At 31.6% G+C, this 56,814-nt stretch overlaps 8 protein-coding genes across 10 annotated transcripts in view; 3 read left to right on the top strand and 5 right to left on the bottom strand.

The window, feature by feature from the left end:
• Positions 1 to 6,578: 6,578 nt before the first annotated feature.
• LOC123913121 (uncharacterized protein At4g14342) lies at positions 6,579 to 7,604 on the bottom strand. Its single transcript, XM_045963729.1, has 2 exons — positions 7,454 to 7,604; positions 6,579 to 6,963 (listed from the first exon to the last, which is right to left on the bottom strand). Exon 2 carries the CDS (start codon positions 6,883 to 6,885, stop codon positions 6,622 to 6,624), a length of 264 nt encoding a protein of 87 aa, XP_045819685.1. The 5' UTR covers positions 6,886 to 6,963; positions 7,454 to 7,604; the 3' UTR covers positions 6,579 to 6,621.
• A 5,411-nt stretch (positions 7,605 to 13,015) lies between these two features.
• Positions 13,016 to 13,333, bottom strand: LOC123914756 (putative lipid-transfer protein DIR1). Its single transcript, XM_045965928.1, has one exon. The coding sequence runs from the start codon at positions 13,331 to 13,333 to the stop codon at positions 13,016 to 13,018; it is 318 nt and encodes a 105-aa protein (XP_045821884.1).
• Positions 13,334 to 19,016: 5,683 nt separating this feature from the next.
• On the bottom strand, positions 19,017 to 19,334 carry LOC123914755 (putative lipid-transfer protein DIR1). The gene has a single exon (XM_045965927.1). It carries the CDS (start codon positions 19,332 to 19,334, stop codon positions 19,017 to 19,019), a length of 318 nt encoding a protein of 105 aa, XP_045821883.1.
• Positions 19,335 to 23,645: 4,311 nt separating this feature from the next.
• LOC123913120 (UPF0496 protein At4g34320-like) lies at positions 23,646 to 25,916 on the top strand. Its single transcript, XM_045963728.1, has 2 exons — positions 23,646 to 23,921; positions 24,559 to 25,916. Exon 2 carries the CDS (start codon positions 24,582 to 24,584, stop codon positions 25,698 to 25,700), a length of 1,119 nt encoding a protein of 372 aa, XP_045819684.1. The 5' UTR covers positions 23,646 to 23,921; positions 24,559 to 24,581; the 3' UTR covers positions 25,701 to 25,916.
• A 4,415-nt stretch (positions 25,917 to 30,331) lies between these two features.
• Positions 30,332 to 33,833, bottom strand: LOC123913119 (probable 1-acyl-sn-glycerol-3-phosphate acyltransferase 5). 2 transcript variants are annotated; one of them, XM_045963727.1, is made up of 5 exons: positions 33,577 to 33,832; positions 32,274 to 32,389; positions 31,645 to 32,073; positions 31,071 to 31,201; positions 30,332 to 30,907 (listed from the first exon to the last, which is right to left on the bottom strand). In XM_045963727.1, exons 3-5 carry the CDS (start codon positions 31,878 to 31,880, stop codon positions 30,492 to 30,494), a joined length of 783 nt encoding a protein of 260 aa, XP_045819683.1. In that variant the 5' UTR covers positions 31,881 to 32,073; positions 32,274 to 32,389; positions 33,577 to 33,832; the 3' UTR covers positions 30,332 to 30,491. The 2 variants fall into 2 exon arrangements, with proteins under 2 accessions (XP_045819683.1, XP_045819682.1); XM_045963726.1 differs by having other exon boundaries at positions 31,645 to 32,389; positions 33,577 to 33,833.
• A 1,646-nt stretch (positions 33,834 to 35,479) lies between these two features.
• Positions 35,480 to 47,978, top strand: LOC123913117 (phospholipase A-2-activating protein). The gene is made up of 22 exons (XM_045963725.1): positions 35,480 to 35,723; positions 35,810 to 36,135; positions 36,530 to 36,633; positions 36,792 to 36,860; positions 37,274 to 37,334; positions 37,439 to 37,578; positions 37,995 to 38,184; positions 38,486 to 38,547; positions 38,718 to 38,806; positions 38,949 to 39,018; positions 39,097 to 39,156; positions 40,022 to 40,168; positions 40,269 to 40,307; positions 40,420 to 40,457; positions 41,250 to 41,336; positions 41,798 to 41,963; positions 42,201 to 42,278; positions 42,890 to 43,026; positions 44,729 to 44,805; positions 45,912 to 45,981; positions 47,096 to 47,161; positions 47,574 to 47,978. The coding sequence occupies exons 1-22, from the start codon at positions 35,664 to 35,666 to the stop codon at positions 47,706 to 47,708; spliced, it is 2,271 nt and encodes a 756-aa protein (XP_045819681.1). The 5' UTR covers positions 35,480 to 35,663; the 3' UTR covers positions 47,709 to 47,978.
• An 840-nt stretch (positions 47,979 to 48,818) lies between these two features.
• On the top strand, positions 48,819 to 52,593 carry LOC123913116 (cytochrome c biogenesis protein CCS1, chloroplastic). Its single transcript, XM_045963724.1, has 8 exons — positions 48,819 to 49,318; positions 50,015 to 50,234; positions 50,315 to 50,426; positions 50,547 to 50,819; positions 50,983 to 51,248; positions 51,576 to 51,732; positions 51,826 to 51,909; positions 52,077 to 52,593. Exons 1-8 carry the CDS (start codon positions 48,916 to 48,918, stop codon positions 52,233 to 52,235), a joined length of 1,674 nt encoding a protein of 557 aa, XP_045819680.1. The 5' UTR covers positions 48,819 to 48,915; the 3' UTR covers positions 52,236 to 52,593.
• Positions 52,594 to 53,992: 1,399 nt separating this feature from the next.
• Positions 53,993 to 56,814, bottom strand: part of LOC123913115 (4-hydroxy-3-methylbut-2-enyl diphosphate reductase, chloroplastic) — a 4,110-nt gene continuing 1,288 nt past the window's right edge. The window contains exons 2-10 of one of the 2 annotated variants that reach the window (XM_045963723.1): positions 56,330 to 56,526; positions 55,959 to 56,138; positions 55,716 to 55,847; positions 55,540 to 55,614; positions 55,353 to 55,458; positions 55,156 to 55,250; positions 54,838 to 55,023; positions 54,513 to 54,599; positions 53,993 to 54,198 (exon numbers count right to left, since the gene is read on the bottom strand). In XM_045963723.1, coding sequence (XP_045819679.1) covers positions 54,133 to 54,198; positions 54,513 to 54,599; positions 54,838 to 55,023; positions 55,156 to 55,250; positions 55,353 to 55,458; positions 55,540 to 55,614; positions 55,716 to 55,847; positions 55,959 to 56,138; positions 56,330 to 56,526 — 1,124 coding nt within the window. In that variant the 3' untranslated portion in view covers positions 53,993 to 54,132. Of the gene's footprint in view, positions 54,199 to 54,512; positions 54,600 to 54,837; positions 55,024 to 55,155; positions 55,251 to 55,352; positions 55,615 to 55,715; positions 55,848 to 55,958; positions 56,139 to 56,329; positions 56,527 to 56,814 lie in introns of both variants that reach the window. The other variant, XM_045963722.1, reaches the window with a different exon arrangement.

Here is a 56,814-nt window from a genome sequence, read left to right as displayed (position 1 = left end):
ATGTCGTTCGTTAATGGATTGGAAAAGACATTCATAAAAACTTTGATGTATTAGTATACTACAAACTAGTATACGTGATGTCAAAAACATTCACAAAATATACTACTATTTGATGTCTCCATAGAGTGCATCGATGAGACAATTATTTTAATGATACCATTTCTAAAATCTGATTTTTGGTTTTTTTTTTTTTTTTACAATCTTGTTTTTTCCTCTCATATATTATGGACCTTATATCAATATTTATATTTATGCAATTAGAAAAGAATATGAGAAATCCATAAGTTTTAACTCGACTAATAATTAGTGAAATTATTAAGTTAAATATTCAGAATTTTTTTAAATTTAAAATTTCTTATTTATGCAAGTGAATTTCATATGTATTTAACATTTTATTTACAGAAAGATAAAAAAAAACATGAAAAAAAGAATAATCGTGTCTTGAGTTCCAATTTCTCAATTTTGGAAAAAAAAAAATAGTGAAGAGGGGTTTTTATTTGGCAAAAAAAAATTTAAAAATTTATTACCATTTAAAATTAGAGTTTAATTGATATGCACCGGCGGTGTAAAATAGTTTTACACCATCGTCCAATAAATAATCATCATTTTGTCATGTCATGTCAAGAAAATGGGGTGATGTGGCGGAAAACATGGTTGGTATTGGTTGACAGTGTAAAATTATTTTACACCGTCGATGCATATCAATTAAATCCTTAAAGTTATTGTTAAATATCTTAATTAAAAAATAATTACATAGACTCATTTATACTAACATGTCAGTAATTAATGGGATAAACTATTAGAAATATACTTTTTTTTATGTGAAATTTTGGTGCCCAGGTACAAACCTTTGTAGATAATTACACACAAATTTAAAATATTTTGATATGCTATTGCGACACATAAAGATTAACGACATATAAAAAAAGACGCAAATCGTTAATTTTGATGTATCCCAATAACATATCAAATTATTTTGAATTTGTCAAAATTTTACATAAATGATCTATATGATATAAACTTTCAATCCAACGTTGGATTTTATAAAATTTATATCGGTTAAAACGTTATTGAGAGGTGTAACATTTGGTGTCAAACTAGTTTGTGTCATTTGATGTTACCATTTATATTTTTGCAATTAGAAAAGAATATGAGAAATCCATAAGTTTTAACTCAATAATTAGTTAAATTATTAAGTTAAATATTCATAATTTTTTAAAGGCAATGTTGCACAGGATAAGGAACTGGAACAATAAATGCAATGTTTTATGACTTACTCCCTCCGGTCCTTATTATAAGAAACACTTTGACAAAATCACACAGATCAAGAAAGGTAAATTTTCTCATTAATGATTCTATCATTTTATGTTATATTCCAAAACTAACCTTTGACTAGTATGAGAAATAGACTTCTCTAATTAATGCACTAGCATTATAATGAATTATTTGATTGTATTTAATAAGGGTACAAATGAAATTGTGTCAAAGTGTTTCTTATAAAAAGGACCAAATAAAAATTCCAAAGTGTTTCTTATAAAAAGGACTGGAGGGAGTATTGATTATTTTTTTTCTCTTCTTCTTTGAACGGCTTCTCTCTCCGTTGTTACCTTCTCTTCTTTCATGAGTATGAGCAACCAGATGAAAATTGAGCTTCTCTACTCAAAGACCATACCCTGTGAGATGTTATACACTATAAATTCTCCACCATAGAAGAGTATTCCCAAAGGGTCAACAAAAAGATCATTTTTTTCTCCATTGGGTGATGAAAAATTACAAGTGAAACGGTGCCTTCACAACCCAGAAGCGGAAAAATGTTTCAGATGCTAAAAATAGAATCTTTTATGTGGCGGAAAAACGTTCCATGTGTTTACAAAGAGTATTTGTGATTAATCACTAAGTTTCTTAATTTTATAAAATAGTGGTGGTGGCCGGTGGTGGTCGCCGGTGATGGAGGTTGAGGTGGCCGGTGATGATCCAAGAGAGAAGAGAAAGATTAACAGAGGAGAGAGAAACTGTTCAAAAAAAAACAAAGGGGAGAGAAGAAAACAAAAACCAATAACTCATAAATTAGAACATTAATCGTTCTTTATCCTGTGCAATGTTGCCGTGCAATGTTGCACAGGTTAGAAAAATCATTTTTTAAAATTTAAAATTTCTTATTTATGCATGTGAATTTCATATGTATTTAACATTTTACTTATAGAAAGAAAAAAAAAAACATGAAAAATGAATAATCGTGTCTTGAGTTCCATCTTTGATTTCTCAATTTGGGAAAAAAAATTTAGTGAAGAGGGGTTTTTATTTGGCAAAAATAATTTTTAAAATTTAGATTTAATGCACTTTTGATCCCCTATTTTGAAAAACCTGAACTTTTGATCCCCTATTTTAAAAGCTAACTTTTTGATCCCCTATTTTGAAAAATCTGAACTTTTAATCCCCTATTTTAGATTTTTCTAAATTTTAGTCCCCAACTCAATTTGGTCAAATTTTTGCTGATGTGTCAAGCTCATTAATGACGTGGTAGTTTCCAATTTCATTAATTTTTTTTAAAAATCAAATATTTTAAAAGTATTAAAATAATAAAATAATTAATGATAATTAAAAAACAATAAAATAAACCTCTTTACATTACATTATATAATAATAACTAAAATAAATCTCTTTACATGATTATATAACTAAAAATCAGTCAAAGAAGTCAGAAAAGCAAACGTTGGTTCCTAAATCATGGAACTATAAGAAATCGGAAACACAAATCATCACGCTCGTGTTAATATCCTTTGTCTTTGTCGCTCTCTCAATCGTTAATATTTTTTTGGTTAATTTACTGATTTTTAATTATATATATTTTTTTGTAAGAATTTTTAATTATATATATGTATAAAGGTTAATTTTACTTTTTTTAATTATTATTAATTATTAATTTTTTGTTTGTGTAATACTTTTAAAATATTTAATGTGAAAAAATTAAAGACATGGAAACGTTTGTCAACATATATGAACACTATATATCCTAAACCTTTCTTCTCCTTTTCTTCATAGCCGCCGCCCCCTCCTTAACCTAGTTTTGTTTTTCTTGATCTACCTAGGAGGGGTGGTTTTAGGGTCAATTTTTGACCCAAAATCACCCCTCATAATTGTTTTTCCTTTTCTTTTTATTTAAATAAGTGATCTTCACATTGATCAAGTTTTTCTTTTGTGTTTTCTTTTGTGTGATTTCGCCGTCTAAGTGCGGCGTTGTGTTGTTCGTCGTCTTGTGCGACGTTTTTGTTCTCCCGTATTGTTGCGGTGTTCATTTGATTTCTATTGAAAAGATCGGCTTCAGTCAATTACAGATTCAAACAATGATTTGAGCTTCAACGCTGCAGATCCGAAGGCATGGATACTTCGGTGACTTTAACTTTATCATATTATTTGTTGTAGGCATTTTGCCGTTGTATGCTATTAACTCGGATGTTGTGAGTTTTGTTCGCAGATTCATCCTTTATGTTTTTAGCGATGTTGATTATGTGGTTGTATTTGATGTAATCTATCAATTTGAATGAATGAATATCATTTTGTTATTGTAAAAAAAAAACATATATGAACACTATCACGTCATTAATGAGCTAGACACGTCAGAAAAAATTTGACCAAATTGAGTTTGGGGACTAAAATTCATAAAAATATAAAATAGGGGATCAAAAGTTCAGGTTTTTTAAAATAGGGTATCAAAAAGTTGACTTTTAAAATAGGGGATCAAAAGTTCAACTTTTCAAAATAGGGGATCAAAAAGTTGGCTTTTAAAATAGGGGATCAAAAATTCAGATTTTTTAAAATTCGACATCAAAAATGCATTTAAGCCTAAAATTTATTACCATTTAAAATTATTGTTAAATATCTTAATTAAAAAATAATTACATAGACTCATTTATACTAACATGTCAGTAATTAATGGGATAAACTATTAGAAATATACTTTTTTGGGTAAATAGGGTTTTACCCCTGCAAAATAAGCCAATTTTGCATTACCCCCTGCAAAAAAAAAACTTGGGATTACCCCCCTGCAATATTAAGATTCTCTCTTTTTACCCCCTGCTTGACAACTTGGAATAGAATCTTTATTTTTTATGAGGTGACATACATATGTGGCATTTAATTTTTTTTTAATTTTTTTTTTTTAATTTGCACATGTCATTTTTATTATTAAATAAACTAAAAATTAAAAAAAATAATAATAATTTTTTTTCTAATTTCCCCTTCATCCCTACCACAATAACTTTCATCATTCAACAAGAACAACAACATCAACACCACCAAGAACAACAACAACATCAACAAAATCATCAACACCACCAAGAACAACAATCCAAAAAGAACCCAATTTTTTTTCTTCCAAAAATCAATCTCGGTAAACCCAGAAACATAATCATAAATTTTTTTTGTTCTTCTATTCTTCATCCCTTTGCAACAACCCAATTTCTTCCTAATCCAAAAACATAATTCTTCTTCCCAATTCTTCATCCCATCAATTCAATCTCTAACCCATAAATTCAAAAACTCAGTTTCTGCCTTTATAGGAAATCCGATTCCTAGTTCCTGCCTTTGTTCTTCATCAATCATTTGTTTCGACGAATTCGGCGGAGTGATTCGGCGGATTTCTAGGTTTTATTTTAGAGAAAAAGGATTATGGGATTCTAAGTTTGTGTTAGAGAAAAAATAATTTTGGGTTTTGAGAAGAAGAATGAGAAGGAGAAAGATTTGTGTTATGTTACAGGAAAAGATTGTGAGTTTTTTTTTTTGTTAGAAACAATGGATTAACATATCTTTTTGAATTAACATATTATATTTTTAATAATTTTTTTTTGACACAATATTTTTTATTTTTTTAAAAACTAAATAAGTGGAATTTTTAAAATTTTTGTCACCAATTTATTTAATAATAAAAATGACATGTGCAAATTAAAAAAATAAAAATGAAATAAATGCCACATATGCATGTCACCTCATAAAAAATAAAGATTTTATGCCAAGTTGTCAAGCAGGGGGTAAAAAGAGAGAATCTTCATATTGCAGGGGGTAATCCCAAGTTTTTTTTTTGCAGGGGGTAATGCAAAATTGGCTTATTTTGCAAGGGGGTAAAACCCCATTTACCATACTTTTTTTTTATGTGAAATTTTGGTGCCCAGGTACAACCTTTGTAGGTAATTATATCCTAAGCTAAAACCTAGATAATATCCGCAGGTAAAACCTCAATTAAAATCCACATGTAAAACTGCATGAAATATAAAAATCCCAGATAAAAAATTAGTCTCAAGAACTCCATCAATTAAAATCCACATCTCTACGTTCATCAAATACGTAACAAAATTACATCTATAACTGAGGTTAAACTTGAAAAAATTACTCTTTAGCTCCTTAAAAAAAAAGTCTTCCAATGCATTACATTTTCAAGCAATATTAGATTTTCAAGCAAGCAACATTACATAGTGTTTCATGTTTTGAACCAGAATCCTCTAAATGTTGAAGCAGCAGGTACACTTGAACCAAAAAGTTAGAAAATTAATATAAAAGTTATAGACTAAGATAATAAAAATGACAAATTAACACTTTAAAATAATACTAGTAATAAACTAGTTTTGTTTCATTCATGAGTTTTCAACTACTGCTTTGACTAACAAGATTTGCTTGTATATTAAAAAAATGTTTCAAACCTTCTCGAGTTTACTCAAAATTAATTCTTCTAAATTCTATTGTTTAAACCTTCTCGAATTTTCCAATTTAATGGCTCCAACGACTTAATCGCCTTCATCTCCAAAGTTCATCAGCTTCACCCACCATACACATGCACCAATACCTTAAGAAGTCATTGCAGCTACTGTGTGCGACAAATGTGACAATAGATGTCATCTGAAATGTGTGAGACCAATTATTGTAAAATTCTCACATCAATTAGGATAAATCCATGAACCAATTGGAATTCTCACACCAATGCAAACCCACGAACCAATAGATCTTCTAACAACAATTAGGAAAATCTACAATCGAAATTCTCACAATAATTTATGGCAATTAATTGAGAATTTCGATTGGTTTGTGAATTTATCCTAATTGTTGCTAGAATTCTTATTGGTTTATGGATTTGCTAATTGTTGTGAGCATTTCAATTGTTTCTTGAATGTTCCCTAATTGTTGTGAGAATTCTCACAACAATTAGTCTCACGCATTTCATATGAAATTCATTGTCATATTTGTCGCACTGGTTGGTCGTTGGACCCACCCATCAACATGTACTTCTCTAGGCGAAACGACATCTTCAGGTGGTGCGATATGGTGGATGGAGCTGATGGGCTTCGAAGACGAAGGCAATGAGATCGCCAGAGCCATTGAATTGGATAATTTGAGAAGGTTTGGACGGTAGAATAGAGAATTTGGAAGAAATGTATTTGTAGAACGTTCTCTCTATAAAATAATATGAAAATAATATGAAGTGGTGATTTTACTTGGTTTATCATCCAGAGTTATTTTTTTTTTAAGTCACAATAAGAATCACATTTTTATGGATGCAGCAAAACACAAGTACATTCATCTTAAAAGCGCCATAAACCAGGATGAGCCATTTGTAATCTGGACGACAAATTTTTAATCTTCTTCCCTTTCTGGAGGCAGACCACAAGGCAGGAGCATTTTCTGCATGAAGGTATAGCGTTGTCTTCCAATAGATTCATTCTCAGCAATCGAAAAATATGAAAGTAAAGGATAGTGACCGATGTAAGCAGCATAGCTATCACGCTGAATGTTAACTGCCCATTCAAATCTGTTCATATCAGCATGACCAGTTCCAACATATTTAGCTTGAAGATGCTCAAGTTGTGAATTGATGTTAAACCTATCACTCGCCTGCATCTTGCAAGAAAGGGTTTCAAGTTTCAATTGAAGAGAAGAGGAAGAAGCAGCGTGTCTGGGTATGCTCCAATTTCAATTCTGTATGTTATTGTGACCAATAAAGCAAATATGTAAATGCAAATTATTACACAAACTGGAGAGATTATCATATCAAACTAGAATTATGTAAGCTATACAATTCTAATTTGCAATATCAATTAGGGGTGGACAAACGGACGGTTTCAGTCGGTGACGGACCAAAAAAAGCCAATCCAAATGAAATTGTGGATGTCATCATAAGGCTCGATTTTAGCCATGTATAAATCGCTTTCCATGAATTGCAGTTTCTCCGTTTAGACGGTTGAATCAGTCAAAACCTAACTCTTAAGATTTTCATTTAAATAAAATCAAAAGCCAAGATTCATAAGAAGAAACATAGCATAAAAGTTTCATAAACATAAATGATCAAATCTTTAATATGATTAACAAACAGATCTAACTTAAAAATTGCAAAAGACAACGATAACATAGATGAACCATAGATCAGATCTTAGAATATTCATGAAAAGGAAAAACATCAATACAGTACCTCACTTGCAAGTTGCAACTATGACCTTCAAACAAGAATTATGGGAGATATGAAGAGTAAGAGAGATACAAGTTGAGTGAGAAAAATGATATATTTGGACGGCGGTGGCTGCTGGTTTAGGGTAAGAAGGAGATGAACATGAAAAATTACGACATCATATCATCGTAATATATACTAACGAGAGAGATTTGGAAGAATCTAGAATTAGGGTTGTTAGAAGTTTATTTGGATTGGGCCAATAAATGTTGCTTTTCTAGTAATATATTTGGGCCAAGTGAGATTAGTCCTGTAAATTATTTATATAGTATATGAAAATTGCTTTTTAGGCCCCCCATGTTACTCTTAAACCCCAAAAATCTCAAAACACCCTTAATTTTGGGGCCAATTTCATTTGGTTTCTACAATACGAAACTTCAAAATTTTCGAATAGGATACGAAACGCTAACCTTCGTTTCGTAAATAGCAAAGGGGTGTCTTATGGCTACAACATCAGATAGAAAGTTGCAAAAACCACTAAAACACTAAGCTTCGTCTCCTATGAACCGAAAACGGTGGGATTCATATTCTAGGAACCGAAAACGCTATGGTTCGTATTCGGCGAACCGAAGTCCTGTGTTGGAAATGTCCGAATTTTTCACTCATACAAGTAAGATTTCAAACTAATATCTCTCTCATTTGTCATTTTCTTGCTTTGGATTATTTTCATTATAATGTTTTAAACATGGGTTTTGATTAGGTTTTGAATTCCATTTATTTGGGATGTCATTTTAATTTAGGGTAAAATGTTTGAATTTTTAGTTTTGTTTATGTGCACCATATGTTTGTCAAAATGGTTGAATGAATAAAATGTTAATTTAATTTATGTTAATTCAAAATGGCTGAGTGAATGTTTGCAATTTTTCTTTTTATTGTTTGAGACAAAGTTATGTTATGTTACAGACTGTTGTGAATTCGATTAAATCACACCAATAACCTTGATGTGTGGAGAAAATACGATTAAGCAATCAAAATAAGCGAACGACAATAATAATCGCAATCAAAAGATAAACGACGAGAAAAAAAAGAACACAATAAAATTGTTTACCCAATTCAGTCAAAGTGACCTACTCTAGCGGGGAGAGCAACTCTCCGTTCCACTATAATACTTGAAGTACTTGTTACAAAGAAATTCTCCAAAAGTTTTACAATAATTAGCCTTGATCCTAATTCTACCCTAAGCCCGAATTTCTTCCCGTGACCAAGAAATTCAATATGAAAGAGTTTCCCAAGGTGATAGAATGATTACCCAACCCTAGAGTATTGACAAGATATTTCTCTTTCAACCCTAGTCTATATGTTGGCCTCAGAAACCCTAAAAACCTCTTGCAAATAACAGAAAATGTGACACATATATATTACTGCGCGTTTTTCCGCCCCGGGGCGCCAACTTTTCCGCCTGAGGCGCCAAAACAGAAAGTCAGCTTCTGTTTTGACAGAAGCCTGCGCCTGTGGCGCCATTTCCTGCGCCTGAGGCGCCAAACCAGTAACTTTTTGTGTCTTCTTCATTTTCAAGGCAATTTTCAACACAGACAAAGTTATGCAATGGCTGATAGATTGTAGCTCATTTACTTGGTCATTGTTTAGTTTTCAATTTGACTTTCCTTTACTTGGTCATTGTTTTAGGCATGACAGATGAAGTTGGGAGACAAAGAGGTGGAAGGGAAAACAAAGCACGTAGCTCTGCACACGTAGAGAGGGTGTGAATGCTGATAGGATCCCAAGACGATCTAAGGGGAAAGGAGTTGTTGCATCAACCACAGAGGGTGAAGCTCAACATGAGCCTCAAGATGAACGTGAGCCTAAACCTGAAGCTCAACACGTGGACGAACACGAATTGGAAGATGAATTTGAGCCAGAGCACGTGGAAGATAAAGTGGAAGTGGAAGAGGAACAACCACCATCACTACCAGCAAAACCACGAAAAAGAAATGCGAGAACAACGAGGGGAAGAAACCCACCACCAGTTACATGTTATGGTGGTGGTCCAACGGACTTGTCGTTATTGTCGGGATTTGGAAAACACGTTAATGCCACGTTGTGGAGAGGAGAGGTAAGTTCTGATTTTCGATTTTATTTTTTATCTTCTTGAACCCGTCACTGCAAGTCTGTATCATATATCAAGAATATCAGGACTATTTTGCTTACTGTGTAGAAGTAGAAATGACTATTTTTATGAGCCTTATGGTTAATATTTCTCATCCTTCTCATGGTTAATAAAACATGAATATTCTGTTTGATTATGGCTCCACTTTTCTTGTGAGATAGTTCATTATCATGAAAATATGATTGATGAAATCTTTCTTTGTCATGCAAACTGTTGGACTGATATCCAGTTGAATACTCAGCAGAAATGTAGATGAAATGCCACTTTACCAACTATCAATTCTAGTATTCTATGGTTACCGTTGAATTGACACCTTTTTTTCAGTCATTACCAACTTGCTTGTTTGATTGCTGAGATATATGGTTTCAAATTATAGTACTAACTCTTATTTTAAAATTTGAAATTTTTGTGTTATGTTAGTATAGTACTAGTATTAAAGACCAAAAGTTAAAAAAAAAATTAAAAAAAGTTCAAATGTAACAAAAATCAGTTGTTAGTATAGTGTCATATGTATGATTTGGTAATTGGCTGCTGATTTGAAGTGTTGTGAATCACTCAATTTTGTATGATTTTGCCATGTGATGGAAAGCTTTCAAATTTTATATCTCTTTGATAATAGTGTGGCGGCCAGTATCTCAGGTGCATGAACCACGGAAAAAAAATAAACCATTTGGATAAACCTGCCTCTAATCTTCTGTGGTTTTGGAAAATTGTTGATGCTAGTGGACTTCGACCCCTCTGAAAGACAAATAACAATCAAGTTGATTGAGAGCTATTTTTTCTTCTTTACATTGAGTTATGTATAAGGTTTAAATTTTGGTGTGGTTACAATTTCAAGATATAGTGGTATTGTACGTAACTAATTATCAAGCTCACATTAAAAAGTTTTTCGGGCAACCTACTTTTCCGGCATCTTACCTTTCACATGGTGTTGTATGTGTTAATTTAAAAAAAAAAAAAGAATATGTTATAATTAGCAGCAACGGTTTTCTAGTGTTCTCTAAAGTGGCTCACCAAAATCGTCCTCTAAAGTAGGAAAAGAGAACTTTTTTGCACATTACGAAACTGTTATTTTAGTGTTGCGGTAGAGTGTGTGATTTCGGTAGTTACAATACGAACGCATACAAATTCGTACTACAATTTCCAAATTGGTTTCAAGGGCAAAATTGTCAAGACGGGGGGCTGAGAGTAATATAGGTGGTCTAAAAAGCAAATTTCATAGTGTATATACATATAAGGTCGGTCCTGACTATTTGGAGGTCCGGTTTAAATATTAAAAATAGACTCCTAACAAAAAAGTGTTAAGAAATTAAAAAAAAAAATCATCCTTTTAATTATAAGTAACATTACAAATATCAATAATGAATTGGTTTAAGGGGTAAGGGTTTTGGTCCCATTAAACATGTGATCACAAGTTTGATTTCTTGACTCATGCGTATGGAGAAAATTCGGTTGAGAGGAGAGAAAATTCTTAATCAAGAAACATATGATATTTTATGAGCATCGGTAATATATAACTATTAATATAGAGCCTCAAAATAAATCTATTAAGTATGTATGATATTTTATAAACACTAAATTACTATTATAGGGTCTCAAAATTTTGATTTTGATTGTTGTCTCTGACCCTCCACCCCCATAGCTTTCCTAGGAATAAATTTTTTAAAAAAGTGTTTGGAATACATGTATGTTAATATTTGGAATATATTTTATTAATAGGAATATTTAAAATAAATATTACTCTCTCCGTTTCTTTTTATTTATCGTTTTAGAAAAAAATATTTGTTTCAAATTACTTATCGTTTTGATAATTTAAGGTTATATTTTGTCTATTATACCCTCATTTAAATTACAAATATTTAGGAGTAGTTGTTGAAACCATAAAAGGTTTAATATATATTTGGAAAACTAAAATTATTTTTGGTACATAACATATTAAATTTTTTTGGTACATAATATATTAAATTTATTGGAAAGAAAAAGTATGTGAAAAAAAATTATTGATGAATTAAAATAAGGGTATTAATAGAAAGATAAGGTGCAAAAATACACTTTTTTAATTTATTGTTTTTTTTCTTTCTAAAAGGACAAACAAAAAGGAACCGAGGAGTAATATTTGATATTTGGATAGATGTTAATATTTGAATACATGTTAAATATATTTAAAATAGAGTTTAATTGTTGTGCACCGTCGGTGTAATTTTTTTTTACACATACATCCAATGACACGTTGCCACATCATTTAATGAATGTGACACATCATGTGTTTTTAATTATCATACATGATGTGTCGGTATATTATTGGACGCATGTGCAAAATAATTTAACACCGACAGTGCATATAAATTAAATTCTTTAAAATAATCTTTTATTTAATTTAACATACATAATCTTTAAAATAATATATTAACAGATATTAACAACGAGGGAGTGGTTATGGTGCATAAGCTTTTTTCTTATGCACCATACATAAATAATGAAAATTGTTTAACGCACCCCCCAAATTGCTTAGCGCCCCCATATACTTAGCGCACCCCCAAATTTTCTCGCGCGCCCTCAATTTTTTCTCTCGCACCCCCCAAATTTTCTCGCGCGCCCCCCAAAACCATTTTTGTTGTGGAATGGTTTCATATTAGATGTACTTATAATGCCAAAACCATTTTTACTGTCGAATGGTTTTAGAGGGTTGTAATCCAAAACCATTCTGCTTGTGAAATGGTTTTGTGTGTTATTTATGTTGGGGGTGGGGGGCGCGCTTAGCAATTTGGGGGCGCGCTAAGTAATCTGGGGGCGATAAGCTATCTGGGGGTGCGCTAAGCAAACTGGGTGGCGCATTAAGTAAACTGGGTGGCGCGCTAACCAATCTGAGGTATTTACTTATGCCTACCAACGAATCTTTTATTTCAAAAAAATTTTCCTACAAAATTTATTTCAAATGTTTGGATATATCTTTGCCACTTACCTACAATACCTCTATATAGTAATTGCCGGGAATAAAAGATATTCCTTGCACTATGAGATGGGAATAGAAAGTTGGATTTCATGTGTAAAAGAATTTCCTGGGTATAATTATTTTTTGGGATAAATTTTCAATTCCCTTATAACAAACATAGGAAATTTTATTTTTAGCATTGAATTCCCATAAGTATATTTAGAATCCGTGAAACAAACACCCGGATGCATTGTCATATATTTTCACCAAAATATTCTAGAAATATACATCAATCTCAACAATAACAACAAACATGACGAAATTAAAATAAAATAAAACAAAAACATCATCCTTAAAGCATAACTAGAGTGTTTAAGAACAAAATCCAGAGTTGAAACATCCAAAAAGAAGTTTAAGAACAAAATCCAGAGTTCAAACTCCGGTTATAGCAACATAACATATACTAACTAACAACTAACATACACGATCACTTGCAGTGGAAGTTGTTGACAAGCTTACAATTAACAGGGAGTTTTAAGGCTTTTCTAGGATCAATACCATAGAAAGAAAGCAACCTTGAATCCTTGTAACGACAGAGACATTGAAGATCAGCTTTGGCAGTAGCAGAGCAACAAGCATGACTAGGAATTTTATAATTAATATTAATGATGCCACTTACATATGGCTCACATTGTTTTCTCTCTTCTCCTGTCATATTACAAATAGTCATACCATTAGCAAACATGATATTATTACTAATGGCTAACAACATCACCACAATCATAACCTTCTTGTATGTATCCATCACTCACAACACTATATTGTTATCAATTGACAATTATATATAGGAGGATGTCATACTAATGTGAAATTGAGGATACGAGAGTGTGCTCCTCTTGAGGTCTGAGGTTCAATTCTCTCTGATGCCAATTTGGGTGGGCTGATTTAGCTTCTTCAAAAAAAAAATGTGAAATTGAGCATTGTTGCAATTAATAGTCGATAAACCTTAATTTTTTTTCACCACCAGTATCTGGTGCACTGTACCGCATAATCTGATTCGAGAATTAGGTCTGACATCAAGTGGTTTTAGCCCCTCCCGACCGTTGTTTGTGGAGGATCGAACTGTGGTCTTTCCTACCAAGTTCAGCGCCAAACACCAATGAACTAACTAACGATCGGTCAATAAACCTTAATTTAGTTAATAGTGTGTGGTCCAATTAGCAATACTATATGACATATCTATGCTCTCTCTAATTATGTGAATGAACGTTTTTACTTTGCTCCTTAGATTTTTCCGTGGGGCAAACTTCATAATGTCCTTTAATGGATTGGAGATCGTCGGAAACGTAATCAATCGGACAATCTTTTCCAATATATAATATAATTGTGATATTTTTTGTCCGTGAACATATCTAAATTGCTAAGAACATCATATTATTTGTTGGGGTTCGAATTTGAGATTCTTCATTTATTAGATTAATTTTTAGCAACTAAGTTACTTGATAAAAAATTATTTTATTTTATTTTATTTTATTTTCTCTAAAAGAAAATTGTATTTTTGTATCCTCCTAGCTAAAAGTTACCGTCTTGCACTTTTGGTCCTTGGTGTTAGTTCAACTCTCACTTGACTAATGAAAGTTCATGTGGCATGGCACTATCAATTCAACTTTTTGTGTTGATATGGCGCTACATAAGAAAAAGATATTAGTTTAATTATGGTTTTTTTTTAAAAAAAAAATACTCTTAATAAATAAGTGTGGATATATTTTTAAGATGAGTTGTTTGAGATTTAACAAAAATGATTTTTTTTGAAAAAAATCATTTTCAAGAAAATAGATTTTCTTCAAAAAAATCTAAAGCTATTTTTCGTTTGTTTACAATCATAAAAATCTATTTTTTTTAAGATGGTGAGGGATGATGAGTAATAAAAATGATTTTTGAAAAAATCTGAAACAAACACAAATAAGATAAAAAAATAGTTTTTTTTTTTGAAAAATCTAAAATAAACATGCTTATAGTTTATCCAACAACAGATGAGAATTAGTTTACGATTGAAGTATAAGTTAGTTTACGAGCATCACATGATGATATCTAAGAATTAGAAACATATGAATTGTATCTTTTGAATTATTCGAACATTCTGCAAGGGATTGATAGAATTTCTAATTATTGTGCATGTGATATGGCACAAGCAAGAAATCACGTAAGAGAAGCCAGGTTGACGTGGCGTGGAGTCTACTTTTGATTTTCAATATACTCGTACTCGTGGCAATTACCACTAAGTTGCCAACACGTGTCATCCTGATCAGTTACGTGGCAGCAGCATGAGACCCATACTTAGAAGAAGTTTAAGAAAATGTGGCAATGACCTCATGATTTGCTGATTTTTATGAAACTCATTTATCTTCTTTCGACCACTAAAAGGGAGGGACATGTATCTATTATGAATAGGGATTGTATTTTTAGGTAGGATTTGGCTATTTACTAATTATTTCATATGTATCATAAAAATTGCCGATTAGTTTTATTGTATGCATATATATAATATATATAAGGGGTGTAATTGGACCGGTTTGGATCGATTTTAAGTGAATTCAATGTTTGAACTAATGAGTTATCGATTAGTTCGGTTTGGTTCGGTTTTTAATGTTTTTCAAAAATGTATCCGAACCAAATTCATCGGTTTGGATTAGATACTTTAATCGATTTTACAGCACATTTTTTTCGATGTATTTCATGCTTTTTTTTCCCAATATATTTTTTTTCCATAAGTTCATCAAATACAAAATACAATTCTTTTCTCATAGATTCATCAAATATATAATACAACTATATTAAAATTAGGGTCATGCTAAACAGTGCCTCCAGACACTAGTTAAGTATACTAAAAAAAGAAAGAAAGAACAAAATTAATGATGAGAGATAATGACTTTTTACATCTTTAAGATATTGAACTCACAATTTCTAAGATAAAATTTCCATTTTGATATCCTTAACCAGTGCCCCGGGACACTATTTAGCATTTTCCTTAAAATTAAATTCATAAGTTCTATAATAAAGTACAACAAAAATAAAATTTCAAATCTAAATTCATTAGTTGTTTGCGCAGTGTTGAGAGAAGTTTGAAAATGAGGTCAGAACAGTGTGAGGGAGAAAGAATTTGACAGTTTCTAAGTTACGGCTTATATTGTGATACTATATGAGTGAGCATTTTTTTTTTATAATTAGTTGGATCGGTTTTATTTTTTAATAGATGTGGGCTGCCTAAAAAATATTATTAACTTAATAATATATATTGGTTTGGTTCGGTTTGTTTATCTGTTCTTAAAATTGGAGCCGAGAATCGAACCAAATCATATTCATTTTCAATTGGTTCGGTTCAATTTTTTATCCCAACTATAAAAATCGTTTTTTCTGATTTGGATCGTCGGTTCAATTGGATTATTTTATCCGCTTACAGCCCTATATAATTGTTAAAAAGGTCGAGAGATGTTGGGCGGATATTGGAGAGACCTCGTCGAGAGAGAAAGATTACGCAAATTTATTTATGTTAGAAGCTTGATGAGATAAGGACACTTTCCAACTATCTCTTATTATACCACCAGAAATGCTTTGATATGCTATGAAAACGGTTATTTTAATGTTTTCTCGAGATGAAAGCTTTTATTAAATACATGCTTATGTCTTACAAATTATGTGTTTATATGTTGACACTGAAATCTATACACATGCTTTGAGGGAAACAGATTTTTTGCCGTTTGTTTTTCGATACGCTGTTTTAAATTTTAACCATTCGATCTAAACTGTACGATCAACATTGATTTTAGTGATTTTATAACTGCGTTGATCTAAATTTTCCGATCAATAATCAACGGTCAGAATTCAAAACTGCGTGAAAACTGTGTAAAAAACTACTGCAGCAAATCTGCATTCATGCTTGAGTGTTACGAATCTTTGATGATTTTGAATACATTGAAGTATGACACTATACGTAATTGGAGATCGTGGTGCAAGAGAAGTATTTGACTCGGTGAGAAAAGTACTATACCGAATATGGTGCAATATCATGGAGATCGAAGAAACCATGTGGTGTAGTATGACTGAGAGAAACACACTCGCAATATGTTTTAGTGAAAAATAGATGGTTACCGTTGAATTGACACCTTTGTTTTCAGTCATTACCAACTTGCTTGTTTGATTGCTGAGATATATGATTTCAAATTATAGTACTATAACTCTTATTTTAAAATTTGAAATTTTTGTGTTATGTTAGTATAGTACTAGTATTAAAGACCAAAAGTTAGAAAAAAATTAAAAAAAGTTCAAATGTAACAAAAATCAGTTGTTAGTATAGTGTCATATGTATGATTTGGTAATTGGCTGCTGATTTGAAGTGTTATGAATCACTCAATTTTGTATGATTTTGCTATATGATGGAAAGCTTTCAAATTTTATATCTCTTTGATAATATTGCAGTGTGCCGACCGGTATCTTAGGTGCATGAACCACATAAAAAAAATAAACCACTTGGATAAACCTGTCTCTAATCTTCGGTGGTTTTGGAAAATTGTTGATGCTAGTGGACTTCGACCCCTCTTGAAGACAAATAACAATCAAGTTGATTGGGGGCTATTTTTTCTTCTTTACATTGAGTTTGAGTTATGTATAAGGTTTAAATTTTGGTGTGGTTACAATTTCAAGATATAGTGGTATTGTACGTAACTAATTATCAAGCTCACATTAAAAAGTTTTTCGGGCAACCTACTTTTCCGGCATCTTACCTTTCACATAGTGTTGTATGTTTTAATTAAAAAAAAAAAAAAGAATATGTTATAGTCAGCAGCAACGGTTTTCTAGTGTTCTCTAAAGTAGCTCACCAAAGCCGTCCTCTAAGTAGGAAAAGAGAACTTTTATGCACATTACGAAACTGTTATTTTAGTGTTGCCGTAGAGTGTGTGATTTCGATAGTTACAATACGAACGCATACAAATTCGTACTACAATTTCCAAATTGGTTTCAAGGGCAAAATTCTCAAGACGGGGGGCTGAGAGTAATATAGGGGGGTAAAAAGCAAATTTCATAGTGTATATACATATAAGGTCGGTCCTGACTATTTGGAGGTCCGGTTTAAATATTAGAAATAGACTCCTAACATAAAAGTGTTAAGAAATTAAAAAAAAAAAAATCATCCTTTTAATTATAAGTAACATAACAAATATCAATAATGAATTGGTTTAAGGGGTAAGGGTTTTGGTCCCATTAAACACGTGGTCACGAGTTCGATTTCTTGACTCATGCGTATGGAGAAAATTCGGTTGAGATGAGAGAAAATTCTTAATCAAGAAACGTGTAATTTTTTTTTTACTTGATTAGGATTTTTTATTTATTAAACATATGATATTTTATGAGCATCGGTAGTATATAACTATTATTATAGAGCCTCAAAATAAATTTATTAAATATATATGATATTTTATAAACACTAACAATGTATAATTATTATTATAGGGTCTCAAAATTTTGATTCTGACTGTTGTCTCTAACCCTCCACCCCCATAGCTTTCCTAGGAATACATTTTTTAAAAAAAGTGTTTGGAATACATGTATGTTAATATTTGAAATATATTTTATTAATAGGAATCTTTAAAATAAATATTACTCTATCAGCTCCTTTTTATTTATCGTTTTAGAAAAAAATATTTGTTTCAAATTACTTGTCATTTTGATAATTTAAGGTTATATTTTGTCTATTATACCCTCATTTAAATTCCAAATATTTAGGAGTAGTTGTTGAAATTGAAACCATAAAAGGTTTAATATATATTTGGAAAACTAAAAAAAATTTTGGTACATAACATATTAATTTTTTTTGGTACATAATATATTAAATTTATTGGAAAGAGAAAGTATGTGAAAAAAAATTATTGATAATTAAAATAAGGGTATAATAGAAAGATAAGATGCAAAAATACACTTTCTTAATTTATTACCAACGAATCTTTTATTTCATCCTTCAAAAAAAAAACGAATCTTTTATTTCAAGAAAAATTTCCTACAAAATTTATTTCAAATGTTTGGATATATCTTTGCCATTTTCCTACAATACTTCTATATAGTAATTGCCGGGGTATAATTATTTTCCGGGATAAATTTTCAATTCCCTTATACTAACAAACATAGGAAATTTTATTTTCAGCACTGAATTCCCAGAAATGTATTTAGAATTCGTGAAACAAACACCCCCTAATACATTGTCATATATTTTCACCAAAATATTCTAGAAATATACATCAATCTCAACAATAACAACAAACATGACGAAATTAAAATAAAATAAAACAAAAACATCATCCTTAAAGCATAACTAGAGTGTTTAAGAACAAAATGCATAGTTGAAACATCCAAAAAGAAGTTTAAGAACAAAATCCAGAGTTCAAACTCCAGTTATAGCAACATAACATATACTAACTAACAACTAACATACACGATCACTTGCAGTGGAAGTTGTTGACAAGCTTACAATTAACAGGGAGTTTTAAGGCTTTTCTAGGATCAATACCATAGAAAGAAAGCAACCTTGAATCCTTGTAACGACAGAGACATTGAAGATCAGCTTTGGCAGTAGCAGAGCAACAAGCATGACTAGGAATTTTATAATTAATATTAATGATGCCACTTACATATGGCTCACATTGTTTTCTCTCTTCTCCTGTCATATTACAAATAGTCATACCATTAGCAAACATGATATTATTACTAATGGCTAACAACATCACCACAATCATAACCTTCTTGTATGTATCCATCACTCACAACACTATATTGTTATCAATTCACAACTATATATAGGAGGATGTCATACTAATGTGAAATTGAGCATATATGATAGTGTGCTCCTCTTGAGGTCTGAGGTTCAATTCTCTCTGGTGCCAATTTGGGTGAGCTAATTTAGCTTCTTCAAAAAAAATGTGAAATTGAGCATTGTTGCAATTAATAGTCGATAAACCTTAATTTTTTTTTTCACCACCAGTATCTGGTGCACTGTACCGCATAATCTAATTCGAGAATTAGGTCTGACATCAAGTGATTTTAGCCCCTCCCGACCATTGTTGTGGAGGATTGAACTGTGGTCCTTCCTACTAAGTCCAGTGTCAAACACCAATGGACTAACTAATGATATGTCAATAAACCTTAATTTAGTTAATAGTGTGTGGTCCAATTAGCAATACTATATGACATATCTATGCTCTCTCTAATTATGTGAATGAACGTTTTTACTTTGCTCCTTAGATTTTTCCGTGGGGCAAACTTCATAATGTCCTTAATGGATTGGAGATCGTCGGAAACGTAATCAATCGGACAATCTTTTGCAATATATAATATAATTGTGATTTTTCTTTGTCCGTGAACATATCTAAATTGCTTAGAACATTATATTATTATTGGGGTTCAAATTTGAGATTCTCCATTTATTAGGTGAATTTCTAGCAACTAAGTTACTTGATAAAAACAAAATTAATTTTTTTTTATCTCTAAAAGAAAATTGTATGTTTGTATCCTCCTAGCTAAAAGTTACTGTCTTGCGCTTTTGGTCCTTGGTGTTAGTTCAACCCTGACTTGACTAATGAAAGTTCATGTGGCACTATCAATTGAACTTTTTGTGTTGATATGGTGCTACATAAGAAAAATATATTAGTTTAATTTTGTTTTTTTTTTTTAAAAAAAAAAAATTACTCTTAAAGATATATAGTTTATCCAACAACAGATAAGTTACGATTGAAGTATAAGTTAGTTTACGAGCATCACATGATGATATCTAAGAATTAGAAACATATGAATTGTATCTTTTGAATTATTCAAACATTCTGCAAGGGATTGATAGAATTTCTAATAATTGTGCATGTGATATGACACAAGCAAGAAATCACGTAAGAGAAGCCAGGTTGACGTGGCGTGGAGTCTACTTTTGATTTTCAATATACTCGTACTCGTGGCAATTACCACTAAGTTGCCAACACGTGTCATTCTGATCAGTTACGTGGCAGCAGCATGAGACCCATACTTAGAAGAAGTTTAAGAAAAATAGTTAGTGGTTTGGAACATGTGGCAATGACCTCATGACTTGCTGATTTTTATGAAACTCATTTATCTTCTTTTGACCACTAAAAGGGAGGGACGTGTATCTATTATGAATAGGGATTGTATTTTTAGGTAGGATTTGGCTATTTACTAATTATTTCATATGTATCATAAAAAATGCCGATTAGTTGTATGCATATATAATATATATAATATATAAGGGGTGTAATTGGACCGGTTTGGATCGATTTTACGTGAATCCAATGTTTGAACCAATGAGCTCTCGATTAGTTCGGTTTGGTTCGATTTTTAGTGTTTTTCAAAAATGAATCGAAATCAAATTCATCGGTTTGGTTTAGATACTTTAATCGGTTTTACAGCCCATTTTTTCCGATGTATTTCATGCTTTTTTTTCCGATATATTATTTCCCATAAGTTCATCAAATAAGTTCATCAAATACAAAATACAATTCTTTTCTCATAGATTCATCAAATAAGGTCATCAAATATATAATACAACCATATTAAAATTAAATTCATAAGTTCTATAATAAAGTACAACAAAAATAAAATTTCAAATCTAAGTTCATAAGTTGTTTGCGCAGTGTTGAGAGAAGCTTGAGAATGAGGTCAGAACAGCGTGAGGTTGTTTGCGGTTGTGACTGTGAGGGAAAGAATTTGACAGTTTCTAAGTTAGGGCTTGTATTGTGATACTGATATGAGTGAGCAATTTTTTTTATAAGTAGTTGGATCGGTTTTATTTTTTAATAGATGTGGGCTGCCTAAAAAATATTATTAACTTAATAATATATATTTTTTTTAAAGAAGCTAAATTGGCCCACCCAAATTGACGTCAGAGAGAATCGAACCTCAGACCTCAAGAGAAGCACACTCCCAGGACCTAAGCCAATACCAATGCACCAACCCAAGTGGGTTACTTAATAATATATATTGGTTTGGTTCGGTTTGCTTATCTGTTCTTAAAATTGGAACCGAGAATCGAACCAAATCATATTCGTTTTCAATTGGTTCGATTCAATTTTTTATCCGAACCATAAAAATCATTTTTTCTGGTTTGGATCGTCGGTTCAATTGGATTATTTTATCCGCTTACAGCCCTATATAATTGTTAAAAAGGTCGAGAGATGTTGGGCGGATATTGGAGAGACCTCGTCGAGAGAAAGATTACGCAAATTTATTTATGTTAGAAGCTTGATGAGATAAGGACACTTTCCAACTATCTCTTATTATACCACCAGAAATGCTTTGATATGCTATGAAAACGATTATTTTAATGTTTTCTCGAGATGAAAGCTTTTATTAAATACATGCTTATGTCTTACAAATTATGTGTTTATATGTTGACACTGAAATTTATACACATGCTTGAGGAAAACAGATTTCCCGCAGTTTGTTTTTCGATAGTTTTCATGCTGTTTTAAATTTTAACCATTCAATCTAAACTGTACGATGAATATTGATTTAAGTGATTTTATAACTGCGTTGATCTAGATTTTCCGATCAACAATCAACGGTCAGAATTCAAAACTGCGTGGAAAAGGTGTAAAAAACTATTGCAGCAAGTCTGCATCCATTCTTGAGTGCTACGAATCTTTGATGATTTTGCATACATTGAAGTACGACACTATACGTAATTGGATATCGTGGTGCAAGAGAAGTATTTGACTCGGTGAGAAAAGTATTATACCGAATATGGCGCAATATCATGGAGATCGAAGAAACCATGTGGTGTAGTATGACCGAGAGAAACACACTCGCAATATGTTTTAGTGAAAAATAGATGGTTTCACTAAAACATAGGATTGAGTTAAGGTGTGGGTTTGGGATCAATCAAACCCAAACTCAAAGCTTGTTCGGGTGGCAAAACAAAACTCACACTCACACTCATTGGATTCGGGTTTTTCCATCCAAACCCAAACTCACAGCGCATTTTGTACTACTTTGCAAATTTAAGCAAAATAAGGTCTTTCAAGCCAATCAGTTAGCAAAACATACTGTAAATTTAAGCAAAAACAAAGAAATTTAAACATATCGTGAATCAGTTAGCAAAAATATATGTTGTAAATTTAAGCAAAACATATTGTCATTGATGGAAATTAAAGCGAAACACAGTCTGCCAATTGAAAATGCAAAATATAGGTAATTTAACGTATATTAGGGTGGGTGTTCGGGTTTCGGGTGTGGGTTTGAGTGATCCCAAACCCACACCCGTAGTAACGGGTGTCGGCCAAATCCAAACATAGTCAACTCGAGTTTCGCCCATTGACTTGGGTTTAGGTTCAGGTGGATCTCTCGGGTTTGAGTTTTTCTGCCATCTCAATCTGGTTCTCAGAAAAAGTGGCTCAACAATCCAAAATTCGACTGCAAAGTTATTAAAGTCGAATAAAAAATTATTTCTACCAGAAATTGAACTCGAATTCTCGAATGATCCATCCTAGATAGAGCTCATTAATCACTCGATAGATTTTATTTGTTTGATAGATTTTAATCAATTTAAGTTATCTTTGACTTCGAATTACATGCCACAATAACCGCTTATAAAAAAAAGAAATGGCACAATAATCGGAATTTAATCGAGGTAGAAAATTTACAAGACAAAAAGTTGCGATGCGTCCTAAACACATGTCATTCTATTATCAGATGTCAATCAAATTTTTATTTTTCACAAAATTCAATTAAAAACAAACATTTAGATTAATTGGGTCCCAAGCATTTATTAACAACCAGTTAATTTATCACATGGCTATAAATATGTATACCTCAAAAAAAATTATTACTAAACTTTCGGTAATTTTATTACAGCTGTTGCATTCAGAAGAACGTGTTTTGTAGTGGTGAATCCATTCATTCCCTTAAGTAACTTGTTCTACAATTAATCTATCTTCTGACTTATGTTGTGTTATTAACGACTTATAATTATAATCCGAAACTTTTGCTTCTTTTGTTGCTTCTAACTCATTCTCACTGTGTAAACAAGGTTGAGTTTTTAAGAGACAAAAACAAGAGTGATAAGTCTCATTTTATTGCTTCTTGTTCTCATTTTCAGTTTTCAATTAATGCTCTTTTTTTTTTTTTATTCATGCGTGCAAGCTAATCTAAACTATTTTTCTTGGTTCTTAATACCTTTAACTCTCTTTAAGATTCTGCATTCATCTTCCACCTCAAATATTTGTTTCCTCTCAAATCCTTAATTTATACAAAAAACAAAAACAAAGTTATTACCTAAATACATATATATAGTTTCATCATTGTCATTGTCCTAGATTCCTTATCTACTTCCATCTCTTTCAAAGGTTTGAACTTTTCTTAAATCTCTATCTGGGCCTCTTTTATATTTTCCACTTTTCATTTTCACATTATATAATCTCACCATCTTTTGTTCTTTGTTGTTACTTGGATCATGAACATGTTTTTGATGTATGAAATTCTTTGAGATAATAGTATAGCATCTTAGCATCCTTTGGTTTTTGTATTGAGAATTTGAGTTTTATTCTAACCCTTCGGTTTGCGGGTGGGAAGGATCTGGTAATCTGGAGTTCGGTGAAAAATGAGTAAAGTTTGTTTAATGATCTTTATTTTAGTCAAAAGGATTCAAACTCGAGTTTTCTTGAAATATGAGAATATGAGATTTTTTGGTTTTGAGATAATAGTATAGCATCTTAGCATCCTTTGGTTTTTATATTGAGAATCTGAGTTTTTTCCGATATGCGGGTGGGAAGGACCTGGTAATCTGGAGTTCGGTGGAAAATGAGTAAAGTTTGTTTAATGATTGTTTCAGTCAGGATTCAAACTCGAGTTCTCCTGAAATCAGAGATTGTTTGTTGCTATGAGATTTTTTTCCTTGTTGAGATTGTACAAAAAATCATAAATTTTATCATCATGTTATCCTAGTTCTGAATTTAAATTGATTATGCTACTTTGTTTTGTTAGATAATTTTTCAATTGAAGTTGCAATGGGGAGTCATATGAGCAAGAAGATTCCAGAAACTTCATCTGCAGTTAACTTTACAACAACAGAATTGAGCTACAAAACTGAGTTAAGTTCCTATGAAGCAGCCTGCAAAATGGACACAGATTTGCAGACATTTGATTCAGCACTTCATACAAGAACAAATCAAGTCATCAACACACTAGCTTCTGGCGTAGAAGTTCGAGCCCTTTCGTTCGATTCGCTAAAACAAATCACAGAATGTCTCCTTGATATGAATCAAGAAGTTGTAAAAGTAATCTTGGAGTGCAAGAAAGACATATGGAAAAGCCAAGAATTGTTTGAGTTAGTTGAAGAATATTTTGAAAATAGTTTACAAACATTGGATTTCTGCACTGCATTGGAAAAGTGCTTAAAAAGAGCTAGAGATAGCCAATTGCTTATTCTTGTAGCAATACAAATATTCGAGGAAGAATCGGAATCAGGAGATAAATGCTATGCCAGAACATTACAAGAATTGAAGAATTTTAAATCAGCTGGTGATCCTTTCACTGAGGAATTTTTCCAAATTTTTCAATCTGTTTATAGACAACAGATTATAATGCTCGAAAAGCTTCAAATCAGAAAGAATAAGCTTGATAAGAAGCTGAAATGCATTCATTCATGGAGAAAAGTTTCAAGCATGATATTTGTAGCTACATTTGCAGCTGTTTTGATATGTTCTGTTGTAGCAGCAGCTATTGCAGCTCCACCTGTTGCGGCAGCATTAGCTGCTTCTACAGCGATACCTATCGGTTCGATGGGAAAATGGATTGATTCACTATGGAAGAATTATGAAATTGCATTGAAAGGACAGAAAGAAGTTATTGGTTCAATGCAGGCTGGTACATTTATAGCTATAAAAGATTTGGACAATATTCGCGTACTTATCGATCGGCTTGAAATTGAGATTGAATCTTTGTTACATAGTGTTGATTTTGCAATTGAAGAAGAAGCTGTGAAAATTGCAATAGAGGAGATTAAGAAGAAGCTTAATGTGTTTATGAAGAATGTTGAAGATTTAGGAGTTCAAGCTGATGTTTGTAGCCGCGACATTCGAAGGGCAAGGACTGTTGTTCTCCAGAGAATCATAAAGCAATCTTAATTTGAAGATCCTGTTATTTATTATTTGTTTGTTTAAGGTTGGAGAACACATAATTTTCTTTATGTGTATGTTGTGAAATTTGTTTATTTATGGATCCATGCAGCAGCACAAATAGGTACCTGTTGAAGATAATAATTAATATATAGGAGATATATATATTTGGTATGTCTCTTGACACTTGCAACTATATAAATTTATTTTATTCTTTTGAAACAATAGTGATGTACTAATGCATTTATTTATATTTTTTTATTGTGATTTTCTTTTTTTTATTTGAGGTACAAGTAATTGATTTTTGAGTTTCATATATATCTTGAAATATGTTGAGGAATTAGTTATGAAGTAATTTGACAAGTTGTATTGCATGCATAAGTTGAGGTTGAGTTGTGCTTTTTTTTTTTTTTTTTACAATGAGTGGGAATCGAACCCATGACCTATAACATACTAGTCAAACCCCTCGCCACTAGACCAAACCTAGTGGCTTGAGGTTAAGTTGTGCTTTTGATTGAATCAAAAATTACCTTAGCCCGTGTGTGCCTACGAGAATTTTACTGAGAAATTAGCGCTACTATTTGGCCAGCCATGCAACTGGCTGTCATGGCCCCTATTGTTAGTTAGCAAGTGAACGACGAGTGCACGGATCGCTTAAGAGTTTGTTTCAATGTTGGAATAGATTCAAAGATGATATTAGATTTTGATCAAGTAGTTTAATGGCTATAATTTCACCTTTTCAGGATAAATAAGTGAGAATATTTGAATCCCAATTTCTCTATATTACATGCAATATTCCTATTAATTGACACAGTTGATATTATTTTTCTAGATAAATTCCTTAATTGAGGAGAGGCAAATCTTAAAAATATATAGAGGCACATAAAAAGTATATAAAATTATAATGTTAGTATCACTATATTGTTAAATGAATTGAATATTGTGAAATGTGGATAAACTTAGCCTTTAAGAATTCTTAAAAGTTAGAAGAATCTTGGCCAATTATGTCTTGTAAGTTATGACTTCCCTATGCCGTGCTTAAAACGTGGTAAGTTGGAAAAGAAAAGGATGTAACACGGAATTTGGTGAGTGAAAATGAAGATGGTAGATCACAAAAGGATCATAAGGAGTAAAACTAGATGGCAATTTTGGCAAATTAGGTGGATATGGTTAATCATAAAAACTCAATGAGAACTGATATTTGACTATTAAAATTTTGTTGTCAAGTATTTTTTATGTATATTTTTGAAATATATGTGTAAAATGTAGAAAGTTAAAAAAGAAAAGATAAACATTTTTTTTTAACACGATATATATATATATATATATATATATATATATATATATATATATATATATATATATATATATATATATAGGGAGGGATCAAATTACACCGGTCTAACATTTGAGTAATGTTACACCGCTCAATAACGTTTCAACGAATACAAATTTTACAAAATCCACCGTTGAATTGAAAATTTTACATTTGCCTTTTTTTTTAAAAAAAAAAAATACATGTTTTTATTTAATTATTATGCTAATTTAACATTTTCTAAGTGTATGCCATTATTTAAATATTATATTTAATTAATTAATATTTAGTATTATTTGTTTTATGTTTTATGAAAAAACATACTATTTGATAATTATAGATACAAAAGTAATTTTGATTCAAATCATCCAAACAACATCAAATTTTGAGAATCACTTTTACATTGTTGTATCCAAACATAAATCAATTCTGTCAGACTCAATTTTGTCAAAATCAATTCTGCCAAACTCAATTCTGTCAAAATCAATTCTATCCACCGCAGAACCAAACACACACTAGATCATCCATGTTCAATTTTACAAAAATCTAAAATCGTTTGATATGTTATTGAGACCGATCAAGATTAACGCTTTATGTGTTTTTATTAAATACCATTAAGTTTGATCAATCTCAATAACATATCAAATGATTTTAGATTTTTATAGAATTGAACATGAATGATCTATATGATATAAACTTTCAATCCAACGGTAGATTTTGTAAAATTTGTATTCGTTGAAACGTTATTGAGCGGTGTAACATTACTCAAATGTTACACCGGTGTAATTTGATCCCTCCCCTATATATATATATATATATATATATATATATGGTTACAACGAGAAACATATATGTTGTCAAATATGTTTTCAATTTTTTCATGTTCAAATAATAAATATACCTTAAGTAAGTTCAATATCATGTTCTTTAACTTTTGTCCCTTTGAAAATGGTGAATTTCACTTATTTTGGTAGCTTGATTGAAAAACTTGATTTACGATTGTAACGTCAGTTTTGTTAGACCATAAACGAATCAGATGACCTATGAGTTAACTTAGGTTGTTCGGTCTTATGCTCAAATTGTATTTAAATCATTATGATGAATGAAATGTATTAAGTTTGTTTGTGTCAAAATAAATTGTCCCTTTTTATTCTTCTATGAGTTTGCTCTATCTAACCATACTTAAGACGTATCGGAAAATGTGAAATTGTACCCAATTTTGTCATTTCTTTTAGACAAAAAATGTCAAAACTACTTAAATTTATACATACTACAGCAAATTTTTTTATTCAAAATTCAGATAAGAGTGTTCAATCTAACAATATAATTAAACTACATATTATAAACTATTATTATTATTAAAATATCGTTTTCACTTTCCTATAAGGATAACTCGGTTAATAGATACTAGAGATATTATTGAAAGGTTCGAATTTCAAATCCAAAATTTTCACTTTTCCACCTTTATAATACGATGGTCTGTAACAAGTAACAACTAGGCTTCTTCCACACAAAAAAAATATTATTTTCATTCACCATATGAAAAATGGAAAATTCCATAGACGGCGACCGTCCAAAATCCAAATTCCATAGACGGCGACCATCACAAATTCACAACATTTTTACTTTTTCTCACTTAAATCTTACCTCTTAGATAATATGGTCTCACAAACTTCGCTTTAGGCCTAACATTTGATTTCTCTTAAAAAAGAATATATCGTTTTATAAAGAATATAATTTTGATGCACAGTTAGAGAAAAATATTTTACACCTTCAACTTATTACAACTCGTCATTTGTATGAATTTTAAAGTAGATAGGAGATATATAATCAAAGTCAAATATTTTAATCATCCCATAATTATGATTAATTAGCAAGGTAAAGAAATCTAAATTGTTTTTTTTGGTTACAAAAAAATCTAACCTGTATATCAATTAAATATTTTTTTTAACCAAAATGCATTTCATTAATTATTAAAACTTCAATACACGAAGTAATCTCAAATCTATGAAAATTAGTGCAAGAATTGGCCGCCCTAGCTAAAGTGTGAGCAACCGAATTCACCTGTCTCCTAATAAACTTAACTTCAAAGTTCACACATGATAACATAATAAGAATAATTTTATTAACGGTTGAAAGAAATTCTGAATTGCTTCGCCGTTTGGTACGAATAGCATCAACCAACACTTGAGAATCACTTTCAAATCGGAGAAAATAAACTAGCTAGAGATCTAGCTACCTTTACCTCACCACCCCTCTAGATTTATCAATCCAGACAAAAATTGTATCGATTTATAAATATAACTTTAAGTCATCTCTATTGTCAACAAAAAAAAAAACTTCAAGTCATCTCTCATTTGTTATGAGACTCTTGGTATACTCTTTTTTTTCTTGCATATGGGTTGATATAACTCTAGCAAAATGGTGATTTTTTGTCCGTATAGGTAAATCCAGACAGGAGTAGAATTTAAAAAATAGGGTGAGAAAAAAGTTTCAATAGATTAATCATTTTAGAAAGATACTACAGTTTTGTTTGTGTCCTCAACAACTTTGGAAAATACTCTTTCACATATGCATCTTCATCTGGCAAAAATAGATTATGCATTTGATGAAGATACTCCACTTGTTGTGTGTATATGTTCGTGTCTCGTGTGCATGTGTGTGGATCAACATTTGTCAAATGTAATATTTGAATAGGATTGATTTTCTAAATTATATTTATTAAAATTGAATTTAAATGAAAGTGTGAATGAATTCCCTTTCAAATTGTCAAACATCTTTGATGAAGACAAAGTAAATTAATCATTGGAAAAGACAAACACAGTAATACTAAGAATACTACAATAACATGTTTTGGGATCATCCATCATAAATCTCATTAATATATTAAAAAGATTTAAGAATCATCCATTGAAGATTCTCTTTATATGAGGAACCAACATGAAGTGGGGTCTTCTTTTGTTGGCACACTATTTTCCCTCTTATTATCTTGTAGTTAGTCTTCTTGGTACTAACTTGATGGTTCTATTTTTTTTTCCAATTAATTCTTTGTTCTCAGGAGAATGGACTCCGGTATTCAGAGTTCAGCCGTGAGATAAATAAAATTTGTCCAAGAATTGTTTCCATAAAAAATCAACCACGGATTCTCCCAAACAATTCGTTGTAAGGAGCTCATTAACCACTTGAGTTAAATGTTTTGGTTCACTGGTTCTATTCTTTGTTTCATAGATAACTATGTTTATGTTAATTACTTGCACTTCTTGGGAAGTATAAAGTGTGGCAGCATAATAGAGAGAAGAAGAAAAAAAAAAAACTATTTGTAATCTTAACCTCAAACTCAAAGAACATTTGATGAAACACTCTCCAACGCCAGGGCCGAGTAAACAATCTCCGAATCCGATATTACAGTGTTAATATTACAACTAGAATCAGACATGAATCTCAACCTCGCAAAATATTCAAGTATTCAAGATGTCTCAATTAGATCACATCTTAAAAAGTTCAAGAACAGGTTGCGGCCGAATGTTGAAATATGTAGCCGGAACCAAATAAGCACAGACTACAGATACATAAATTTTAAACCAGACAGAGGAAAAAATGCAGTACATGCATAAGCCGGTCAATGTGATAACTATCACACAGTTTATAATGCTCTTCACAGTAGGAAGGTCACTCTCTTTTGCTTGATCAGGAAACTGACCTTGAAATTGAAAATTGTAAAGCAACTGGTCCTTAATCCGGAATCTATCCATCAGCCACGTGGAGATTTTGTCTTCGGATGTCGGGATACAATCGATGGGAAAGCGGCTGATATGGATATGAACTTCGGAAGGATCCACTCCAAAGACGTTGTCCAAGAAAGACGGGCAGCGGTATTTGTAGCCAATCGTAACATCGTAAACTGACAATTTAAAGTTAAAACTGTCTTAGCGATACGATAACATGAATTTGACACATTTCAATTAACAAACTACAAAAGGTCTATAAAGAAATAAAATCACTGTTTTAGTTAACTGATAATTAGATAATAGATATACATGGAAAACAAAGACAGAGAGAACAACCTGCATTTAGAGAGCCTCCCAACTCTTGCAAACAGGCACAAAAGCCCTTGGTTTTTGGCAGTAAAACATTTTTCAGAATCGGTAAACCGTGTTCAGCAGCATATTTTTGACTTCGAATGCACTTCTGTTCACTACAAGAAGAAAAAGATTGATGACAAGAAATCATCAAAGGAGTACACAGACAGAAAAAGTTACATATGCTACATCAACTCATACTTAAGGATAAAGAAATTCATGCTACAAATTAAAGTATGAGTGGTAAACACAATTCAAATAGGTGGTTAAATACGTTCACAGATATCAGTAGATAGTTAATGGATATACCAGGTGTCAGAACTCATTAACCATGAACTTGGACGTGATTAACTACAATTTTCAAGTGCTAAATTGAACACCTGAAAATTATCAAATTCGTGGTTAATGAGTTTCGCCATATGATATATTCATTAATCATCTACCGAACGTAATTAACTCCCTATTTGAATTGCATTAACCACTTAAAAAAATGTCTAAATTTGACTGTATAAAAATCACTTCTCAATGTAAAATGAGAATCCATTAACAAGTGGCTTACGTAAAATCAGTGCCTTCGGGGAAAATAGCAAGCCAGAGAGGATCTTGGGGATCCTTGAATGTAGAAAGCATTCGACGCATATTTGACTCGTCAGCTTCCCACTTCCTTTCCACCGGGATGAACTCCAGTATGTGAAATGCCCAACCAAAAATTGGAAGTCTCATCAAGCTGCTCTTTAGTATATATTTAATGTATCCAATGCATCCCTTCCGCAATGCAAGGTCCCATAAATACATCCAGTCGACTTCAGTTCTGTGATTCGCTATCAGTAAGATCCGTTCTCTTGAAGGAACGATATCTCCAGAGAGCACAACTTTAGTCTTGTTGATTTTTTCAAATAGAAAGGGCCACAAAGTTAGCCAAGCACCAAAGAAAACTGATGTTGTTTTCCTGCTGTAACCGATGCTAAAAAGTCGCACTATAACAGCACTGATAAAGCCAAAGAAGACCAATGTTACAAATGCTGATGAAACCAGAACCAGTAGACATGCCAAACCCCTTAGAAATCTAAAAGGAGCTAGAGAACGATACTTTGCTCCAAATTTTGAAGTTACAGGTGTAAGAACCGCCATATGCTATAAAAAACAGGCACAAAAGTGGAATAACTGCACTTGCTATTCAAGATTTACCTCCTCAATTAATGACATATAATATATTCAAGATTTCTTCTACCGGTGGCTTTGTCGTTGTAGATGATATGATAAGATCGAAACTAGGGAAAATTAGACTGGATGATATCTTCACCCTGAAAAACGTCGGGAAGAATTGAACGATATTAGTTCTCGTAAAATATAAGAGTGACGAACAACATATTTGTTTTTGTTAAAGAGTGTCATTGCCTAAGCATATCTAATAGGAGAAGAAGGGGCAAATATTTGTCAAATATATCAGCATGTAACAAACGAAAACTGAAAAGGCGTCATTGCTGATGAAGGCTACAACATAATTTTACTCCAAAAGGATTAGACAGAAAGAAAAAAAAATGTTCGCTGATCTTACAAAAAACAAACTTTCCATAATATTATGTAGTACTAGGGAAGGCTATTGCGCAATCAAAGGAGATCAAAGTATCCAGAATTTGCTAGAGTTGTATTTGAATTGGAATAGTTTCCGTATAATGCAGAAAGGGATTTCCAGTAGTAAGAATTAAACAGCATTGCTATCATGAATCATGGCAATACCACAATTTATTGGATTATTACGACCATGAAAATAACATCTTTTCCACATTCTAAAGACATGCAACAACAAGAATCACCAAAGTCCTTTTCATTAAGATGAACTTCTATATCCTAAAGACATTATGCAGTAAAATGGGGATTCCATTGCCACCTGAGTTACAAACTAAGCACCGACACAGACATAGACACGGACACCTGGTAATAATTTGAGAAAATAGAATGATTGAATGTAACCATGTGTGTCAGTGTCAGATCCCGATACATATCGGAACCTGGACATGCCAAGTGTCAATGCTACACAGGTTACAAAAGTCTATTCAAATTTATGACTATGAAGCATCTTTCCTTATCATTTTTCAAGTGATCCTTACCAAAAGGCATCATGGAATAGACAAAAAGCTACACATTCAGCATCCTATAGCAATGCATGGAACTTCAATTCCAAGTATGATCACACAACAAAAATTAAAAAAACATGCTCTCACTTGTGACAAAACAAAACCACATTATACAAATAACAAAGATTTCTCTTTTTTCCCTTTCTTCTTCTTCTGGGGTTACCATATAAGGAACAAAATGAACAAAACCCCAGTTTCCAAAAACATTAAGGTTGCTACTGTTACAACCGCAGTTAATGCAAAGCTCGGATCTTTAACACAGAAAAACGTTAACAAACTTTTGAACATTAAAAAAACAAAGAACCCAAATGAGAGATTAATACAATGAGGTTAAGAATCATCATCATCATCACCTTTGTTGAAACTGGTAGCATTTTCTGTGCCCCAAACAAACATTGAGATGAACAAAACAATACAAGATTGGAGATTGGAAAGTGAGCTTTTAAGGAAAAGAGGGAATACTCGTTTTGATGAATAGTGAATGTATTTAAGATAGAATTTAGAAATGAGTTGTAGATTTTGGTGGAGCAATAATAATAATGGTAGTACTCTCTCACAACTGTTTCAAATGTGCAGGAACAAAGAGTGTGAAATGTTAACTACTAGGACCTTCTTTTGCGTTAACGGAGTTTAATGTTTTACGCTTTTTCTTTGTCGACTCAACGGTGTTTAATGTTTGTCAAAAGTTACGCTACTTGTTTTTTTTAACAAAAAAATGTTACACAAATGGATCAGGATTTCCTGCTATGGGATTTTTCTACAGTTTTCCACAGTAATGATTCGCAGCCATTCAATTCAGATCGGACGGTCCACGGCTGAAATTCATTTCTTTAAAGGGATTAGTTAGTATTTGTTTGGCAAACCAATTAATCTTGATACATTTTTATTTTCGAGAGCTTTTTTTTTTCACCGCAACTATCCGGCCCACCAAACCGTCTAATCTGGTTCGGGGTTAATTTTGGCATCAAGTGATTTCAGTGTCCTCTCGATCACAGTTGCGGGGATCGAACAATAGTCCTTCCTACCAAATTAAACGTCAATCACCACTTGACCAACTGATGATTGGTTTTCAAGAGCTTCTTTTTGCACCCTTTTTCTCACACGAGTTACATCTTTTTGGTTAAGTAGTGAACTGTTCACTACTTAACTAGCGTATGATGTAATATCTCAAAAATTTCATGTATATGAGGTATTAGCTAATTAAGTGGCGAGTTGTGCTCACTGCTTAAGTAGTGGGTGATGTTTTTCCCAAATTTCTCATTTTTAAGTAGTAGAAGTGTCAAAATAGGAATGAGCATGACACGCAAGAAACACGGGAACGCCAAAAGAAATTCTCTTTATTTTATGAACTAGATATAAGTGTCAAACAAGATATTGAGCTCAAGTGGTTAATGGGCTCCCCTAGGAAGAATCGTTTGGGAGAACCCGAGTTTGATTTCTCACGATCGAACTTTAGATTATTGAGGTCCCATTCTCCTAGGAACTTGAGGATTAATACCAACAAAAAAAGGTGTCTTAGAGACATTATTGGAGGGATTGAGCTTTGAACCTCAAATTCATCATAGTACGTCAGTCTATTTACTATACTATTGGATAAAAAAAATGCTTAATTGCATGTTTAGTCTCTCACGTTTATTTTATGTTTTAAATTGGTCCCTTTCGTTTAAAAAGCTTTAAGTTAGTCTTTTTAATCAAATTTCTATTTAAATCATCCATGTGGCTAATAAACTTGCACACATTGAAAACTTAGGAGGGTGCCACATGAAGTTTTTAGACGAAATTAACTAAAAAACTAATAGAAAGTTAGACTAAATAAACCCGAAATCTCATAGAAGGTGATGTGTAAAATTTTATATATAGGGTGTGTTCAAACTTAAGTAGAAAACAATTTAAAATCACAAAATTTCATGTATATGGAGTATTATTAGCTAGTTAAGTTGTAAATACAATTCTCTACTTTTTTTTTTTTAATTAAAAATATAATTCTCTACTTAAATAATCAACAATGTGTATCCCAATTTTTTCATTTTAACTTTTGCTACTTAAGTAGAGGAACTCTGAATTATCAAACCTCATTCTCCTGAAAATCAGAAAACTAACACACAAAAGATAAATTTAAAACGCATGAGTTGCACAAAAAACACGAGAGGCGTGAAAAGAAATTCTCAAAAATTTGGCCGTATTTACTGTTTTTTTGTTTGTTTTTGGAACGGCCTTTTAGAGGAGTTCTTAATAATTTTTTAATTTTTTTAAATAAATCCAAAAAAACTAACTCGAGTATTTCTTGGTTCCGAATTAAAAAAAAAAAAACATATATAAAGGGAAGGGAGCTTGTGAAGAAGGAAAGGAAGCGACTTTGTTTATATAGAGAGAGTGTATCTGTGTTTTTCTTCTTAGTTCCATTCACTCTGTGTTCATCTCTCTCAAATCAAATCACAACATGGACATTGATTTCAAAGAATATCACTTACGCTGTCAACTTCACGGCCACGAAGACGACGTAAGATTCATCTTTCTCTTTCAATTTCTCAATTTATTACTAATTAAACAAATTTCCATTCATTATTACTTCAACACTACTTCCAGGTTCGTGGAATAACCGTCTGCGGCAGCGACACCGGAATCGCCACATCATCGAGAGACAAAACTGTTAGGTTATGGACTCAGGACAATCGGAAATTTGTTTCTTCCAAAGTTCTTGTTGGACACACTAGCTTTGTGGGTCCCATAACATGGATTCCTCCGAGTTCCGATTTGCCGCACGGTGGTGTTGCTTCTGGTGGCATGGATACTCTTGTGTTGGTTTGGGACTTGAACACTGGTGAGAAAGTTCAGACGCTTAAAGGTCATCAATTGCAGGTTACTGGCATTGCTTATGATGATGGAGATCTTGTTTCATCTTCTATTGATAGGTAGGGTTTTCGATTCCAATTCAAACATCATTATGTGAATTGAATTTGACATGTTAGGTTTTTCATCTGTTTGGATAAACAACTTATTTGCAGCTTAAACACCAGTACTTATCATCATGATGTGATAAGCGCTTATGTATAGGCTTACTTTAGCAAAAGATAAAATTTAATTTAATTGTTTTTGTATATGCTATAAGTTGTTTTCACAAACTATCTTGGCGTACTTATGAAAATAAGCTGAAAAAAGCTTATGAAAAGTGTTTAAGTTGTTTTTATAAGTTTTCCTTAACAGTCTCTTATTTAATAAGATGAAATATAATATCTTGATATATGTACAATTTATCATCTAGGTTTTTTTAGTATTAATTTACTAGTAAGTGTGTTTGTTGTGCAGTACTTTGAGACGGTGGAGGAATGGGCAATGTATAGAGACATGGGAGGCTCACAAGGGGCCGATTCAAGCAGTTGTAAAGCTGCCCACCGGAGAGCTTGTTACAGGTATTGTTACATTTTTGCAAACAACTTTTCATTATCACTTGTTAAGTTACTTACTCACTTAGAGTTGTTTCTCTAAGGAAGTATGTATACTTGGTGTATGCAACATTTATTCTTTTTGGACTGAAGTGAGTTTGTTAACTTATTTTCTCACATTCTAGGTTCAAGTGACACTACTTTAAAGACTTGGAAGGGAAAAACTTGTTTACATACTTTTGTAGGACATTCAGGTTTGCTTTCCCATCTTTAGACACTCATTTTCATCTTTTATTTTGTCATTGATTTTGTTGTTGTATATTTCCCTCATATTTCTTTGAGTGGTGAGGAGTGATAGACTTTGGCGTTAAAGTTCAATATATTCACATGGCATATTTGTTGAAGCAATCATGAATGCAAATTATTTAATTATTTTATTTGTGACTTGATTTTATCTTTCGATTTGGCCCGTGTCTTCCATTTTAGGACAAAGAGGTTTTAACTAAAATATTTCCTTGGGAACATGTTTTTGGCAGCCATATTACATTCTTTTATGCTACCATGGGCTACATATTTATTTTTTTATTTCATTGTAGTAAGTTAATAACTCTTAATATAAACTAATTAGTAACACTGCAAATGCTGATAAGTTTCGATAACTGTACAGATACAGTACGTGGCTTGGCTGTGATGTCTGACCTTGGAATCCTATCTGCATCCCATGATGGGTGGGTTCATTTCTGCACATTCTACTCTAGATTCAATTAATATCGAATGCCTTGTTCTGCATGAAAATATACATCCCCTGCTTGACTTGTTTGCATTTCTACAGTTCTCTCAGATTATGGGCAGCAAGTGGTGAAGTGTTAATGGAGATGGTTGGCCATACTGCAATTGTTTATTCAGTTGATTCACATACATCAGGACTTATTGTCAGTGGTAGTGAAGATCGATTTGCAAAAATATGGAAAGGTGACAACCTCTTTCTTGCTTCATGCTATAGAGATCATGCATCATTTGAATATTATCTGCATATATTGGTGCAGTTCTCTTTTGCCAGCTCAACTGCAACTTTCACAATTCATAGCTTCATGATTAACATTTTGGGTTATGTTAATTGCAAATTAAATAATTTATAAATTTAGGTATAAGCTAGTTTGTTTATTTTATAAGAAAATGGCCACAATTTTTGTTTTGGAGTTCATATGAATAGACCCTTCTCTTCCATTTTCACCAATCAAGTTGCTATGCATGTGAAGCATCCACAGTTATATTCTTGCTCAAAGGCATCAGTTTTATGTCACATGGTAGATTTTTAGTTTTTCGCCTTATCTGATGGAACTTATAGCTTAGAATTATGAAATGTTTGTTATCATCACAATTTTCAGACGGAGTTTGTGTTCAAAGCATAGAGCATCCTGGTTGTGTTTGGGATACAAAATTTATGGAGAATGGGGATATTGTGACAGCATGTTCCGATGGAATTGTACGTATTTGGACTGTAAATCAGGATTATTTTGCTGACCAGCTAGAGCTTGATTTATACACTTCACAACTTTCTCAATACAAGTCTAGTAGGTACGGTGTTTTATTGGCTTTCATAATGCACTTGCTACTCGCATTTCATCAGCTTCTCTTATTTGTCTATATTGTGAATTTCTTGACATAGTTTTCAGTCTGAAAAATATGGTTCATTCGTCCTTGGTGAATGCCTGATTTTTATTTTCTTAGGAACTTTTTACTTCATGTTAAGTAATTTCATATGTATTCATGTTTTTGTTCAGTTTTTAAAATTTTAATCTATAGATTACATCATACTCGAATAAACCATGTCGTGTTATTACTGATAAACATAGCTTGATCTGTTAATTTATGCTAGAAAAAGGGTTGGGGGATTAAAGTTGGAGGAGTTACCAGCCTTGGATGCACTGAAGATACCAGGTTTGATTTTATCTGTTTTTTTTTTTAAATATAATTAGTGATATCTGATCTGATGACATTTTTAAATTTATATTTGTGCTCAATACTACTAAGTGTAGAGTGATTTTGTCCTTTTTGTATTGGGTTGATAATTTCATACATTATCCAACAATTCATCTGATTTTCAACAGGAACTTCTGATGGCCAAACAAAAGTAGTCAGAGAGGGAGATAATGGTGTCGCATATGCATGGAACATGGCAGAACAAAAATGGGATAAAGTAATAATTTCCTTACCTCTATGAATCCCAAAAGGAAAAGTTTAACTTCTATGGTTTTTGTTTTTTTTCTTCCCTATTTTGCAGTACCAAATATAAATGATTTTACTGAGTAATTTTATTAACAATTTATGTTTTCCTAAAGATTGGTGAAGTTGTTGACGGGCCAGAAGAATCAAATCGTTCACTCTTTGATGGTGTTCAGTATGATTATGGTATTTTTTTTTTTCCTTTGTCATTTGGTTTACCTTCTTTACACTCGTATCTTATTAAGTATACTATTGGCTATTCAGTGTTTGATGTGGATATTGGAGATGGTATGCCTATCAGGAAGTTGCCATACAATCGATCAGGTACACATTTTCACCACGAGGTTGCAAGCTTTAATTGACTTGATGAATAATGTAGGGATTGACTTTCTTGTGCCACAAGTGATGTTATGTTTGTTTCTTAAGTGTTTTGGAAGAATGAATTTATATTGCGCTTGAGAAGTCAGAAACTTGTTATTGTTTATTTCAATGGTTTTTTCACATTGTACAAATTCATTCTAGAACTTAGAACAGTGGGATAAATTTATTCTTATAATCATTACAATAAATATTAATGACTCTGAAGGATAAACTAATGGGTCGAGTCAGCCAACAACTGGTATGCCAGGCTGCTTTAGTTTCCCAGAGGGAAATTTAATGTATATGCACATACATGCTTGCCTGCTCAACGTAGCATGAAAGATGGAGTAATTATTTTGCTTCATCTGCAAATGAAAATGGTGTCAAGCTATTCCTATTTTAGTTTCTTTTGCATTTCACTTGCTTACTCCTTGAAGTCTTAAGTCATAGTACTTTGTGGAGGGAAATTTGTTAGCAGAATGTATCAAGCTATTCAAATATTCTTTTCCTTTATTTGTTTTGTGATGTTAAGGTATTATAATACTTTTTCTTACGAGTGTAGACGGCTTAGGAATATTGCATTACATTTCTAAGATTTTGTACTTTATGTACAAACCCATTTAGTCCGATCAGTTACTTTCTGCTTTAGGTTTTCTTTTCACTTGCAATTGTTAATCTTGTATTTATATGGTGAGAATCAAACCTTGTCCTTGTTTAAGTAATCCTTTGATTTTTGCTTTGCATGGCTTCATTGTTTGTATGCTCCAAATAATTTGAGCACGTGAATGATAATCTGCTAACTAATAAAAAAAATGTATAATGTCTCCAGATAATCCATATGATGTTGCTGATAAATGGCTACTCAAGGAGAGTCTTCCTCTATCCTTTCGTGAGCAAGTTGTACAGTTCATACTTCAAAATTCTGGACAAAAGGATATTACTTTTGATGCTTCATTTCGTGATCCGTACACTGGCTGTAAGTATAATGTTTTTTATTAATAAATTGATGGTGATCAATGAGGTCCATTATTAACCCTGCTTTTTCTACTTGATTGCTTGTCAATATTTTCTTTCAGCCAATGCTTACGTACCAGGTCAACATTCACGTGCATCTGGTAATAAAAAACTCACCATATTTAGTTCTTCACAAGTTCATCATGTTCATGTTGTAATATGTGCTTGTGCAACTCAGTCCCAGTTAACCTTTTTTCTTTTTTTTAATGACAGATATCTCTGTGAAACCTACTTTCAAGCATATTCCTAAGGTGTGCTTTCATACACTTTGTTTTGGAAGTTACTGATATGTTTTTCTTGGAGGAATACTTTTTATCATAGGAGTTCTAAGGCCTAAAAATGTAGATGATCATCTGATGTGCCTTTTACTGTAGTTACATGCTTTTCTGTTTTGATTAAAATATAAAGGAATTGTTATTTATTTGGGCCAATCCATTAGTCAAACCCAGGTTATGTCTCAATGTTCTTAGTCTAACATGCTATATTTTGTGTCCTGAGGGTTACATAAATTTATAATGAGCATCTGATTGGTATGTTAAATGTTACAAAGGAAGGAGTTTGTAAATTTTGTACTTCGCTATCATTGTGGTCTATTTATTCTTGTGTATTAGAGGTAAGGATACCTTGATTCTGTTCAAGGACAATATGGCTCTAGATGGAGCTGAATAGCAAAAAATGATTCTTTTAGGTCTTACCTGGTAAAATCTTTGCTGAAAATTTGTTTTCTGGTTGTTGAGACCCTGTTTCAACATGTGCTTGTTATTTTGTAGTCTGAACTTAATTTTAATTCTACCTTTGTTATTTTTATAACAAGACGGTGCCATAGGTCAATATATCATCTTTATAGAGTGTTGCTCAATGTACAAAGTATTTTATCCAACTTGTGGAACTGATTAGTGTTAAAGTAGTGTGATTTTTTTTGTTGAAAAAGTCAAATGTTCAAATGTTCTTATTGCTGAACTACATAGTTATTCCTTCTTCATGGTATTCGTTTGATACTTTAATTTGATAGCTCATGCTCAGTTTTTTACTTGCATTGTCAGAAAGGGATGCTTGTTTTTGATACAGCACAGTTTGATGGGATCCTTAAAAAGATTGTCGAGTTCAATAATGCCTTGTTATCCGACCAGGTGGGCTATATGATTGGAGATTTTTGTTCTTTTTACCGTTAGTTATTAATATGTAATATGTAATATATAATGTTAATACACCTTCTTTTGGTAGAAGAAACTTAATTTTACGATGGCAAACTCACCTACAATGTTAAGGATTGGGGAACTTTTCTAAACTCAAATGTACTTGTTGAGTGTTGTTGATGATCCTAACTTCACATACTGTAAATATGCCTTTTGATGTTAGACACGGGATCTACATTTAATGAGGACCTTTGGTATCAAATATAGATCCTAGTCAAGTGAACTGTGCGTTTATATTATTAGTGCCAGGATTTTCTGTGTCTATAAACAATGCAACTTCTTGTTTTAGAAAGCATGGATGTGGAAAGCATCAATATTTTTCTTATTTTCATGATGACATATGAATTCAATAATGAATTTTCTGAGTATCTGATTGTATTGTCTATCTCATATAGGAAAAGCAGAAGCTGTCTTTGACCGAGTTGGATGTTTCCAGACTGGATGCCATTGTTAAAACACTGAAAAATACTTCATATTATCATTCCAGTAAAATTGCAGACTCCGAAGTAGCCTTGCTACTGAACATGCTATGTTCATGGCCAATCACAATGATATTTCCTGGTTAGTTGTTGAAGTTTCTGAATTTGTTTCGTGTATTGCGCTGCTGTCTCTATAAAACAATTGGATCAAATTTGTTATATAGTATGCTCGCTTCTTAATCAGCAAACTTCTCTGGTCTTTTGGAAAATGGTTTTCTTACTTCAAGTTGTGCTTTCTCTATGCAGTCATTAATCAGTACACTTCTCTGGTCTTTAGGAAAATAGTTTTCTTACTTCATGTTGCGCTTTTTCTATGCAGTCATTGATTTCGTAAGGATGGTAGTTCTTCACCCAGATGGGGCCAATGCACTGCACAAGCATTTTGAATCTGAAAAAGGTATCAGCATTTCCATCATTTTGTTATGTGACTTTATATTATAACAATAATAAGTTTAATTCCATCTTTACAATGTGAGACACTCCTTTAACGTTGGACCTTATATTTCTTCCTGGGATTTATTTGGTATCATCAGCAATTTTGTTAAGGGATGAATTGTTGGGCTGTAAAAAACCAATGCTAGAATAATATCAGTGTAGCAGAGATGAGAATGTTGTGCAGTGGTCTGAAAATACTAGATGAGATAGGATTAGGAATGATAATATTACTGTAGAAAAGATGATTGAGTCTCGACTTAGGTGGTTTGGTCATGTGTAGAGGGGACCTGTAAATTTCGAAAGGAAGGAGAGTAAATTAGATGAAGGGTAACCCAATCCCTAGAGGAAGAGGAAGGCCAAGAAAAGCTATAGGAGAAACTGTTAACAAAGTCTTAATGTCAATGGTTTGGCTAGATATATGATTCATGATAGGACATTGTGGTGTCGTTTGATCCATGTAGCCACCAACCCCATCCTAGTGGTATAAGACTTGATTGATTGTTGTATTTTTCTTTCTTGTGGTTTCGACGATGAGGTGAAATGTTTCATTGATCATCTCCCCGCTACATGCAGACATTTTAATGGAAGTGATTAAGAAGGTCACCGTTAACCCGACCGTTCCTGCAAATCTGTTGACCAGCATTCGTGCTGTCACTAATCTCTTTAAGAATTCATGCTTCTACAACTGGTTGCAGAACCATCGCAGTGAGGTCAGCATCTCATTATTATTATTATTATTATTATTATTATTATTATTATTATTATTATTATTATTATTATTATTATTATTATTATTATTATTATTATTATTATTATTATTATTATTATTATTATTATTATTATTATTATTATTATTATTATTATTATTATTATTATTATTATTATTATTATTATTATTATTATTATTATTATTATTATTATTATTATTATTATTATTATTATTATATTATTATTATTATTATTATTATTATTATTATTATTATTATTATTATTATTATTATTATTATTATTATTATTATTATTATTATTATTATTATTATTATTATTATTATTATTATATTATTATTATTATTATTATTATTATTATTATTATTATTATTATTATTATTATTATTATTATTATTATTATTATTATTATTATTATTATTATTATTATTATTATTATTATTATTATTATTATTATTATTATTATTATTATTATTATTATTATTATTATTATTATTATTATTATTATTATTATTATTATTATTATTATTATTATTATTATTATTATTATTATTATTATTATTATTATTATTATTATTATTATTATTATTATTATTATTATTATTATTATTATTATTATTATTATTATTATTATTATTATTATTATTATTATTATTATTATTATTATTATTATTATTATTATTATTATTATTATTATTATTATTATTATTATTATTATTATTATTATTATTATTATTATTATTGTTATTATTATTATTATTGTTATTATTGTTATTGTTATTGTTATTGTTATTGTTATTATTATTATTATTATTATTATTATTATTATTATTATTGTTATTATTATTATTCTTATTGTTATTGTTATTGTTATTGTTATTGTTATTGTTATTGTTATTGTTATTGTTATTGTTATTGTTATTGTTATTGTTATTGTTATTGTTATTGTTATTGTTATTGTTATTGTTATTGTTATTGTTATTGTTATTGTTATTGTTATTGTTATTGTTATTGTTATTGTTATTGTTATTGTTATTGTTATTGTTATTGTTATTGTTATTGTTATTGTTATTGTTATTGTTATTGTTATTGTTATTGTTATTGTTATTGTTATTGTTATTGTTATTGTTATTGTTATTGTTATTGTTATTGTTATTGTTATTGTTATTGTTATTGTTATTGTTATTGTTATTGTTATTGTTATTGTTATTGTTATTGTTATTGTTATTGTTATTGTTTGTTATTGTTATTGTTATTGTTATTGTTATTGTTATTGTTATTGTTATTGTTATTGTTATTGTTATTGTTATTGTTATTGTTATTGTTATTGTTATTGTTATTGTTATTGTTATTGTTATTGTTATTGTTATTGTTATTGTTATTGTTATTACTATTTTCACTTGGATTATTTAAATGAGTTGATAAGAATCGATTTGCAAGCCAACATTAATGTAGAAATTTTTTTGTCTAACATTTTTGTTTTGAAAAAGGAGCTTGAACTGACATCTTCTCTGATTAATATAGAGCTTTTCATTTCTCTGGTTTCAAGATATTCATTGGCTTTTAAATGTGAATTGAAAAAACATTTCTGAAGAATTATGTAAATTGAATTTGTCCTCTTTTTTCTGGTTAATTCTGGTGGTGGATGGATCTTAGTCATTTACTTGTGCTTTGTCTGAGTTGTAGATTCTTGATGCTTTCTCAAGTTGTAGTTCATCTACAAACAAAAATCTGCAGTTGTCCTACTCTACCTTGATACTCAAGTAAGTCATTCTTTTTGTACAAATACTGAAGTCCTTTCTTGACTTTAGGTTGAAGCAAATTTGTTTTCGAAAATACCAATACTTGTCCAGTTATTAGGTATTTAGATGCAAAATTTCACAAGTAGCTCTTGCATTTATATTTACTTATTATAGTTTGTTTGTTTAGCTCTTCAAAGATCTTGTTCCTTGTGTGTTAATTCTAAATAAAAGAAAGATACGGTCTCCTTTAACTCTTTAAGTGCTCCTGTGGTTCCTGGTTTTTTATTACACAAAAAGGTTAAGAGCTGGTTTTTTATGTTAGTTATGTTTTATAATTTGTTGTGTTTAGTTATTGAGTAGCAATGACGTTTAACAATAAATCATAATATCACATTAGACATACATCATTACTGAATATTGATTGTTAAGGAAGTTGATTGATGAGATCCTCTTGTCGGTTGTACCTCGGACCGACCCCAATCTTCTGTGAAGGGTTCAAAATTTGAATTTGAGGAATTGAGTTGATGATGTGGAAGGTTTAGAAGAGGGAGTTTGGAAAGAACTTGCCCATTTGATAAGCTTTGTTTAATTAGTATAATGATAGTGATAATGGTAATAGTTGTACTTTTTAATAAGCATTCTTAAAATTAAGTAATCTTTACATAATATGTATTTACTTATTATGATCTTTATATTAATCAACATTCTTATGTAGTTTGTATTGAAAGATATATTTATAAGTTTTCTTTTCAATTCAACTATATTATCTATTTCTTCCAATATTGAATTTATAAAAAAAAACTTGTATATTGAGAACCAAAAGTTATTAAACCCTAGTTCGGTAAAAAAGTGGTAAATGCAATGTCATTTAGTTGGTGTCCAAAAGTTACATTGTTTGTGGGTTGAAATTTGAATTTGATATATTAAGGTGATGATGTGGAAAGTTTAGAAAATAACACGTGGAAAAGCTTGCTCGTATGATGAACTATATGTGTTTAATATAATGATTTGGGTATCAGTTCTGGGTTCATAACTTCCATCGTTGCACTGATTTGCTTTCAGAAATGCAATACTACTGCACCACAATGTAAGCATGCATTAACCGTTACTTTTAATGTGATCCTCAGTTATGCAGTGCTATTGATTGAATCTAAGGATGAAGAAGGTCAATCTCAAGTTCTATCTGCAGCACTTGAGGTATGTCTTATGCTATTTTTACCTGGGTACCACCAGAACATCACCAAACCTTATCATACTTTGTAAACTGGCTCCATCAATTCCAGTAGGCTGTATCAAAACTCAAAAGCCAAAATTTCAATAAATAATTTTAACCAAATGGTTCCACGTTAAGGTTGTTCAGTATTGGCATAGAATGTGTGTTCCAAAACTATTCCTCTTGAAATAAAATGAAATCCTAATGTTGTGTTTGGCATATAGACAAGCAGGATGTTCTGTTCTGTTTTGTTTTCTTATAGCACTGTTCCTACTTTTTGTATTTGTCATGTTTTGCTGTGTGTTTTATATGGCACTAAATATAGAACAAAACCCATATGTTCTGTTCTGTCTTGGTATCTGTGTATCAAACTTATAAGCATTTAAGCACTTGGAGAACCCTCCCTTAAAAGCTTGCTATCAAGAGGAGAACCCTCCCTTAAGTATCTAACAAGTATCACATATTGCTCATCACAAAACCCAAATCTTTATCATAGCTCTATCCCGGTCCCTAAAACTAATATCCTGATAATATTCTAATATTCCTCAAATTAAAGAAAAATTATACCCTATTAGTCCTCACATTGAAGAAAAATGACAATATCTTGATAAGATTCCTAAAACTAAGTACAGTCTTTTTCAATATTAGTCTATTTTTTCCTTGCAGTTTTCATCTGCCTTGATGTTTTCATCTTTATTAACATGTTCTTTCCTCTTGTTGGCTTGTACCCGACATTCATTAGTATAGAGTTTTGTTAGTCTTATAATCATCTCGACTCGTACAACTTTCCTTTGAGTTTTGGTATATATTTGTGGCTACTGATTATACCTAAAGCATTGCTTCGTGTCATCCAACAAAGCTTGTATCCTATGTCTGACATCCTCATCAATCTGATACCTAAACCTTGCAGCTATTGCTGTGTAGTCTCTAATTTTCACCTCTAAATATTGCTAATTTGTAACTAACGAATAGCCCTAAAGCTTCTCCATCCTAAGAAAAGAAGCCAGCAGAGGTGCATAGTATTTGTTCATTATTTAAAAGATCAAATTTAGATGATATATTTTTGAATGATACTTATGTGCAGTTTGTTTTGTTCAGATTGTCGAGGATGAAAACGTAGGACCTGATTCTAAATTTCGTGCTTTAGTCGCTGTTGGATCTCTGGTATGTTCAAATTTCTGTATCTCATCTATCGTTTGGGTACATTTCTATTTTAGTTTGTCTGTGTATCAGTCAAGCTGGCCTGCATATGAAACTACTAATTTTTTGATTGATTGTTATAATGTGCTTTTGTGAAGCCTAATTATTCAAATCATTTATTACCGTTGACTACACTTGCTAACCTATTTGCAGAAATCGTTGTATCGATTAAAATTGTTACTATTTGTTATACATAATCATAATTTGCATAAGGAATGACATACTTTATATGAAATGTGACATAATTTGCTAACCTATTCAACAAAATGTGACATTAGACAGATTTCGTGTTAATAAACTCATGTATTTATAGGCATATATCTTCCTCTGAGAAATGTTTCACTAAACTTTTCGTTGTCAAATCCTCTTCAAACAGATGCTCGAGGGACTAGTCAAAAAAATAGCACTGGACTTCGATGTTTTGAGCATTGCAAAAGCAGCCAAAGGTTCTAAGGACTCCAAGATCGCTGAAGTTGGATCTGACATCGAGCTAGTATCAAAGCAGAGTTAAATCCAAATCATTTTTGGTGATTAATATCTTCAATCAAATCCAAAAACAATGAAGAAAAAGGAATTTACATGGTCATGTTACTGAGTACTGACTACTGACCCATAATCAAACACATGCACACAGGGTTCCCTTTCATTATTTAGTACATTTTGTATCTTTGTTGAGGAAAGATGAAATCATCAAATGCAAAAGTTATTTTAAATTAAAAATTTATGCATTGTACAGCATTACGGTCTTCAAATCTTTATGCCAAATTATGAGTTTTCTTTAGTATTGGTAAATTCAATTTTTTATATGGATAGTCGGAATCATTGATGACAATTTATTTAAACATTGAATAATCAAATATTAATTGTTTTTTTGACGGGCAATCAAATATTAATTGTTATTTTATATATATGTGTTAATTTTGAGATTACAAAAATATATATTGTAAAGAAGAATTCGAGTTTGAAAAGATTGACAAATTGTTACCAAATGGTTTGATTTGTCGAAGATTATAAGATTATGTGTGGTTGTAAGATTATAAGAATAAAAATGTGAATGAGTTGTACATTCCCTTTTTCTGGGAACCAAACATGTTTGCAATTAATCTTTTTACCTCCTCTTCCCTTCTTTTTGAACCAAACAAGTATTCACCTCTATTCCCATCATCACCACATAAAAATCTCCCTCTTTTCGTTCCATCCGTTGAACCAAATAGAGTCAAACAAATTTTAATTTTTTATTCATATTTTAATTTTTAAGTTGAGTATTTAGCAACTCATTTTTTCTATTTTTCCTTTATTTAAATAAATTATATTGTTGAAATAAAATAGTTTTGGACTTTTAATTTTTTTTCTTCTTAAAATAAAAGGGTCATGCTAACCGGTGCCCCCGGGGCACTGGTTAAGGAAACCAAAAACAGAAAGTTTTGAAAAGAAAAATACATTTTTTAAACTTTCGAGGAGTTGACTGCACAAACTCCAATACCAAATTATTATTTTTGCATCATTAACTAGTGCCCCGTGTTTAACATTTTCCAAAATAAAATTGCCTTCCCTTCGATATTTTAGTTATTTTTTGTCTTCCCTTGGATATTAATAAAATATCTTACTCTTTATTGATGAAACAAGCAAAATCATTAAAAAATCTACTCATATGGATAAAGTAACCGCTGTTGTGGTCGTTAATATAGAGCTAAACTGAAACACTGTGTGTTTGCCACATGATGTCTTTGAGAAATCCTATGATGAAAAACTACTCAAATCAATGTCTTCTCAAAACCCATTTTCTCAAAGTTCCAACCTTTCATCCCTTCTTCAAATTCAACACATACCCATATGCTTCAAACAGAACTCAAACCCTCTCATTCACCATCAACTGTAACCTCAAAAACAAAGGGAAGAACTTGTTGTCTCAGAAGATTGTCTTATCAGAAGCTTCTCCTCCACCACTCACACAGGATAATGATGACATCATCAATGGTGGGAATGTTCCAGTGAGTTCAAAGAATAAGAAAGGACTTTATGGTGTGGTTAATAAGTTGACCAAAAAGGTGTTGCAGATTCTCTCTAATTTGCCTTTGGCTATTGGAGAAATGTTCACCATTGCTTTTTTAATGGGGTTGGGTATGTCTTCAAGTTTTCTTCTTTTCTCTATTTCTGAGTCTCAATTATAAAGCTGTTTCACACTTGTTAGTTCTCAAAATTTTACTTACGACATGTTTGGATTGACTTATTTGAGCTTAATTATCTGCTGACATAAACACTTGTGAGACTGTTTGGGAGAGTTTAATAAGCTCTTTTGTGCTTATTTTCATAAGCTCTCTATATAGCTTGTGAAAATAACTTATGGCTTACATGAAAACAGAATTTGAATTTATTTTATCTTTTGATATAGAAATAGCTTATGCATAAACATTATATGATAAGCCCTTATGCTAAAAGTGCTTAATTATGATATTTACCTAAACAGGCCATAGTACTTTATTTCCATGTTATTTAGAAGATAGATGTTGATGCAATGATGCAAAAGCTCCTCAAGTTTGTGAATTGTTGTTATTTCAATTTTTTGTATATCTGCAAATTTGCTTTTCTTTTTGAAACAATCTGCAAATTTGCTTTAAAAATACCGTATAGTAAGTATTTGTTTGCTTCTACAGTGGCGAAAAATAAAATTGATTTTGATTAAATGGATTTAAGTTGAAAAATTAAGTCTAATCGAGAACAACCGAACATATCATAGTCAATTTTAGGTCCTCAAAACCACTTTTAGGTCTCCCTAAAGCGAACCAAACATGCACTAACTAAAAATTTCAATGGCAGGCACTTTTATTGATCAAGGTCAGAAACCTGAGTTTTACTTCCAGAACTACCCTGAAGATCATCCTGTTTTAGGATTTTTTACTTGGAGATGGATTTTCTTCCTTGGTTTTGATCACATGTATTCAGCCCCTATATTTCTTGGAATGTTGGCTCTTCTCGGCGCATCCCTTATTGCCTGCACTTACACAACACAGCTCCCACTCATCAAGGTTTCTAAAAGGTTTGTTTGTCAGTTTTATGTGTTCATAATACTTGGTTCGGCCAATTTCTGTATTGCTGAAGGCCTAGTTTGTTTCGTAGATGGTCGTTTATGCACTCTTCCGAGGCTATACGTAAGCAGGAGTTTTCAGAATCATTGCCACGAGCATCAATCCAAGATGTTGGTACTATATTAATGGGAGCTGGATATGAGGTTATAACTTATGCATAAATACTTACATGATAAGTGCTTATGCTATAAACACTTTTATTTACTGGCCAACAATAGAGTTGAATACTTTTGTGGTGACAAAATGTTATTTTCGGTTTATAGGTATTCTTGAAAGGACCAACTTTGTATGCTTTTCGTGGACTTGCTGGTCGGTTAGCCCCTGTTGGAGTTCATATAGCACTTTTGTTGATAATGGGTGGAGGAACATTAAGTGCTGCAGGGAGCTTTAGAGGTTCAGTCACTGTACCACAGGGACTCAATTTTGTTGTCGGAGATGTTCTCGGCCCTACTGGCTTTCTTTCCATTCCAACGGATGCCTTTAATACAGAAATTCATGTCAACAGATTCTCTATGGACTATTATGAAAGTGGAGAGGTAAATTTATTTTTTCTCTATGAAATTGGAGTAATGTTACTTGCAACTAAAGTTTTCTGCAATTTTGATTTTTATCGTTGTTGAATCATATTCCAAATATGACGATGGGCTTCTGTGTTTCTATTTTGATGTACAATTTGTTTTTATTTTATTTATGTTACAGGTTTCACAGTTCCGCACCGATCTTTCCCTCTTGAACATGGATGGGAAAGAAGTAATGAGGAAAACAATTAGTGTAAATGATCCTTTAAGATATGGTGGTATCACCATATACCAGACAGATTGGAGTATTTCAGCTCTGCAAATTCTCAAGGACAATGAAGGACCTTATAACTTGGCTATGGCACCTCTAAAGATCAATGGAGATAAGAAACTTTATGGCACTTTTCTACCTGTTGGAGATATTAACTCTCCTGATGTTAAGGGAATGTAAGTGTCTAAATATCCACTGTGACACTACAATATTCTTTTTGATATTTTGAAGCTCCGAGAATTGTTCTTCGGAGCATTTTATCAACAATACTTATAAGGGCTTATCTACTAGTTTAAACACTTGACAAAATATTTGTGTGAGCTTATGGGAACATCTTATGATATGTCCATAAACTATGTGTTAAACGAATTTTGATAAGTCCACTATGATAGCTTATGAAAAAAGCTAGTAATAATTTATTTGAAAATGGTTTGAATATAGAAATAGCTTATATTGATATTCTGTTAGTCTCATTCTTTTCACTAACTTTTGTTGCATTCTAGATCTATGCTTGCTCGTGACCTGCAGTCAATTGTCCTATATGATAAGGAAGGGAAATTCGCAGGAGTTAGGCGACCAAATTCAAAGCTTCCAATCAACATTGATGGCTCAGAAATTGTCGTTGTTGATGCAATAGGGAGTAGTGGCTTGGACTTGAAGGTATGAGCTTAAGCTAAGTCTTGTTATTTACCTTAATAGCTGCAATTAGTCGTGTTACCTTTGTCACTTACTCATCGCTTAATGCTTATGCAGACTGACCCTGGCGTGCCAGTTGTATATGCTGGATTTGGTGCTCTAATGCTTACTACTTGCATCAGCTATTTATCTCATTCACAGGTAAATCTCTACATTTTCATATTTAACACCAAGTATATGATATTTATCTCATTTCCAGACAAATGTCGTATGCATGATTAGATGACGCCTTAAGATGAGCAAATAATATTAGTAGCTTAGTTGTGTTATATATTAAAATGATAATTTACTTTTTGGTCAATTGAAAGATATGGGCCTTACAAGATGGAACGACAGTCGTCATTGGAGGGAAGACTAACAGAGCAAAGTTAGAGTTTCCGGACGAGATGAACCTCTTGCTTGACAAAATCCCTGAAATAGTTGAATCATCATCTCTATCTAAGAAAACTGATAGCATGGTTAGTTAGAGATTATAGCTTTTGAAACATCAAGGTGCGAGATATACACTCTTCAATTGGATGATAGCTTCTTATATGGATTATATGGCAATGATGGAACACTTTGACATACAAACATACAAATTGGATGCCATGGATGAATCAATCAACAAATTTTTGCAGATCATCTCATAAAGACATTGTTTACATACTGAGAGTATATAAATAGATTTGTTTTTTTTACCAAAGCTCCTTGTATTATTTTTTCCCCCTAGTTTAGGGAAGTGAATAGTATATCTGCTATTCGGTACATCGATAATGTACAGCTTGCAGTTGTAACTACATAAAGATCGTGTCTCTTTTTATCGTATATTGAGATATATTTTCATGTCCTTGTAGCCAGAGTTTACAAATGCATAGATGATACTAGTGCTAATAGATTATCGGTGTATGATAACAACTTATACTAAAAACTACGGCAAAAGGCAACATTGGAAAACTACAAGTTGAAGTGTAACAGGTCTCTGTTCGTCTTGTACAGAGACAGACCTGATTATTATTAATAATATATTTGTTGTTAAAAAAAAAATCTTGTAATTCATGTCCTTAATGTTATTTCTACTTTACGGCCGTTCCCGTTGTAATCCTTCTTCCTTTTTTCAAGTCATACACCTTCATGTTATTTAGGACTAATTATTTCAATATTATCAGCGAGAACTGAAAGGAAGGAACAAATATTATTATCTCCTACAACCTGTGTCATCACAACGAATTATTTTCTTAAGAATCACTACAAAGAGTATCATTTAGGACAAATGGTCCCGACAAAAAATAATTAACTTTTTTTGACAAAAAAATTCAATTAAATTAATAAATTACAACTAACTTTCTTGATATAGTACAACTAATTTTATTGATATAGTAAAAAATAAATATATTTTGAAAAATATTATTTTATAAAAAGTTTTTTAAAAAATATTTTTCGTGGGAATTTATTTTAGATAAATAAAAGATTCCTTAAAAAATAAAATTTATATTAATTGAGGAGTATTTAAGAATAAAAATATTAAAAAAAAACATAACTTCTCCAAGGGCGAATCGTTCAGGAGAATCCGAATTTAATTTATAAAAAAATAATAATTCTTTATCAAATTTTGTTTGCCTTTCGGTCAAATTTTGGATTATTATGGTCACTTTCTCTTAGAACCGGAGTGTTTACACCAAAAACTATATATTAAACAGAACAAAAATAGTTTGCTTTACATATATTTAATAAAACCAAGTTATTTTGTCCAAAAAAAATAAAATAAAACCAAATTATTGATTGAATAATGTGTCGATCTGAACTAAACAAAACCTTGAATTTTCTCTGCCAAATAGAACATGTTTGAAGTACTACCTAAGTAAAATATGTTTGCAGCACTTGACTAAAACAGAATATGTTTGAACTTTGAAGTAACTAAAAATGTATAACATTTGTATTGATAGAACTTATTTATTTTCTTCAAAAAAAGTGTCTGATACTTAATTTGGTGGGGACATAGTATCCCTGAATGAGACTTTTTTGGTTACATAAAAGAAGTTCAAACCTGAGTACCTTCACTTTTCTCAACTAACCAACCACTATGCTTGAATTAAGTAATATATAAGTTAGGATAGGGTGTTAAATTGGAATATATATATATATATATATATATATATATATATAGAGAGAGAGAGAGAGAGAGAGAGAGAGAGAGAGAGTTTACAAATGCATGGATGATCTTAATGCTAATAGATTATGGGTCTATGATACAAATGGAAGAATTTATTTAATTTAACATTGAGGTTTCACGTTGATAAATTCTACAAGTAACTGTAACATAGCCTTTAATTCAAGTCTCACATGTCATTTACACATTCAATAATGTATGTATACAAACCTACTTTACACGAGTTGTAATGCTTCTTCCCTTTTCAAGTCAAACACCTTGATAAGTGCGTCTTCCACGACCTGTGTGAAATCCAATGATGCAAATTAGTATCAAACAAACTTGAATTGAATATTATCAACAAAAACTGACAAGACACAGCTCTATAACGCAACAATAGAGACTATTTGACAACAATTTGTACTAAATAGCATATCATGGAACAATAATGATTTGTAAGTAACTATCTGAAATGCAATAGCATGTTAGTTTACAATGGAGGCCGAAAGTATATTCATTGCATGAGCAGAACTATGCTGATGAAATTTATAAAAAACGAACAAGAATGGAAGGCCACAAGTTTTTATCACTTCACATGCAAAGCAAGAGAAAATACCTTGTCTGGTGTAGATGCACCAGATGTTACACCAATCCTTAATGGACCCTTTGGTAGAAAGTTTTCTTTCTCCACGAGTTCGCCATGCTGAAAGATGAAAACATAAACATTATTATTAATTAATAGTGAAAAAGAACTAATAACAGTTGATATTATGAGGTATAAAGGACTCTTTGAATTGACTTGTTTGAGTTTATCTATTGATGACATAAGCACTTGTGAGACTGTTTGGGAGAGTTTATGAAAACAGTTTCTGACATGTCCGTAAACTGTTTTCAGCTTATTTCCTAAGAAGCTTAAAGCATACATAAAACAGTTTGCTTACATTCAATTTGTGTGCTATTCTGTTTCCTGGACCAATTCTTTGCTCACTATCAATCCAGTAAGAAGGAATTCCGCGTTCCTCAGCTATCTCTTGAAGATGCGATGTATTACTCGAGTTCCAGCCACCAACAACTAACATAAGATCCATATCTTTCTCCACCAGCTTGTAAATAGCATCTTGTCGCTCCTAAAAGGAAATTCAAAATATATATTATACATAACAGTGCTAACTTAAGAACTGGCTTAACAAGAGCTGCAATCACATTATATCTAAATCCAAAATAAGCAATAACATCAAGAACTAGAGAAGTGGAAATACCTGAGTAGCATCACAAATTGTGTTGAAGCTTATAAAGTGCTCAGTAGCGTTTTCCACACCATATTTGCGCATCATTGTCCTCTCCACTAGTTTCCCTGTGAGCCGATCAGCAAAATACATATCCGAATTAATTAAAATATATGAATAGAGCACAAGAGAAACCCTTTGCCCCAACTCCTAAAAAGATAAAAGCTAACCAATCTCTTCAGTCTCTCCCTTGAGCATTGTTGTCTGATTTGCAATGCCAAGTTTTATCAGGTCACTGTCTGGATCAAAGCCCTTGGAAAGGGCAAATTTAAATTTCTGTACAAGAAAAATAAAATAATCACGACATTGAAGGGTTTTGGAAGCAAGATTGTTTACAAGACAGGACAAAAGTCGTACCTCGAAAAATGCCTCTCTGGTTGAGCTGGATCCATTAAATTCACCTCCAAGAATATAGTCGCACACATATTCAGCCTGGATATGTTTATCAGTTAAGCAAAAATTACAACCAAAATTTTCAGGTTAAGGCATTCACCGAACATAAAATTGACTACTAACAGCAACTTAGGACAAACCTCTGCCATATTTTTCACAATTATGTACTTTCCAGCAAAAGATGCAGTTGCTACAGTTTCCTCGTGTGCATATTTACCATGAATTATCGAGGTATAATCTCCTTTTTTGTGCTTTTCGACAACATTCCATACCTTAAAACAAGTCATTGAAGAACAAATCTCAATATCTATTGGTGCATATCAACATATGAACTAAATAGATGCAAACCAGCAAAACAGAAAGCCATCCTTACGTATAGATACCTTTGAAACCCATGGACAAGTTGTATCAACGATTTGAACATTTTTCTCACTCAAAGTCAACATCTCATCCACTGCAGCTCCAAAAGCAGGCAATATGACTACATCGCCCTTGTTAACAACCTCAAATTGTTTCTTTCCTTCTCCAATAGGAATGTTCTGCACTTCCATCTCTTCTAGCCGCTGCATCAATCATTTATCAAGCTCAACAATCAACACAAACAATTAATCGTATAAAAAGATGGCATGCGCAAGGCAGTGATCAAGTTAAGAACATGCATAAATTTTTACCAACTTCATCAACTGTTTGATATAACTTATTAGTTGAAAAAATTGAGAGATCGTTGAAGGTGATAGGAAATGTATATATATACCTTATTAACAGTTGGGTTGTGGATGATTTCATTGGTAATCCAAATTTTGTCATCAGGAAACTGTTTTCTGGCCTCATAAGCAATTTGAACAGCCCTCTCAACCCCCCAACAAAAGCCAAAGGCTTCAGCTAGCATCACAGTAACATTACCCCATGTATACTCATACCCATTGTCCTTCAAAGTCTTAATAATATCACCTGAAATTACAGAAAAAGGTACACTCAAAATCACTACAAACACACACAAAAGAAGTGAACAAAGTCCCAATAAAAACCATTAGCAAAATCCATATCTAAAGAAGCTTAACACTAACTGTTACAATATAGTATAAATCATGTTAGTTAGAATTTATTTGGATAGTTAGTTGTGTCGGACTAACCACTCACACTTGAACCCAACAAGTTGCTTTATAAATAGAGTTCATTGTATCAATTTCATCATCTTTTATCAAAATGATTCCTTATGAGTTTTACTCTCCTTCAAGC

This window comes from Trifolium pratense, linkage group LG3, assembly GCF_020283565.1.
Source record: "Trifolium pratense cultivar HEN17-A07 linkage group LG3, ARS_RC_1.1, whole genome shotgun sequence".
NCBI classification, from domain to species: Eukaryota; Viridiplantae; Streptophyta; class Magnoliopsida; order Fabales; family Fabaceae; genus Trifolium; species Trifolium pratense.
Note: the sequence above shows the minus strand (reverse complement) of the source record. Positions and strands in the feature narration are given on the sequence as shown.

Bases quoted from the DNA above. Each gene is read 5' to 3' on its own strand.
- LOC123913121 (XM_045963729.1), bottom strand. From the start codon at position 6,885: ATGCAGGCGAGTGATAGGTTTAACATCAATTCACAACTTGAGCATCTT.
- LOC123914756 (XM_045965928.1), bottom strand. From the start codon at position 13,333: ATGGATACATACAAGAAGGTTATGATTGTGGTGATGTTGTTAGCCATT.
- LOC123914755 (XM_045965927.1), bottom strand. From the start codon at position 19,334: ATGGATACATACAAGAAGGTTATGATTGTGGTGATGTTGTTAGCCATT.
- LOC123913120 (XM_045963728.1), top strand. From the start codon at position 24,582: ATGGGGAGTCATATGAGCAAGAAGATTCCAGAAACTTCATCTGCAGTT.
- LOC123913119 (XM_045963726.1), bottom strand. From the start codon at position 32,216: ATGGCGGTTCTTACACCTGTAACTTCAAAATTTGGAGCAAAGTATCGT. The intron at 31,202-31,644 runs GTAAGCCACTTG...TTCTTCTTGTAG, and splicing joins CCCGAAGGCACTGATTTTAC to TGAACAGAAGTGCATTCGAA. The intron at 30,908-31,070 runs GTTGTTCTCTCT...TTAAATTGTCAG, and splicing joins GGGAGGCTCTCTAAATGCAG to TTTACGATGTTACGATTGGC.
- LOC123913117 (XM_045963725.1), top strand. From the start codon at position 35,664: ATGGACATTGATTTCAAAGAATATCACTTACGCTGTCAACTTCACGGC. The intron at 36,634-36,791 runs GTATTGTTACAT...CTCACATTCTAG, and splicing joins CACCGGAGAGCTTGTTACAG to GTTCAAGTGACACTACTTTA. The intron at 36,861-37,273 runs GTTTGCTTTCCC...ATAACTGTACAG, and splicing joins TACTTTTGTAGGACATTCAG to ATACAGTACGTGGCTTGGCT.
- LOC123913116 (XM_045963724.1), top strand. From the start codon at position 48,916: ATGATGTCTTTGAGAAATCCTATGATGAAAAACTACTCAAATCAATGT. The intron at 50,235-50,314 runs GTTTGTTTGTCA...TTTGTTTCGTAG, and splicing joins CTCATCAAGGTTTCTAAAAG to ATGGTCGTTTATGCACTCTT. The intron at 50,820-50,982 runs GTAAATTTATTT...TTTATGTTACAG, and splicing joins ACTATTATGAAAGTGGAGAG to GTTTCACAGTTCCGCACCGA.